This window comes from Lissotriton helveticus, chromosome 8 (genome assembly GCF_964261635.1).
Source record: "Lissotriton helveticus chromosome 8, aLisHel1.1, whole genome shotgun sequence".
In the NCBI taxonomy this organism is placed as follows: domain Eukaryota; kingdom Metazoa; phylum Chordata; class Amphibia; order Caudata; family Salamandridae; genus Lissotriton; species Lissotriton helveticus.
Genome location: NC_136069.1, coordinates 647217890 through 647289978, shown reverse-complemented (window position 1 = coordinate 647289978; position 72089 = coordinate 647217890).

Here is a 72089-nt window from a genome sequence, read left to right as displayed (position 1 = left end):
AAGTACGCTCCCCAGAACGCTTCCCGGTTCGCGAACCGGGCGCACTCCACGCAAAAAAACTAAAAAAACGGTATATATTTTTTTTGCCCTGCGAGACCCTTTCAAAGCCTCCACATCAAATCTAGGGGGTCAGGGACGATCTACTATGCCCCCTTATGGTCATTTGCCCCTTCGCTTTGGCCTCCTCTTGTCTCTCGATCCTACCGAGAGACAAGATGGCGGCCGCTACGGACTGTTTGGAATGTTTACAGACGCCGAAGAACCAATCAGCTTCGCAAACCTCCGTAACGCGAAAAGTACGCGAAGCGGAGCGCTGTTACAGATATATATCTTTTTTTGAACGTTAATTTCTCAAAATCCACTGGAGCACATATATTGAGACCTAGCAAAGGCACATCGGGCTACCAGTCCCTAATATTTTACCAAGTTTCGTGCAAATCCATTCAGCCGTTCGATTATTATTATTATTATTTTTTTTGCCCCGCGGGGCCCTTTTAAAACCTCCACATCAAACCTAGGGGGTCAGCGAGGATCTACTATGCCCCCTTATGGTCATTTGCCCCTTCGCTTTGGACTCCTCTTGTCTCTCGATCCTACCGAGAGACAAGATGGCGGCCGCTACGGACTGTTTGGAATGTTGACAGACGCCGGAGAACCAATCAGCTTCGCTTCACAAAGCTCCGTTGCGCGCAAAGTACGCGAACTGGAGCGCTGCCCGGTCCGCTGTTACAGATATATATCTTTTTTTAAACGTTAATTTCTCAAAATCCACTGTAGCACATATATTGAGACCTACAAAAGGCACATCGGGCTACCAGTCCCTACAATTTTGCCAAGTTTCGTGCAAATCCATTCAGCCGTTCGGGCTAAAAGTGAGGCCAACCGCCCTATGGAAAACTCAATGTTAAAAACACGTTTTGGGACCCCCCTTTTTTCTCGGCCCACCCTTGGCGAACCCCCCCAAATTTTCAAGGGCTGCTCAGAAACAAAATGTGCCATTTTCCTGAAAATTTCAGCCAATTCCGTCCTCAAACGCCAAAGTTATTAGACATAGAATTTTCAAAAATCCCATAGAGAAAAAATCCTAACTATATATACCTACTGGCGACCGCCAGTAGGTAATATATATATATATATATATATATATATATATATATATAATATAATATAAAAAGTTTGCGTTGGAGCCCACTGGAGGGTTTAAAATGTTAAAAGGCGAACTACCAGGACCAGCGTGCAAAGGTACTAATGTAAAGAAATAACGTATACAAGAAATGCACACTGGAGGCAAATTAAGGATCAATTAAATAGCACACAGGGTCTGGAGTTGCTGTAAAACTTTATTTGAACGCTCACATTGGCCCATGAAGAAGGAGAAAGGAATCTCCGAAACGCATCGGCCAAAGGACTTCCTTACGGGATGCGAAGCTGCCTGTCTCTTCTCAAATAAATGATGTTTTCTAAACCTACCTGAGAGTGCGGCTTCAAGTTTCTGGGCAAACCTTTGGAATATATATAATATCAGTGTGTATCGCTCAGGGAAGCTGTTGATAGGTTACCTCCTCCTTTGACTGGTCCAAAATTGACAAAAGAGATTCAGACTGAGAAGCTAATCTTTGCAAATAAACTTAGAGACCCCGGCTGACATCTAAAGAGTGAATTCTTTGGTCCTCATCCATAGAAGAGGCTTTATGTGACAAAGCTCCCAGTGTTCCTAACCTTCTTGCTATGGAAATGGGCATTAAAAAGAGGTTCCAAAGTCAGTAAATTAAGATGCACTTTCTTTAGATGCTGAAAAGGTGAGTCCGCTAATGCTCCCAGCACTAACTCCAAATCCCATGGTGGAAAATGCTTTGTAGTTGGAGGAACTGTATTAACTGACCCTTTGGAGAGATGAAGCACTAGTCCATTATTGTCTTGAAGGTTCCCCAAACAATTTCTAAATGCAGAGATTGCCGCTCATTGAAACTGTAAGGTCCCTTTCTTCAATACTATTGAAGCCCCAACTTTGAGAAACGGCAAAATGTTGCTTGGGTCTGCCAGTGTAGGATTCCTTGTGCTGCCCCACATGCTAAAGAATCTCCAATGCCTAGCATAGGATTTGAGGGTAGACCCCACACAAGAAGCCTGCAGTGTCACAGCCAAATCATCCATGTTAGAAATGGGATTTCTGCTTGGCTAGGGCTTGCGGCTACGCCAGGCAGAAACCATCACTCTAGTCAGGGCAAGGGAATTACAAACCGAAGATCACCCCCCTGGTAGCTTGGCACGAGCAGTCAGGCTTATCCCAGCGGCAATGTGTAAAGGGATTGCGCAACACACACACACAGCAGCAACACACTAGGCACACTACAAAAGAAACTCCACACAAGGTTATATCAAAAATAGCCTTTGTATTATCATAAACACATTAGAATCATAATCGCACAATATACACTGTGCCAACTGGCACTAGGCAATATTCACAGGGGATTATATATAGCACCAGGCCAATCGGGCCACAGTCAAAACCATCAGAATGCAGGAAGTAAATATAAAATACAACCAGTAACTACTGGCATAATAATGACCTCAGCATTATATCTAGCAAAATAAACACATTATGTCTGCATTACAGTAGGCATAACACATTATGCACAAACCTCAATGGCATAAACACATTACGCAGTAGGCATCATCCTAAAATATCATAGCATGACATTAGGCATCATAAGCAGAAACACATTATGCAATAAAACACAGTGCACCACAGTACACTGACCAGGTGCATACATCACCTTAGAAACTGACCCCAGGCCCACTGGCCTTTCACTGGGGCTCAAATGCCCTATCTCCAGAATGTCAGGGCTTCTAGTGGGGCCTTCCAAATGGCTCCCTGGCTACCTCGCCAGCAAAACCAAAGTGCACAAATGTGCTGGGGCGTGGGGTGCAACTCACCCCTTCTTCATCTAAAAAGAAATGGCCCCCTTGTGGCAGCTGCCTGCACCCTCGCAGGGCAGCTGGGGTCAGCACAAAGGACACAGACACCAATGTGCCGTGAGAGCCCCACTCTGGGACTCTGTAATTCATCTGGCCCCCCCAAAGGAAAAATGGCACTGGCACCACTGTGCCGCTTGGGAGCTCTCCTTTGGGACTCCTACAGTAACTTGCCCAACCGTTGCAGCTGTGTGCAACCTGCAGTGCAGCTGGGAAAAACAGAACAAGCACTGGCCAAAAGGGATCAGCAGGGGCACTCCATGTGCCCTGAGAGCCCCGTTCACTGGGCTCAGTCTGGAACATCAGTTTGGCACCAACTTGGTACCCAAAAAGAATTTTCCCTGGCACCATGGTGCGTCCCGGAGTGTTAACACTGCTCCGTTCAGCCCCCACTCAATGGGGAAGGTTTGGAGGTCCTGTCTCCTTTTCCGCTGAGGAAGCTTTGGCACTGGGAGCGCTCAAGGCTCCGGTCAGGCTTCTCTCCTCCGGGATCCTTCTGGAGGCTCCTTCTCCTCTCGGGGCTCTCTCTGGCACATGGGGGCCCTGCCTCCTTCCCCAGCATGCCCGGCGTCCTCTTTCCTGCCGGCTGGCCATGCCCCCAACCAGACACGGCCGCCTGGCTTTCGGGCCGCGGCAGTGATTTCTCCTCTCAGCAAAGTACGCTCCCAGTGCTGCCGGGCACGAACGCCCTCTTCTCCTCCTGGAATATGGATGTATCGCTCACAAGGCACTAAGCTTTAGAGCTCAAGGGGCACAGCTGGGAAGCAGGCAGAAATCAAATGTCCTGAGTCATGGGGACACCCCAGAAGGGCGCAGGCAAGCACGCAGGGACCCCAAGAGTCATCAGCAGGGTCCCACTGCGGTTCCTCCTGGCAGGGCATCCCCTCCAGTCCCAGTAAGCACAAGCACACCCTTTTCATGGGGTCACAGCGCTAATATTTACACTAACATTTTCTTTGTCTGCCCTGGCACAGGGCTTGGGAGAACCAGTCCTAAATTGTTCTGGGGAGTGTGGAGCACTTTATTTACAGGGCTCCTCTTCCCCTGTGTCAGGTGGGGGCTCGTCATTAGACACACCACAGGGGGCGGAGCCAGCATACACTAAGGCAGGCACAGACCTATTCAAGGTCAGGGGCCTACTCCTCCCACTACTCCAAATGCAGTACCCTATTCAGCCTAGCGCTGACTCACCCTGCCCCTCCTGGAGCCACACACACCTCACCAACCCCTGCCACTCCAAAGCCAGACATGTAATCCACATCAGGCAGGCAGACACATAGCACACAGAAATGCCAACTTCTAAAAGTGGCATTTCTAAAAGTTATAATGAATCTGCGCACACCATTGAGTAGCATTTATTATTACTATTCCAACCATACTAAAGTTGACCACGCTGCTCCTCTCATATCAGGAATTACCACTGAAACACTTATCATTGCATTCCTATGGGAGGGAAGCCTCACAGCAGTGAAAAAAACAAAATTACTATTTGTCACTACCAGGACATATCACACACTTAAGGTACATGTCCTACCTTTTACCTACAATGCACCCTGCCCATTGGGCAAGCTAGGGCCACCCTTAGGGGTGACTGACATGCAGTAAAAGGGGGTCACAGACATGGCACACCCTTTAGGTGCCACATCACAGCGGCAGTAGCACGGCACGCACAGGCCCTGCAATGGCAGAGGTGTGAGACAGGTTTGAAAGGCTACTTTAGTGGGTGGCACAATCAGTGCTGCAAGCCAACCAGTAGCATTTAATTTACCAGCCTTGGGTATATGAGATACCACTTTACAAGGGACTGACAGGAAAATTAAACATGCCAAACAAGTGTAGACCAATCTTACCATGTTTACCACAGAGAGCACATGCACTATACACTGGACAGCAGTGCTAAAGTGCCCAGAGTCCTAGAACCACCAACACCATGTCATAAAAAAAGCTAGGAGAAAGACAAAAAGTTTAGGGATGACCCTCCAAAAAGAGCCAAGTTCAACAATACATAAGACCCATTCTTCTGGAGCACCTGCTTTCAACCGCTAAGCTGCCAAATTTAGCTTTCCAAGGGAGACTTGGTTTAACACTGACAATAGGAGAGGGGTTGATTGGGATTCTCCACTCCGACACCACCAGACTCTTTAGCAGAGGAAACCAATAGGAATTGGGCCATGCCAGAGCCATCATCACCAACTGGGCTCTCTTCAATCTCCCCAGAATGGCATGTATCAGGTCGGTAATGTGTAGAGGAGACTAAGCCACCTGCATAAGAGCGCATCCACTGCCCATGCTTTTTTCTTTGCCCTCCTAAAACAAATTGCTAAACTTTTGCATTGTTCTCTGAAGCAAACCGATCCAGACATCCCCCATTTGTCCACCAGCTGGCTGAACATGGATGGGTGTTGAGAAATTGATAGAGGGAATCTCTTGACTCAAGGTATCTGCCTGAACATTGTTGGTACGCTGAGTGTGGATTGCTGACAGAACAGATACTTCAACCCATATGAACATTTTGGCCAGTATCCTGTCCTGTGCCAGTTACCTTAATACCCCTATGTGTTGATGAATGCTTTGGCTGAAACATTGTCTGTCTTGATCAGAACATAGTGATTCTGAATCAAGGAGTTGAAAGTCATTAATGATCATATTGCCTCTAGCTAGATGACCTTTGAATCTGAGACAGAGTCCACAAGCCTTTGACTTGTTGAGAACTTAACCATGCCCACCCTCCAACCTGACCGGCTTGCATCTGTGGTGAGATTATTATCGGTAGAAGAGGGGAAAGTGATATGCCCTTGTGAATCTCTTTGCTGATCAACCACAAAGCCAGCTCTGACCTAATCTCCTGTGTCCTTGAAATGCATCAGAGTCTAGAGATTCAGAGGAGAAATCCAGTGCTGCAAGATGAACCTCATAAGCTGATGCAAGTAAAACATTGCCCTAAACACGGAAACACTGGCACCCAATCTCCCTGCACTTATAAAGCCATTTTTGGTGCTTTGTATGAAGTACTGCTGAATGTGTGAAAGAATCTCTAGAATCCTTATTTCTGGATGTACAACCCATGTCCCAGACTGTTTGAAATCTTGCTCCTATAAACCAGATGTCTTGTGAAGGGAATAAGATTGACTTCACCCTATTCCCAAGAAAGTCATGTCCCTGCAAGGTTTAAATTATTTTTTCCATATAACCGGCCAGCAGATCAATTGTTGGTGCCTGCACAACCTAATCACCCAGTAAGGATGAATGAACACTCCTCTTGATGTAAAACTGCCACTATTGAAGTGAGCATTTTCGTGAATACCCATGGTGAGAATTGTAAGCAGGAGCAAGACCACTGACTCATTGTCAGTGACATTGCTCTCCCACCCTTGCAGCGCCACCATTAAGTGAGGCGTGCCCCTGTCCTCTCGAGTGTTGGTGATTGAGGCCCTCCTCCACACGCAGGTTTCCCTGCACGGCATCCCTGATTGTCCAGTGGACCTCTCTCTCCTTCTTCTTGCCCTGCGCTTTCACTCGTTTTCACTAGTTTTTCTATTTTTCACCTTTGTGCACTTTCTGCATCTCTGCTCTTTTGTACCTTATTTCTGCTTATTTTCCCCCTTTCTGCCTACAAATAAACACCAACAAAACAGAGGTGCTCATCATGGGCCCAAACCAGATGCCTGGAGCGACACCTGGTGGCCCCTGCCAACCCGCCAATCCCCATGGACCACTCAAGCAACCTGGGAATCATCCTGGACTCAGAGCTCAAAATGGACCACCAGATGAACTCTGTCTCATCTTTCTGATTCCACACCCTCCGCCTCCTTCGTAAGACCTTCAAATGGATCTCCCTTAAACAACAAAAGACCGTCACTTACACCCTGGTCACCAGCAGACTCGACTATGGCAACGCACTTTTCGCCGGAATAAAGAAAAACCTCACCTGCAAGCCACAGACCATCCAGAACGTCGCTGCAAGACTGGTCCTCAACCTGCCAAAACACTGCCACATCTCCCAGCACCTGCTCACACTCCACTGGCTCCCTGTCGAGGCAAGAATCACCTTCAAGATACTCACCCACGCACCCAAGGCCCTCCATGGCACCGGACCAGCATACCTGAACAGCCGACTCAAATTCCATGCACCCCAAAGGACCCTACAATCAGCCCAGCTCTCCTACGCTGTGGTCCCTCGCACCAGAAAGGCCAGATCGGGAGGCCGCTTCTTCCTCGCGGCCAAAGCATGGAATGCCCTTCCGCTCCACCGCAGACAGACAACATCGCTCCCCATCTTTGCAAGAAACCTTGAAACCTGCTTCTTCAACAGACCCCCTCCTTGATGGAAGGGAACCTGCACCCCCACTCCTAGTTCCTTGAGACCCTTATGGGTGAGTAGTCGCGCTTTAAAAAAACCCTGATTGATTGATTGAAGGCCAGAACCCTCAGTTGAAAGTGCTGATCTTCTACGAGAAGTCTGAGGAACCGCTTATGAGCGTCTGGTAGGAATGGTAGATACTCATCTTGCAGATCGATGGATGTTAGAAAATCCTCTAATTTGTTTAGTGGTTGTTGGTAGAAGACAAAGCTACCATATAGAATTGGTGGGGTAGGGGTACTACTAGATGTTATGGAAATGGTAGACCTTTTGCCCCTCCTGCAGAATTTTCTTGAATTGTTTAACGGCTTCCTTAGATTCATTTGTAAGATGCTTAAATGTTAATTCCATGTGAGTTTTGAAATCATTTCTACTTTGAGATAGTTAACTTTGTTAGTATATTTCCCATCTTATAATCATCCTATTTTTGTTATTCCATTGTAAATGTTTATGATTATTGTGTTTGTATGCAAAATTTGTGTTGGTCAGCCAAAAAATGCTAAATCAATCTGAAATCCTTCATAACTTTGGAGCATCAGCATCACTTTGCTTCAAGTATCTGCAATATATATGGAGAAAAGCAGTAGGGCTAAGAAAACAGCCTCATTGTTTGTCCATTCCCCAGTTGGAATTTTAGCTGTTATGTTCTTTCTGACAGCTTCGCCTGTACCCATGTTTCTGAATGCAGTTCACAATTAGGTGTCTAAAGTGATTGATCTATTCTTCATTTTTTTAACTCTTTTTTTTTAATTAGGTGTTAAGTTTATGTAAGCTGTTTGAAATAAACAAGAAAATGTTGCTGTGGGAGACCAATTGTGCACCACCTTGGTAAATATCCTAAGCATATAGTTACATCGGATATATCATTTGTGTACAGTGAAACTGTCAGAATAAAACCCCTAATCACCCTAGACCTTAAAGTGTTTCTCCGGGCAGCCACATGATTTAGATACAAATTGCTCTGCTGTAGCAGAAGCCCATCCAGTCTGTCCATTTGGATATTGGTGGTGCCTGTTCTGTCCTCCAGTACTGTGCTATGTTTCTTTTAGCAATTAGGAAGCCCATTGCCACCAGGTGTCTTGTGTGTTATAAACCTCCTCATTCATCTACTAGACCCTACAAGACAAGTTTTGGCTTGGGTATCATTATTCTGCCCACAGCCTGTTAGTGTTTTGTAAATGGTACACCAGTATTGTTGTATGACATGGCCCTCCCATATTGGAGTTGAAGAAGGTACCCTGGGTCAGTTTGAATCTCAAACACTGTGGGTCTAGACCCTTCTTCATTTGACATAGGTGCATAAGACTATAATATATCCTGTGTAGTTACTAGAGTTGGACTAGCTGCAGTTGCATTGAGACTGCCAATACCCTGCAGGCCTTTTTAGGCTCCACCCAGTACTCTTCTTCAAATGTACCTTTATCGCGGTCCCGCCATTTTTTCAGCTCCAACATGGTATCTAGTGTATATGGTTGAAATGCCTTTCTTTCCTATTGGGGACTCTGTAATGTAAACATTTAGGGGGGCTGTGCTGCAGAAGGACTTGTTAAGGAATGTTTGCAGTGCATGGCACAGTTGCAGAAAGCAGTAAAATTGCATCCTATGCATCATGTATGTGTATATGGTGTATTGAAATGTACACATGGAGCAGCCCTCCCAGACGTCATCCTAGTTTGGAGATGCCAATATTGTCCCAGGTGTGGAAGTCCTCCAGTTTGACTGTGTGGCCAAGCCAGTTCCTTGCCCAAAGTGTTTTTCGGCTGTTTGCACTCCATGTCATTTGATCCACCTTAGATCCTGATGCTTGCACAATAAAGATGTCCGAGTTGTGGGTGGGAGGGCTTTGTGGGTGTATGGGTCATAAGACAGATCATGAATACCATATTGTTCAAGAGCCCAATGCTCTACACCTATTGTGAGATATTTCAGATCCACAAAAAGCCAATCATTAATTAGCACTATCTGACTGATCCAGTAGTACAATGATATATCTGCTGCCTCAAGGCCCCCATCATTGGGTGCGAGTACACACTTGCGATAAGAGATGCATGACTTGCTCTTCATCCATAGGAGCTTCACTATTGCTGATTCTAAGGTGTGGAAGAAGGTAGGTGGTATATCGTAGGGGAAATTCAGCAAAGTGTGCAGCAGTCAATGAATGGATATTATCCTGAATCATGCCTCCTGCTTGCTTTATTTAGTTGGATACTCTTCCAAAGATCCATTTCTCTCTTTATCCAGGCGATCAGTATGTTTAGATCCCATTCCTGTTGCCTAGTAAGTGCTATGTGTATCTCTGGTTAGTATGTAATCTTGTGCATCTGTCAGAGGGATGTAAGTAGATTTAGTCTAGTTTTGTGTTAGGCCTGACGCCTCTGCATATATATATATATAGAACATAGATAACAATCGGGGTAGGGAGGTCTTTGGGTCACTAATGTAGACCAGAAGGTCTTTGGCAGAGATCAACACATTTCAGAGCCTCTGGACAAACAGAATCCACTGAGCTGCACATCATACCTCATCCATTCCGCCAGCAACTTGCTTATCAGGGCAAATAGAAGCGGGACAAGGGGCAGTCTTGCCTCATTCCCATTCAATAGCAATGACTGGAGAAACTTCCTCATTCACTTTGACCCTAGCCCACATATTGGTGTAGAGCACCGAGACGTATTTGTAGAAAAAGGGGGGCCAAAGTTCATGCATTCCAGCAGGCAGAACATGAACTGCTATTGAAACGATTCAAATACATTTTCGATGTATACAAACTAATTCCCTACCTTCAGTTGAATCTCTTGTTCTCCGTGACTTGTTCGGCAATAATTTGCACATCCTGTCTGAGCAGCCCCATCTCCTGGTCTAAAATCTGTGCCTACTTGTGGTTCTTATACAGATGGACTTGAGGATTTGGTCTGGGGTGACCTGTTGCTCTGGGGAGGGGTGGGGGGGGTTTCTCATCAGGCCTCCTCCTGACAGTTTTGGCATAGTTTATGATTTTGTTATGTAGTACAGGCACTATTTGTGTTTCCCCCATTGGACAAGAGGCTGGGGGGATTGAGAGGGGGCCCCAAGAATCAAGGGAGCATCCCAGGTCTTTCAAGTGTGTGCACTCTGGAAGTGTTCACTAGTACTGTGCATTGTGTTCATGTCACCAGCCCCGCTTTACTTGCTGCCCCTCCATATACAAAGCAGGGGAAAGATGCCTGAGCGGAAGCTTGCCTGCAGTCCACTCAATCTGCCTCTGGACTTGACTAGGACCTAGAAACCGCCACAGCCAGTGGGGACACCACTGGCCCCCCAGCCATGCAGAAATGGACAGACGCAATCTCAGGCTGGCACCACCTGAATGTGCCTCTCCAGCAACATCACAGGTCTACCACATAAGCTTCCTGATAGACTTGGCATCTTTTGGTATGTTTCCCCAGAGTTTTTGCTTTCTGATCTCCCGGTTTTGACTCTTTTTTTGCTGGTGTAATGATTCTGTGCACTTTCCTCACTGCTGATCAGTGGTAACGTGAACGTGCTTCTGTTGTAAAATGGTAATGGATTGGTATCTCCATGATTGGCTTATTTGATTTATGTGTCAGTCCCTAGTAAAGTGCACAGCGAGTGCCAGGGCCTATAAATCAAATGCTGTTGGTGGGCTGCAGCACTGGATTGTGCCACCCACGCAAACAGCCCATAAAGTGTAAATCTGGCCTGCCACTGCAAAGCCTGTGTGCAGCCTGGGGCTGCCATGTCGACTTGGCAAGTGCACACACTTGCCAGTCCCTAAACCTTTCCTATTCTACATGTGAGTCGCCCATAAGGTAGTCCTGAGGTACCCCATTGGCAGGGTGTGTTGTATGTGAAAGGTAGGACATGCCCTGTTGTGTGTGGCATGTCCTGATAGTAAATTACAGCCTACTTAGTTTTTCACTATTGCAAGGCTATCTGTTCCCCATAGGCCAGAGTGGGCAGTTTGTTTATATCATCCTATAATCCTAACTGACTCCGGGAACATGGTAGAAATTCAAGTTTAGTATGCCCGAACTCAGAATGATGAAATGCATCTTTTAGTGAAGTTGGTTTTAAAATTCTGTGTTTGAAAATACCACTTTTAGAAAGTAGGTATTTTCTTGCCTAACCATCCCGCCTGCCTCTGCGAAGTTGTGTATTGATTTGTGAGTGAGAGGGGCTGGGGGAAACTCCACGACACAAGGTGAGTCAGAACAGGGCTGAATAGACCTATCTGCACATAGATGGGTGGAGGAGTAGCACCTGGGTCTGAATAGGGCTGTGCCTGCCTCCCACAATGCTGGCTCCACCTCCTGTGGCGCTTCTGATGACCCTGGCCTACACTGTCAAAGGAAAAGCAAGAGTCTTATAAACAAAGTGCTCCAAGACTGACCAGAACTGGTTTAGACTAGGTATAAGACCCTCTGCCTTCAGAGGACAAATGATTTGCTGGTATAAAAATTGGGGCCGAGACCGCAAGACTTTAGAACTCTTTTTGGATTAAGAAGACTGCCAAGAAGAAGGGCTGGAATAAGCTGTGAGGAGGAACTACCACTTTGTTATGTGCTTTGCTGTGTTTGCCTGCAGTGGCGGCTTTTGTCTTGGGCAGTGAAAAGACTGGACTGAACTTTCTGCAATCTACTTTTGTGAGTTTCTCCAAGGGCTTGAGGTAGAGCTTGCCCCCTGTTCAAGAAGTCTCAGGAACAGCAAAGATTTCAAGCTTAATGCCGTCTACGACGTTGCTGCCGACTCTGTGCCCTGAAGGCACCACAGAGGGCACCGCCGCAATGCTGCACCGCGACCCTGGCCTCACAGTCAATGCCTTCTGATGCCGCCACCGAGCCGCTGCTCGCACCGCGACCTGTGGGCACCGCACTCCGCACCGCCTCGCTTCACGACATCGCCGTGGTATCCCCGACAACGCTGCTCCATGCCGGAATCAACGTTGCTGCTTGCACCTTGGTTCAAGGGCACAGCTCGTAAAATTACACGATGTACCGCCCTCATCCCCCACCGCAGCCTTGGCCTACTGACGCCGGTCCGTCAGCCGGCGACAGCGATTCAGCAACGACGCCTCCGCTGCTTCCACCACGACCACCTTCATCTCACACCGCGACCCTGGTCTCACCGACGACTCTGACACCGCCACCGAGCTGCTGCTCGCACCGTGACCTGAGGGCACCGCACACCGCACCACTGCACTTCGCACCGCAGCACCCGACGCCTGCCGATGCCAGCGCTCCTGACTTCACCAGAGAGGAGTTCGATCTGCAACATGTGTGACTTCGAGGGCCCCGACGACTCATGCACCAACCTCCAGGACCGACGCCTGCGGACGCCTTATTTTTGGAAGCTCAACGAGAGGTCATCGACGCCCTGCATTTCTGAAAGGTACTGTTTGCGGGTCTTCAAGACACTGTAGCTGGCCCGTGACGCCGCGGTCAGCCAGAACTGTTTGGATTTGTTTGGTCACAATGCCGTGATAGCCCGGACGGAGCTATTGACATCAAGGAACTGTGTTTTCACGGTATTTTGACAGCTGAAGATATTTAAGTACTTTATTGTGGATTTTTATCATTTTGGTCTTATTTAAAGTATATAAAAATATTGGATATTTTTCTAAACTGGTGTGGTGTCCTTTTGCAGTGCTTACACTGTATCACTGTTGGTTATGTGCAAATGCTTTACACACTGCATCTGAGATAATCCTGACTGCTCGTGCCAAGCTACCAAGGGGATGAGCAGGGGTTATTTTAGGAGTGTAACTCCCTTATCCTGACTAGGAAGAAGGGTCCCTACTTGAACAAAGGTGCAAGCCCTTGCCAACTAGAGCTACCCATTTCTAACACTTCCCCATCAGGAGCAAGCCCACAGCCGAGACAGCATGGCCTACTCCATGAGGCTGGACATGTCGCATAAGACCCTTGCAACCAAAGCTCTCTTGCCCACACCTAAGAAGGGCTGTCAATGCAGGATTCTGTGCTCCTCCCTGGCTGGGCCGCTGCATCTGGTGTCTGACCCAGTTCTCTGAAAATTCCAGAGTGGCAGGGAACCTCAAGGCAACAGGGGAGACCTTCTGTCCTGTTGCAGCTGGGTTGGCTGTGTGGACCAGGATTCATTCTGAATGGAGAAGCGAGCTTAGGAAGCAACCGCCATTGCTTGCAGCTAGCCACACCGCTGATCATTGTCATTTTTGCTGATCTATTATTGTTAACTCAATCTAATGCACTGGGAAAATCTATGAAACACATTGAATATATTTTCTATGGTTTTGTTCACGAGAATTGTTAGGGCTAGTATGTTATCTGTTGTGAATTAGAACATGCTAAAGTCAAATGAATAACATTTTTGGTTATTTAGGGTGGCCTAGTCTTCTAAATGTCCTCATAGAAGTAAGCTAATGGTGTTTCCTTCACATCTAGAAAGGTTATCAACCAGTGGTTACTAGGGTCATTCTTTGGTCCTCATGTGTATTGATTGAACTAGTAAACCTTTCCAAGAATGAGGGACTAGTATTAAATAGAAATGTCAGTATAACTCCGGCAATCAAGATCTAACATTATTCCATATGGACCAGGGGGATCTTTTCGTTCAGCTTTTTTTTTTGCTGCTATTTTTTTAGGCATTATACCAAGTCATTTGATGTGTTGCTAATCCCTAGATGCCTGTGTAATTTTTTTCTAGTTCTATTTTTCACAAAAATTTTCACTTGAATGTTAGACCTTGCTTTCGCACATTATAGACCAAGGTTTCCTGCTGTCCTTGTGGATAGTTGACAGCTGTAACTCATTCTAGACTTTATTCCCCTTTTTCAGATTTTCAGCATGATTCTCTTAACACATTTTAGTTTCATACTGTGTTTTTCTATATAAGGTGGAGGAAGATTCGACAGAGCCAGTTATAGTTCTCTATTTTTCCTGTATTTTATAATAATTTTCTTTTTTATATTGGTCTTTACTTGTTTTTTTGCACAGGGTGCTGAAGCCGAAAAATTTTCCTGGATCATATACCATTTGAAAAAAATGGTAACAGTATAATCAATAAAGTTATAGTAAGTTATAATCCACAATCAAGGTTAGTATAACCAGGTCACTTTTATTTATTTCAAAGAAACCTCACAAATTAGCAATTGGTATAAAGTTGTAAAATTAATCTAGGCATTGCAATAGGAATTTAATTGGTGAAAATATTAATTCATAAATATGTCATACTTGAGTTGGGATGAAAACCGATCCAACATCGCCTGAACAATCTATTCATGATTATGCCTTCTATAGATGCAATTTGGCTAAGGGAGCTATTTTGGCCATCTCACTCGACCTCCGTTTTAGTGAGGGTCATTTTTTTCTCTCCATTATATGAAAATGTTATTTTGAGATCAATAACACAATTACTTGCCATTGTGGAACCTTAGAAATTGGGTAATTTTACCATCAGGGGGCAAAAAAATAGGATCCACGCCTGTCTCTTCGTTGTTCTTAAAAATAAAAGTGCAACACTCTCATGTGATTAAACACTTACATAGGCTATAAGTACTACCTGCATCTTAATTTGTATCATCAATGTTTACGATTGTTGAGCAAGCTTGATTTATGTAATTTCGGTATACCAATAAGGAACCTCTAAACTGACCTGTATTATTTTAGAATGAGTCAATCTATAATTTTAAGTCATCGTGTTGTGGACTAAGAGCCCCCGGTGTATCTGGAGGAGCATGTACAAACAGATACAAGCATACCACGTTACTGTAAGCAGCATTACGCGACCAGCGCTTGCGTTTGGATACTTGGATAAACTCACAGCCAAGCCTCCTACCTAAAAGGTTTTGCCAAGTTTGGCACTACTTCATGAATACTACTGGATACTTTGGAAATATTCACAGAAACGTTTGCTATCTAAAAGGCTGTGCCAATCTAGGCACTATTTTATGAATACTACTGACCCGTGGAGACGTCTTTATATACTCACATTTGTTACCTCGTAGGAAGAGTCAGCGCATACTTCGTCCCCTTTGAGAGATACCGCTACATTTATACTTATATGAGAAGACCCCCTAGTTTTTATTGTACATTTGTATATTCGTATGTGTTAATGTCGGCCCTGAAGAAGGAGATTTAAATAACCTACATTCACCGAAACGTACGTAGGCCCTATACATCTGAGACCTACTCCTGGTTGAATAAATCAAGACTCAAAGTAATAATCCCATTTTTGGAACATCAATTTATCAAACTATTGATGTAATGAACTGCTAGTACATTTTGTATCTCAGGTGTATTGTCCTTTTGTCTGCTGTTTTAGCTTTTTTGCACAGTATGTGAGTGAGTGTGCATGAATTTATGGTGAGATAGTCAGGTATGAATGATGTTCTTAGTGATATAATCGCCCTGCTTTAGCACATTTGTTTTTTTTTTAGCTTTTTTCCATGTTTGAATTTTGGTACAATATTTATTGTTTAGTCATGTCTTGTATGTATTATTACAATGTATTTTATAAAATCCTATAAAAATGCCTTCTTTTGATAAAAAAATGTTTGTAATGAAAATAAACAATCAGAAAAAGAAAAATAAATACAATGAAAAATAACATGTCTGTTTGAAACTCTTTAATGTGTTGCATCCATTTAAAATTATAGATTGACTCATTCTAAAATAATACAGGTCAGTTTAGAGGTTCCTTATTGGTATGCTTTTTCCTTTGTTTCTCCTTCCTCTAGACCTATAATTAACTTTGGGAGTACCCTTTATTGTTCTTACTTATATAATTTAGGTGCCACGGCAAATTGTTTACAACTTTGAATTGAGCAATTCTGAGTCTAAACTCTCTAGTACCCACATTAAGAACTGCTTCCTGGTGTTGATTGCAGCAAATTGCTAAGTCAGTAGTCTGTTTTCTTAATTTTCCTTATATAGGCAACAGTCAATAAAATACAACACCAGCACTATTTGTTTTGTTAAAATTAATCGTATGAAAAGTCTGAAGCAACTTCACTAATGCAGTATTTCAAAGCTATTAATTTCTGCAGGCTGTTAACTGCTTATTAAAAATAATTATTGACCACCATAGGTCACATGTAGAGTGCATGTTCACCATAAGGTCTCTTTACACTGGTAGCAGAAGGAAGCATCAGTCACCAGTTTAGACATAGGATTGTCAGATCAACCAAGTTTTTAAGAGTCTCCTGAATTTTCAGTAGTTGGATACTGATCTAATATCCAAGCGGAGGGTGCCCAGGTAAGAGGAGCCAGTACTGAAAAACTGTCCCCTCCTAGCCTTTTGCTTCTTGGCATCGTAAGTAAATTGAGATGACACTATTTCAGATGGTGAATGGGTATGTGGAGCTGAGGTCTGGTTGATATAAAACCTGGACTTTTACCATGAAGAGCCTTAAAATCGGACAGGCCATTTTAAAGATGGTCCTCTGGGACACAAGGAGCCAGTGGAGATTTTACATCAGTGGCTCAGTGTAACAATGTTGTGGTTGGCAGAGTACAAGCAGGGCAGATCAATTGCAACCTGTGAATTAATCCAGTAGGGAGTGCCAAGTAGAGGCATTTGCATAGTCAATCTGCGATATAACCAGTGCGATGTTAATTGAATGACTGCTTTCTCTGTAAAATATCTGCAGATTTTCCTTATTCTTCGTAGTTGGAGATGGCAAGAAGATGACACTCCCCTAATCTGTTTTTTGAGAGAGAAATCTTCACCGATAAGAATCCCAAGGCTTTTCACAGCTCTCTTAGGGATAGGGAAAGATCCTAATCTAAAGGTCATAAGGAAGGGTTCCATTGGACCGAGTTATTTTTTGTTACCACCACTTCAGTTTTATCGTAGTTTAACTTTAACTGATGAAAATTCATCCAGTCCCGAATATAAAGCATGGTGTTTTGAAAGAGTACCTTAGACTCTATAGTTTTGACTGCAAAAATGAGCTGCATGTCATCAGCATAATGAAATATTTTCACATCTTGCTTCTAAAGAGAGTATTTTAAAGGATGGATGTAGAAGGTAAACAAGTGGGGTGACAAGGACCATCCTTGAGGTACACCAGAGTCCAAGCGGACCATGGCAGATCCTATTGGGGTAAGAGAGACGGGCTGAATCCGATCTTTGAGAAAGAAGGTCAACCACTTAAGTGTGGTACCACACACTACTGCATGACTGACATGGTCGATCATTAAAGTATGATCAACTGTGTCAAAAGCTGCTGGGAGGTCCAGCAGAACCACTGCCAGGCTGGACCGTAGACAAACGGTAACATTGCATAGCAGACTCCTTGGATAGCTAGTCAAAAGTATCGTAAACCTCCCCATTAAGGGCAAACATCAGTATTCAGATATGCAACTGCATTCCAATAAGTACTTTTAGACCAATTGCACTGCTAATAAACATGGAAAAATGCAACTTTTCTGTGCTAAAATATCGCAATTGTACCCTGAAGCATTACAAGTGACCTACTCCAAACTAAATTCTTGAATGTCTAGCAATAAGATAATGTTTATTGCTGTTAGATTTCAGTTTAAATTTAATTAGCCCAGTGCATAGTTTCCAACAGCACAGGTTTACTTTTTCTGGTCTTAAATTATTCCCAGTTCATATCTCTTGAACTGGCTAATCTTTGAGGCTGACTTCTAATTTAAAGACTGACATTGATTTAGGAAAGTTCTACAAGAGAATGAGACTCCCGGCCTCTCAGAATCCTTTAAAGTAAGGTTCCTATTGATTGGTACTATTGGAGGTTATCCATTTAGATTTCAAGGCAGAAGAAACATCGCTGTGTGCCTGGCCAATATAATTTCCAACCTGATTTGGATTTGTCCAGCTTGAACAAGTGAAATGCTGAACACTGTATAAGTTCAGAACAGTGTGACAGTTTCGCAAGTAAGGCAGCAAGACCATACAAATACAGAGCTTAACCGAAAGTGAAAACATTGTGGGTGTCAATGCCCCAGCAGGATATTGCCTGCAGTCCACTCATTCTGCCTCTCGACCTGGCCAAGAACCAGAAACTGTCATGGGTGCCAGAATGGTAGGAATGTGTTCAATTAAAAGTCTAACCCCCGCTCCCAGCTGTGATGGATCTTTGAAGTTGTTTTGGAGAAGATCAAGGGTTGTGCCGCATATAAATTATAATCACAATTTCTAATCTATTTTCAGTCAAAGAGATTTTGCTATGAGTTAACGGGTTTTATTTACCAAATCTTCTAGCAAATCATCTTTATTAGGTCACAAGTTCATTCATATTTATCTCAATTATCACAAATGAACAGAAATCAATGATCAATATTAGTCACTAAAATTATGATTAAATGCATTAGGCATGTCCCATAAAGAGACAAATACCTATTCTAAGAATCCGGGCAAAGGTGTCAGTCGGAACCCATAATGAGGTCTAGTTCGAGAGAGTGAGAGACAGCATAAAGCTTCAGTTTAACGTTGGCTCAATAGATCAAATATAATTCAAAGCAGAACTTCCAATAAAGAGAAATTCAAGAAACTCTAGTAGAGTCTCAAAACAGTGTGGAATAAGGATAAATGGAAAAATAGTAATAAGTGATAAATGGAAAAGTCTCCTGGAAAAAGTGTCTGTCTCTACTCTAGGAATACACATTATTATAGACTACACATTCTGAAGCTTTTGCAACATGTTGCACCTTCTTTCTCCAGTCAGTCAATCAGTTTTCACCACTCTCATAGGAACGTGATCCCTTCTCGTCTTCTCACAGGAATACAGTAGCCATAGACAAGAAATGTTGTTTGCAACTAAGTGTTATCAATTCTGAGTTTCAATAGAAATTATTCTCACATTCAGGTTTCCCACATGTAAACGACATTTCTAACCTTACACCATATCAAGGTTATTCATTTCTTTAACAATGGTCTATGTAGAAATTGAAACATCAATATAACGAAAAGCAAAACATTTAACACAGCAACCATTCATTCTGTTTAGAAATGCTGCATCTTCATATATGAGCTCTACATTACCCCATTAAAAGACTCATTTTTAATAATTTGTTAACAATGACCTTTGTGTTAGTAGAAACATTCTGTGGTAATATATTAAAACATTTATGCAACTAATATTTATTATGAAAAACGTTCATCAAAAGGTCAAGAAATAAACATTTTAAGCACATTTAGCAAATCTAGTCAGGTCAGCTTGTGGGGCAATGTTGCTTCAGCCAATTGAGGCCTAGTTTGAGTAAATGTGGTTGCCTACTACACTTCTATGCATTTAAGCACATTTCATTTTTCATTAAAACGTACATGTTAATTTTGCATATTACTATAAACTGTATAGTTTTCTCGATATTTTTAAAACACTGCCCTACGGCCAATTGGGCCGCCCCTCCCCCCACCCCCCAACCCGCCCCAGCCGTGAAGGGGTGAACCTACATTGCTTAGCTCAAAGTTCGGTGATGGGAGAAACTACATTGTTGTGAATACGTTTAGTATCGGGTCATAAATTAATTTGTTCAGTCCATCAGTCCATTTTAATAAGAATAGACTAATTCAGCTTAAGCTTCGCTTTCATCTATCTATGTTCCCAGGTCATTGTATTTTACAGACCGTTCAAAAACGAACTCCTCTATCTACTACTTTCCTATCATGCAAGTTTATGACCAAAATCCACCACTGCAACTTTTTTATCACCTATTTATTGAATATGTTGTAAATATGCAGCATTGATTATTTCCTGTAATTACAAAATCGTATGGTCCGCGATTAGCAGAATTTAAAAATGTGCTCTTAATTTTGAATTAAATAAGCCTGCATAACTTTATTGAAAGAGGTGGAAACACATCTGTTTTAAAGCTCTGTTGGCAAAAACCTTGTAAGATGCAAATTTTGCCCAAACATAATGTTTCTATATCAGTATTGCTCATACCTGTAATGTAGGGAATTCCCATTTTTGTAGTTTCAGTAAAAGTAAAACTTTGAAAATGTCCTCAAACACCATACATTTATTAATTTTACTTTTTCCTTGTCATGTATTATTTGTGAATGTGCCAGGATATTATCAATGGGATTGCCATTTAGTTCGAAGACAGTCTGATTAAAATGGGCTTTTACTGCTTGCTGGAAACTTCATTTTGGTTAAAAGAATGTTTGTACCATGTTTGTAGAGTCGAATAACTTAGTGTTGCAGCAAAATGTTCCCTGTCAAGAATGCTGAATTTAAGACTCCAAAAAATGTTGTAGAACAATAGAAACCAGGAAACTTCATACTTTCGGTCCTGTTTGAAAAGGTTTGTAGTTCACTGTGTTTGGCTGCATCATGTCCTGGAACCTCTTTAATAGGCTTACAATCTCAATTTGAATTGGAGGATGACCTTAAACCTGGGAGGATAGAATTTACCCGAGCTAGCCATATTATTGACATATGAGCTTAAAGTCATCTCAGGTATTTTAGAACAGAACTTCAATGAAAACAAGTGTATACTGTGGTCTTGTTGGTGGCTAGCTTTCTTTGAAGTCTTAATTATTTATTATTCATTATTTGTTCACTTCCCTGCATTATTCATGTAGCTTAAGAGTGAACAATAACATATTGTCTTAATTTTCTAAGCATTAATAAACAAACAGTAGTCAAGACTTGTGGAGCTGCTCGAGTAAGAATCTTGTTACTCTGTAAATGTTACTAAGGTCCTTCACAAAAGTGATGGACCCAATAAAATGTGTATGTCAATTTAATGTTTCAGATGACCATTATGTTAACCCTTTGTTCAAAAATAGGCCAAGAATATAAAACTGAGTGGGTTGGACTGAGAGCTGGCCCAGCATATCTCAGTTCTGAAATTGTCGGGACACATCATTGAGTGCACTTGTTGATTCCCCTGGACCCTATGTGAGATTGAAAATTATAACAGGACTGTGGGGGTAGGATCGTATAAGAATTGATCCAATTCACCTTTTTTCAAAATAGAAGAGGTGAGTTACAGATCGTGAGAATTCAGTGGGATTTTACATTGAAGACATGTCTTTATATAGACTCAGAAAAAATCAGTTGCTTATTTTTCAACAAATATGTGTTTTGGTTAGGCTTATGACACTAAATTGTGCCTACATATGCTGTGGAATGATTGTCCATTTTGTAAGAAAGATGATCTCAACCATCGTTAAACAGAAGGAAGCTTTTCTTCCAAACAGAAATAAAACTGAAAAGCACTCTAGTGTTAGTGAGGACCATATGCAAATGTTAACTATTAAATGTGCATCACTCTCCCATTGTAAAGTTTTTTTTGAAGAAACAAGAGTAATTTATCTTATAACTTTACCTGCCGAGTACTGCTGGCTACAAGTCCTTCCCCAAAAAGATTTTGCAGGTTACTGTGCATCATTAATGAAGGCATGTAGAAGAACATGGTGTGTCCTTAGCAAAATTTACATCGTTCTCCAAGCCACGTCTAGTTAGCGAAATTGACATTTCCTGTTGACAGTGTCCAGTATTAAAATTGGTTCAAATAGTTTTTTTTTCCAATACTTAGCTAATGTGGTATCTAAAAAATCCTACATGTAAATGAGCACTGACAATGTGGGCTTTACTTTCCTCCCTACAAATCTTCATATTAAAAATTATGAGTTGAAAAAGGCATTTTTAACAGTTTGAAGAGCAACTATTCTAAAAAAAAATTAGATAGGACATTATTTAGAATTTGCACCATATTGGTAGTTGAAATCATCCATATAGACATGATTTGGGAGATATTATTTGATAATGGCAATATAAGCGCTGAAACAATATCCATTAGGCCTCAGTTATGGTTAGTTCTTGAATATTTGCAATCTATAAATATTTGCAATCATCACCGTGATATCACTTAGGGGATGAGTGTTGGTGCTTTATAAATACGGTAAATAAATAAATAAAATGATCCATTTAAAAAGTCTGAGATGAGGTTCTGTCATAGTGCATATTGCATGTATTTCCTTTTTTTTGTTTAAGAATTTTTAATAAGTTTTCAAGAAAAAGAAACAAACAGCAAAAAAAAGGCGAAGGCATTCACAAATTATAGACCATATTACAAAATATAAATGCATCAGTAATATATAAATGCAATATGTGAAAATAAAAATAGAAAGAAAAGGAAGAAAAACATAAATAAAAAGGGGAAAAGAAAAGAGAGAAATAAGAAATAGATTTTTCAGAGAGTTAAAAGATAAAAGACAGAAAAAGAGAGTGAATGCATAGGTGCATGTGAAGAGAGATATGGTGTAAAAGGCAGTCAGAGGAGATCAAATGTAATTTGTTGAGAGAGAGTGAGAGAACAAACACTAGCAATTCTATGGTCATCACAAATAAAGGTCCAACAAGTCAATGAGGACATTTTGGAATTATCTTTCCAAGATGATAAAATAACTTTGAATGCTAAAGCAATAAAAAGGTCAAACAGCAAGGAGATAGAGGAGGAGGCATCAACATCGGGTGAGGAAGAGCCTAGACAAACATTTTGTAATGATAAAGTAAAATCACAGTAAAAAAATGTCATACAACTAGCCCAAATGGATTTCCAAAATACCAATACATTTGAACAATCATAAAGTTGATGGCACAAAGTGCCTGTAGCATTAGAACAAGACCAACATAATGGAGAAGAGGAAGGGGAAAACTTGGAAATACAAGCAGGTGTAATAACAACTCTATTGTAAATAAAATACAAAGATTGGGTTATATGAGTAGCGGCAGAAACTTTAAATAACTTAGACCATAATTTGTCCCAATCCGAAATAGAAAGAGAAATGGACAAATCTGTTTCCCATGCAATCTCGATGGGAGATTTAGGTCTTTCAGTAACGTGTAACAATAATAGCTTGTAAACAAGAGTGGCTTTAGATCTTTGTATCTGAAATAAACTATATAATGGAGTAGGTGGAGTGAGAGAGGGTGTATCATCAGGAAGGTCAAAAGAGGCAAGATGTGATTGCAAAGCATTTGAAATTACAGTATATTTATTAAAACAAGAACTAGGCAAGTAAAACCGCAATTGCAACTCAAGAAATGAAATAACAGAGTTTTGGTGAATTAATTGGTGCACAAAGATAATTCCCTTCTCCTTCCAGTATTTGTAATATATTTAAGAAATGTATTGTACCAAATGGTAGAGGATAGAAAACATTGAAATGTAGATAGACCAGTAATGAGAGTATTGCAAAATAAATTCCGGGAATATTTTAAAATAGGGTTATTAGATGTAAAAGTACAATTTGACATATACAAAACATTCTGAAAAGAGAAATCCTTTAGTAAGGAACGCTCAAAAACAATCCATCTAGGAATAGGAATATAAGCAAAATCATAGGCTAAAGCAAATGATTGTTTAATTAAGAAGGCCGAATGATAAGCTTTAAAATTAGGAAAACGCACGACACCTTCAGATTTGGAGCATGTACGTTTTGTAAGAGCAATAGGTGGGTGTTTCTTATTCCACAAAAATTGTGTACAAATAGAGTTGATTTGAGAATAATATGATATGGGAATACAACTAGGTAACATAGATAATGTATATAATACATGCGGAACAATCATCATTTTGATGGTGTCTAACCTACCCCACCAGGAGAGATTTAGGGGAGACCAAGCAAGGAGGAGTGATTGGATTTTAGTAATTAATACATGAAACGTATACTTAATTGAGTTAGACAAGGAAGCAGAGAAACAAATTCCAAGGTATTTGATTTTAGTGGGGGCACTAAGCAAAATTAGTATAAGAAAGTGGAGAAGAGGAGAAGTGTGGATCACTGTGGAGAAGTGTGGCTCACTGGTTAGAGCGGCAGACTCTGAAGCAGAGCTCAGGCCCGGGACCAGGGTTCAAGTCCCGACGCAGCAGGGTCTTGGGCTCAATGTCCGCGGACTCGATAATTTTCGCATCGGCGCCTACTCTAATCATGGGTCCCACGCTACAACTCTGGGCAATAGCTTGCTTAATCTCCACAACGGCCCCTACAACACTGGGAGGCCTGGCTTCACCTTGGGGGTGCCCAGGAGAGGCATCTCACAGGGAGAGCCAGGAAGGGTTCCACAGCGTTATACAGCGCCGGGACGCCCCGTTGGGGCAGCTGTGCGCTTTACAAAATACACTACATTTACATTTACATTTTACAGAAAACATATATTGGTAACACAATGAATTCAGAGGTAAAACTTCAGTGTTAGAGAGGTTTAACTTATATCCAGAATACTGGAATATAACCGAACCTCATCCATATATGGAGGCAAGGAAGTAAGATTATTAGACATATAAACTAATATAACATCAGCGAATGCCGATATTTTGGTTTCTAAAGAATTATATGAGATGCCAGAAATATAAGCATTAATACGAATGCGTTCAAGGAATGGCTCAAGACATAAAACAAATAACAGGGGAGAGGGGATCCTTGTTTGGTTTAGGAATGAGAATTATTAAAGCATCCATAAAAGAGCCAGAGGCTTTAGCACCATCAATAAAGGAGTTAAAAAGTTGTAGAAGTTTGGGGACAAAAATGGAGGCAAAAGTAGAATAAAATTCAACGGAAAGACCATCAGCTCCTGGTGCTTTTGATTTTTTCAGAGATTGAATGGCATTAATAATCTTCTGGGAAGTAACTTTACCCTCAATTGAGTGGAAATCATTAGGCAAAGAAGGGGGAGAAGGGAGGCCTTTGAAGAAAGTAACCAGATTTTGATTAGTGGGGTTTGTGTCATCAGTATAAAGTGATTAATAGTATTCATGAAAAACATCAGCAATATCATCATCTGATGTCACTAAGTTTTTAGTGGACTCATTTAAGATGGGTCCGATATTTTGACGCTCAGATTTAATTTTCAAATAATTGGCTAACATTTTACCTGCTTTATTCTGGCCTCCATGATACTTAGATTTAATTTTAAGAAGAATATTACATGGTTCGACTGTTGCACGTTTATTAGGTTCGGATTTGTCTTTAATCAGCTCATGAAGAGTTGAAGAGAATTTGGACGTAAAATAACTGTGCTCCAATAATTTAAGTTGTTGTAATTTAGGTGCATACTTTTTCCGATTAGATTTCTTTTTCCTTGAGACATATGAAATAGTGAAAGCACGAAAAGAAGCCTTAAACGCATCCCAATTATTGGGAAAGGAAGTGTCTAATGGGTCATTGAATGTGAAAAATTAATTAATTAAAATAGTGGCTTCTTTAATGAAAATAGTATCAGATAATAAAAAGTTATTACGTTTCCAGCGGCTGAATTCTGGGGAGTTAATGGATAGGTCTAGAACAGAGTGGACTGGTGCATGGTCGGAAATGAAAATAGACCCAATTTCCGAAGATTGAATGGATGGAAGTAGGGATTTACTAACCAAAATATAATCAATCCTGGAACGAGTTTGATGAACATTGGAAAAAAAAGTACAATCAAGAGAATTAGGGTTACAAGTTTTCCAGAGATCATATAATGAGCAAGAGACAATGGCTGACTGGAATGCTTTGTGGGATTTATCAGGATTTAATGTACATTTAGATTATCTGTCAGAAAAGGGGTCAATCCATTGGTTAAAGTCACCGGCAATAATAGTGTTAGGGCAATCAATGGAAGTGAGTAAAATTTTAATGTCATTCCAGAATTTAGGGTCTGATGTTACTGGGCCATATATATTCAGCAAAACCAGAGTTTTGTTTTGTATAACAACCTTGGCCATTACCCAACGTCCATCATCATCATTTTGTGTAGATACAATTTGTACAGATAACGACTTATGAAATATTATAGCAGCAGCTCCTTTTTTGCTAGAAGAGGGTGAGTAAACAACTTGGCCCTCCCATTGTCTTTTTAGTTTGAGCAATTCCGCTTCAGTACGATGTGTCTCTTGAAGAAAAGATACCTGAGAATTAAGTTTAGATAACTGAGAGATTACCTTTTGTCTCTTGACTGGATATCCAAGGCCACGAACCTTCCACGTTACAAACGTCCACATGATGGAGTGATTGAAGGGTAATAAATTAAAAGTTGATACACATCAGGGATACATCTAAAAAGGAAATGACACCACATATGAAATGCATAAAGGAAATATGTTACATATAAACAAACACTACTAATGAGCACATGCAACATATTTAACATCATCAAGAAAAAGAGATAGATGAGAAGAGACAAGAAAAAAGAGAAGATAGATCAAGGAACAAAGTCCGGATCTATGAGAAAGTGACAAAGACAGATGCATGGGGCGTAACTGCGCAAACAAGAAATGAAGCGACAGGGAGAAAGATAAAAATCATAGAGTAACAAACAGCCATAATGAGCAAGATATACCATCAAAGCAACAAGAATGCTAAGGATTATAGGAAGAACCAGCGGCAGAACTTGCAGAAATGCTCTGGAGGAATTACCTCAACTTAATGGGATCATCGAACGAATGTGTGGAGCCATCATGAGTAATTTTACATAAGCAAGGATGAAGGATACCATATCGAATGTTCAATTGTCTCATTTGAGGACGTAGAGCCAAGAATTATTTTCTTCTAGTGTTAGTAGCTTTCGATAAGTTTTGAGATATGAAGATGTTGTGACCAGACCATTTGAGGTGACGTTTTGTTTTGGCTGCTGAGAGGACTCGCATTAAGTCAGTAAATTTCAAAAATAACATAATGATTCCTCTATGTTTGAAGGCATGAAGTTGAACTCGGCCAAGTCTATGGGCATGCTGAATATTTAATGAAGGCTCTGGTGGAAGGTCTACAATTTCTGGTAAAGATTTTTTGAGGAAAAGAAGCATATCTGGACCTTCAAGATTTTATGGCAGGCCATAAAGAAGTAGATTATTGCGTCTATTACGATTTTCTAGGTCCTCTGTGTGAAGTTTTAGACAGTGAATTTCCTGCTCCAAAACTGGAATTTTAGTAGAGACGTCATGTAGATCATTGATGCGTTGTTCCATGTCTAACACTTTAGCATCCATACTAATCCACCTATCCTCTATTTGTTGAAGCTTCTAGTTAGTTGTGGACATAAAAGACTTAAGGCCTCTCATCCAAAATGATATCAAGTACAGGATTCTGAGAGGATAAAATGGGTGAAGGAGGATCATTTTTGTCTCTCTTAAGTTTGGTACCAGAAGATGATGCTCTTACAGAGATTGGAGCTTCATTCGCCATTTTGAAACAATGAGGTGAACGAGAAGTAATTTTTAATGATCATTTCAATCTGCCCATATGCCTAGACACATCAATAAAGAATGAGGGTCCAGAGAATACTAGGCCAAAAAAAGGACATCACCCTCCATCAGCATTGTAGTATTTGCTATCCGGTGATACAGGAAAGATGTTGTGGAAAATATTAAAACAAAAGCCAGGTTGCAGGAGGCTAGGAGGAGTTACCAACATGCAGAGAAAAAATATTAAACTGGTCTGGCCTATGAAATGCAGCAATATTCGAAGCAATTTCTACTCATTTAGTTGGCTAAAGATGAGAGAAAAACAAAAGGAGGCGAGCATGTACAGAATAAAAGAGCTTGAGGGGAGATAAGCTGGCAGCAGGGGCTCACCATGTAAGCTTATGACGATAATATTACATGGTAGTGCCAGGCGGCAGAGTTCCTGTTAGAGTAAAGCAGAAGGCATTTTTATAAAAAAGGAATAAGAAAAAAGCACCAAAAAAAAAACGTTGCCGAGCGTTAATATATTAAAATGCCAGTTTACCTGGAGCTGCGTGAGCCGGGTGGTCAACACAAAATAGCGGCCGCCGCTCACATCGCTGAAGAGAAAAGTACCACTGCTGCCACAAGCTCGCTGATGGCTTTAGGGGGGTCAGAACAGTTGTAATCACTGCTCCGACCTTTTAGCCACAGGAATCCATCGTCGTGGCTGCTGCCGAGATGAAAATACGGGCTGAAATTTCCGTTGAAGCTCCGCGGTCGCACAGAGCTCACAGAAGAGCCGTCATCTTCAAGCAGCGCAAGACCACGCCTCCTCTTAAATGTATTTCCGTAAAGACTTTTAATTGGTTAATGGGCATTTGATGTTTCCATAGTGTAAATAGAAGAGAATTGCAATAAAGCAACCTTTTTGTGTCTGCATGCTATTCTTCTTAAAACATTAACCATTTGTTTAGTAATGTTTATAAAGCAAAGGTTTCCACCACAGACAAAAATAACACAACAGACACATATTGTCGGCATTTTATATCTAATATATTTTAAATGGAGTAGTGTGGAACAATTTTACTTTCTCAATATAAACTATTGAAATCCACATTTTTGTAAAAGTGCCATCCCTATGCCCCACTTAATTAATGATAATGTGTATCATCTGCAACTTGATGTCCAGAGAGACCTGCAGCTCTGATTTACAATAGAACTGTGTTTGGTTGTTGAAGGAGTGAGTAGCTACTAACTAAAGATTCAGTGTTCTGAGTCATTAGAGTTCTTATACATGCAAAATGCATTTCCTAAATGATTTTCAACTAAATTGACTTTAACAGCACCTTCATCCTGAAAAGGCTGGTAATATTTTTGACTGAAGGTTGATTGCAAGCATGAAATTTGAACAGTAAAATGTACATCATTGTCAGCATTAGCGGTGTAGTATTGTGACTGCGAAATTTTGGAAGTTGAATTGGTAAATGTTTCTTTTTTAAATTACTTGATTAGTGTATTTAACGAAATGTCAACATTGTATTTATTTTTATTAAATTAAGTGATATAGGAAGTTTAGTCTGTCTGTTCATAACAAAAGCTTAGTCGGGTGGTGTGCTTCGACTGACGAGGAGGGCACAAAAAAATAGGAAGGAGTCGGGGCTGATGGTGGGGGGTTTTTCTTTGCAGTATAATAGCCTGAGTGGGACAATATGTTTGAGACATATGAGATTACTATTTTAGCACACTCTCCCATGGCTGTTCAACATTCCCCTACTTACCAATTCAAAGTGAACCTGCCGCCATTGGCTAAGCCATTGTAATTATCTTGAAGAATGTGCTGCTGCTTGAGACTAATCAAATAGATTTTTAAGAACAAATCTATGATTTGGGTAGGTCAAAGAACAAGCCTCACTAGTCATCTTTTTAATGACCTTAATATGGTTCATAGGGTAAGCTGGTGTGAGCTGGAGTCCAATTACTGATTGAGGAGACTGTGTTGTAATGAATTATTAATCCCCAAACTTAGGGATGCATGTTTTTTATTGTTTGAGAGGTGCATGGCCGAAAATTAAAGCTATATCTTTGTTTTTATTTTCTTATACACTCTGATGTAAGAGCCTCCAATACCAAGCATATGCTTGATGATCAGAGAAAGAAGCACTATGATTATCTATACAAAGTTCGTACTATGAATCAATTTGCTACTCTGAGGGACTTGAATGGAAATGACAGAGTTATGGATCAACAAATTGATGTTGGTTTTATATTTGCGTTTCCTAAGGATGAAGAAACAAGAAGGTTTGTAGCCCCAACTGAGGCATATTAAGCCCTATAAGACAACAGAAGGTTATTTGCCAGACCACTGATACTTGTGGTCCAAGTAATCTGAATCAGTCAGTTCCTATCACCCCTGAATTAATTTCTATTCATTTATGTAAGATGAGTTTCTTATTTAAGAATGTATCTGGCACTGAAACAAGATTCAGTATTATGACTTGCCCTTTTTTGTTTAACAGTTTGTGATTTTGTGCCTTCAGGATACACAGACAATTGATTGTTATCATATTAATAGCTTTACTAAATTTCACACTCCGACAATACCCCGGTATGTAGAGCAAAGGGCTTTATTATCTATGTTTCTACCATGATTTCAGGAAACATTTTGATTGTATATAAAACAACTGGATTCACCCTACCAGATTATTGGTTTTAAAATCTCTACAAGTATGCATTGATATATTTTTAACAATTATCATAATATTTTTACTTTGGAGAAAGTAGCGGTGTTTGATGGTATTGAGAAAGAATTGGAAACAGCTTGTTCTGCGAAAGGCAGGGATAACTTGGTGATTTGCGATAGCGGGGAGTTTCAATATCCTCCTTTGTCAGATATGTGGACCACATTGATCAGTATATATATCACTTTGGTGATGATATGTATGAGGAGAAATTAAATAATTTACTTTAAAATCTTGATTTGGCTTTCGCTAACGAGGTCTCTAACCCACAAGCCCCTTTTGAGCATACTTTTATGAGCAGAGAATGCAGATAGATTATCGGTTATTCTACTAGTACATTTAGGCTTTCAAGCACAAATTTTAGGACACATTCAACCAGCCTTAGCAACGGTAACGCTCACAGTGTTGATATACCTGCACAGAAAACGAGTTAAAGTCCAGTGGTGAGGTATGCATTAATGAGATTGAAGTGGCTACTTTAAATGATTTGAGCGTTAAATTGAGCAGTGTTATCCTTAAGGAGTTTCTTTTAAACCTCATGTAGGAAATAGTGAATACCTGTCTGATGACACTGTTGAGGACGTGGATATCAAACACGCATTGCCAGTCATGTCAAGTCTAGCCTGACTAGTATTTCACAGCAAACCTCCAGAAATCATAAAGGTTGGTTTGATTGCAAGTGCACTATAGCTATATAATTACTGAAGGTGGCATTAAATAAATCACCTACTGTAAGCAATAAAGTGGCAGAATGTAGGAGGTGTGTAAGATTGCACTGGCGAGCTGAAAGCAGGAAATCAAATCAGAGGCATGGGCAGCATTGATCAGTGCTTGCAGGTCTAAGGGTAGTTATGCTTTTTGGCAAATTGTTAATAACCCCGATTTTAAAGGCCCTTGCACTCCATCAATTGAATTTGAAGACTGGGTGACACTTTTCTAATATCTAATATCTATTCACAGGGCACCACAGCTGATCATGATTGGAATTAGAACTACGAAGAGGCCAATGAATTTGGTATGGAAAAATCTTCCTTCATATTCTTATTTGAGGAAAGTCCTTAATGCTATTAATGAGTCTCATAGTGGGAAAGCCCCAGGCGGGGGCTTGTTGACTTTTTCAAAACCAATTTGCAGTTGTTCTGACTATTATTGACTAATGTTCTGAAAGTGGTCTGCAGAATTGGACCTTTTGAAACTTGGTCCACCTCCTTGATTGTCATAATTTTAAAATATGGAGACAGAGGAGATTTAACTTGATACCTACAATCTCCCTGCTGGATTTACTTTTGAAGGTGCCTGGGAGAAAAATGCTCTGAAGATTGGAAACAGAAAAATACAGTTATGGCAATGGTTTAGTATGGTTTTAGAAAAGGGGTGGGAGCTGTTGTCTCTTAACCTAAATATACTTATTGGTAAGTGCAAGGTAGCGAGGAGAGGTTTGGTTTATTTGTCATTTATGACCTCTTAATTGCTTTTGTGTAAATCATGACAATTATGGACCTTGATAATTAAGATGGCAATCGATTTTGCTTTAGTGAATTTTATTAGGGACATTCATTTGAATGGTAAGACCAGAATCAGGTTTGGAATTAATGGAGAATGTACCAAGAAATTTGATATTAGACAGGGTACAGCTGGGTTGTGTTTTGGCTTCATTTTTATTTTCTCTTTATTTTAACAACATCGGTGAGTTTAAAGAAGAGATAGGTCACACTGTTTCTTTGGTTAAAGTCTATGTTAAGACGTCGTTTCTGATAGGAGAAGGGGAATCCCAATTCAGTACATCAGCATATGTAGCCCAGGCAGAGAGACAAAAAGGAAAATTGCAGTTTTGCATAAATATCGATGCAGAGGTCCTACACTCCAATCCAAAATATACTGAATTCGGTTTTTAATGATAAAACCACAGATTTTCACAAAATAAAATAACACTTCCATGAAATATCCATAAAAAGTCATGACAGTTAAATTCATATACGGAAGAAGAACAAGCTCTGATCAATAAACGTACATTCAAACCAGCATACCCACCCATATGTTTAGGGATTGTAATACAAATTTGGAGACACCAAAACAGACTTAGTGGGACTGGTCTACACTACTTTCAAAATACATTTCTGCAATACTGGCTTTATAATTTGCACTCGTGGAATGTCATAATATTTACAGAACAGAGTAATGTGCATTGTTCTGAAACACCATCACAAGGGCAATCGACCACTTTATCTGACCAATCATTTAGATAAAAGAGATAAAACAGTAAAAATATTACATCTAAAACTCGTTAGCACACATCTATGCTGGGGGTTATGCACCTGCTGATGTGTTCGTGCAACAAGCACAACATAGGACCCACTAGCAAGTAACAAGAGAAGGGAATTTAAAGGTCTGTAAAGCATGTCCAATGTGTTCAATGTGCCCATATTCTTGACCCACTATTAATGTATCTTCACACTCCTCAGCTTAAGGAGTTTTTTCCCTTCTATGATTCACCCTTCAGTATGCTCGCATTCATATCTGACTTTTTAATTTCATTCCTTTTTCGTTTATTTTGACTTGTGTGTATGTTTATAATTAATTTTGTGTCATTGTGTACACTAAGGCCACTTAATGTAAGAAAATTCCAGCATCTCCTCTATTATGAACTATTGGTAATCCCTCAGGCCTTAGTGTAAAAAGAAACCTAAAGTATTAGTCTCCAAATATGCCCTGAAGATGCGCCAATATTGTCCCCTCTTTACTTCCGTATACTCTATATTCCCTCAAGTTCCAAAATACTGTTTCATAGATCATTCTTCAGAGGTACCCTAGACATTCTCCCAGTATAATTCTACCCGAATAAAATCTCTATTCTTTGCTTATAATTGTCAGCATCACGTAGTTCCCTTAATAAGCACACATCTTCTTTAACTAGTCCTTCCTCATGTGCTCTGTTATCCTCCTCCTTTTAAAAGAATGCATCAGCGTTATCCATTGCATACCACTACCTCGGCCTATGCTCAGTTGTGAGGACCTCTAGTTTCTATTTACTGACATGGACCTAAAAATGTGGTCATTTACCGTGGTGAATTGTAATCACCTCGGTTCAGTCACTCTAGAAGTATCGCTAGGCCAGTTTTACCAGAGGAAGGCAATACCACCACTTTGTTCAAAGATTCAAAATAGAACGCAGATGGGCTATTTAAGTGTTATTTTCCGTTTGTCTGCATTGCATACCATTGGAAAATGGGTACAAATATTTGACAATAGTTTGTATGATATAGGGAGGCACAGATAATTTCTTGAACAGCAAGTTATGAATATTGGATATTAAGGTTGAGGCAAGAAGTCAGAATAAAGAATTCAAAGCTTTGAAGTAAACAAAAACAATATAAGAATGTAAAGATGTGAAGTAAACAAAAACAATGCGAGAGTGTGTGGTGTGTATTATAGGAACATTGGAATACTGGGCACAATAACTAAGACGGTCATTTTGTATCGCAGATGGTGTTCCAACAGTCTGCAAGGTCACCAGAGGTCAGGGCTTTTGATTCATAGTGAAAGACCATCCACAGTTTGATGAGATCCATTCTATCTGGAGGGGAATCTTAATTCTTTCTGTGCATCCATCTTTGAGCCAGTTAAACAGAAGCCGATAAGTTTGCCGACTGGGCACCATATTGGTTTTGGCCTAAATTAGCAAACGTTTATGGTTTTGGAAACAAATCCCTAATGTGGGAGGTTGGGGGGGGGTGTTTTTGGAAAACAAAAGCGAAATGACCCTAACATTTTTTGGAGCTTTACCTCTGTGTGCGGGTGTCATTTATGTTGTTTCATGTTTGGGATTGTCAAGAAAAACCTTAGGGTCCCATACAGGAAAAATGTGCATCAGAAGAGCAGCCTGTGTTGCGCGACCATTAGGGAAATATTTTCAATGGTGGAGCTGTGTAAATGAGGTGGGTGAATCATGACTGTGGATTTTACGATTAAAAGAAGGGAATCCCTCTCTGCCAAACATTAAACAAGGCCTCAACTATATCATCTAAATGTGTGAGCAGTTAATGAGATACCAATGAGACGCATAATAATAATATTTGTATGTAGCGCTTCATACAACACTTCTACCATTTCCAGCTCATTAACGCCTTAACCGCGGTAAGATTTACCGCGGTGCGCTGAAGATTTAGAAAACCTGCGGTTCATGACGAGCTCAGCTCGTCATGAGTGTACGAGAGGTGTACCTCATGACGAGCTGAGCTCGTCATGAGCGTCGAAGGGGTTAAGAGGTGATAATTACCCAATTTACTTACTCCAGAGGAAAGAAGACCAAGGGCATAGTTAAGAAAGTATCACACAGCAGTGCAAGTCAACTTGCTGTGCTGCACTGTGTGATAGGGAAAGAGACAGTAATGCACCATATTTAACATAATATGGCACATTCCTGTCCTTTCCCTACGCTGGTGCACAATGTACTACCTAGCGCCAATTCAGGCACCCTTGCATCATGTTGCGAGGGTGCCTGCATTGCAAGCAGGACTGTTTTTGTGCAGGAAGGGTTACCTTCCTGCACAAAACAATCATCTGAGGCATTTTCCTCTTTCGATGTGTGCTGCATAATTCATCATACATAGAAAGAGGAAGTAATGGGGAGAAATATATATATATTTCTCCTTGTTACGCCTCATCTGGGGGGGCATAGCATTTAGATGCATTTCCAGGCCTATCAGTAATGGTAAATCTGGGAATGCGCCAAAATCCATAGGTGGATGTGTGGGAGAACCTACCATCCACCCTTGGAATTACTCCCTGGGGCAGAGTAATGCAATGCAGCAATTTGCACGACATTGCTGTACTCTTTATTTATCAAGCCACTCAAGGTGGCCTTGTGTGTCTTGATAAATCTTACTTGAGTTGCATCGCTATTGCCCCACACTGCGTGGGGCAAGGGCGAGGCAAATCTTTAATAAGTATTCTTTCAAGTGAGCAATCTCAGGATATAAGTTTAGGTTCAACCAATTGCAACATGTTTCAAGGTTGAGCATTAAACCCTTTGAGTCATCTACGCAGACAATGGCTCTGTTAGCATAGCCCACTGTCTTATATTAGTACTGCTTTGTAGCATTGTCAGCTACAAATGGATCAACACATGATTTCACGTTTTTATATAACGTGTGCATTCATAGCATAATACTCTAATATTGCTCTTCATGCACTGACATACCCAATAGGACTGGAGTTAACATGATAATCAGTTGAAAGATATTTGCCTCTTTAGTGAGTAAAACACATTTTCATTAGTTAAGGTGTCTACAGGAAGACGCTGTTGAGTTGCAGCACAAGGGTGCAATTCCACAGGCTGGCACTTTATGATTCGGAAGCATAAAGGTGGCATTGCAAAAGCCCCTTAGAAGATGTCCCAGTTGAGTCAGCAGCACATACTGTTGGCTCTCCCTAGATGTCCCTAATATTTTTTTCCCACGTCATTTTAGCAGCATTTAAAAGAAAAACAGAATATGTTTTATTACTTAATACTTCATGTATAGTTTATGAAAATCTTTAAACACAGATACATTTGTTTGTATGCAACTTAGCATAGGTACCAGTTCAACACTTCTGTAGTGGAGGCCATGCAGTCAAGACTATGACAAACATTTGCATACCCATAATCCTTTGCCCAATAAGTGTATACTCAGAATTACTTCCACAAGCTGAAACTCTTATTTTTCATGTTTACATTAAAAGTGCCTTCCTTAAAATTATTAAGTATTAACCAAAGGCATTTAGAAGTATGTTTGTGGAAAAGCATGATGAACACAGACTACTCTGAAACCTAAGGAATCTTAATTTTCGTTGTTAGTAATTGCATGTAAAGGGAAAATGCTTTTGTTTCAGTAGGCTAGTTTTGAAAAGAGAAGTATGGTAGTGAGCAGCTTCAACATAAAAAATAAGCAAGATTTAGGTCCAATAGCCACTTGTCAGCTGGGTACTTCCAGGAACAGTCCATTTGAAGCCTGATGTCTCCTTGTAACTACACAGGAGGTCAGCCAACTGAGCCTTGTAGTCCACTTAATTGTCCTTGGTACAAGAGGGGGCAGGTATTTCAGTACACCTGTAAAGTTACAGACAGAAATCCCACTCCTCTTCTGATCATTCACAGGTCTAGAAAGTGTTCGGAAGAGATCCTGAAGATGCACATGTATGCCTGGCACTAGCTAGTGGGTGGGGGTGACTCCAGGCTCCTCTCTGTTCAATTGGGGAGATGTTCCCAGGTGTAACCTGTGATAAGTTTGGGTTGTTGGGTGAGTGGGATGTTAACCCTGCTCAAGCAACATCCACAATTCCTGTCAGAGTGAATCACAAAAGTTACTACATTAACTTGTGCTTAACCTTATGATAGCTTGGCACAGAAGCAGTCAGTGGTAACCTAGAGGCAATATGTAAAGTATTTATTCAGCACACATAGAGTAATAATGTGAAAGCACAACACAAGAAAAATGTCACACCAATTTAGAAACAAGGAATACATTTTAGCTAATTATTTGACACAAAAATGACAAAATCCAGTCAGTGGAACAAGTGTTTTGAGATTTTAAAGTATAAAGTAAAAACTGGCACATAAATTATCAAAGCACTAACTCCTGTTAAGACTGTGTCAGTGTTGAAAAATATAACGGCCCGTGATAGAGCGTGGGTCAGATATAAAAATTGTATTGGTCCCGGTCGGTGCTCACTTTTGGATTTAGAAGTTATTTAGACAAAAAGTTGCTTGAGAAGGTAAAGTTAAATGGGGCAAGGCTGCAGTTGGTGTCCGAGGAGGAGAAATCATAGTTGGGGAGCCCATGGATGAAGTTGTAGTGAAGATTTCTTTGTTTGGACTTAGTCTATTTTTTCAATGTCAAAAATCTCCAGCAGGACGAGGCTGTAGCTGGTGAGAGTTTCACGAGGCCTCAAACCCCTTTGGTGAAGGACCGCTGAACAGGATTTCCTGCTGTGGAGAAGAATGTAGCAAGAACTGCCGCAAAACCTGGACGACTGGCGATGCACCTTGGGCGGATAGACAAGCAGGTTAGTCCTGGTCTCCTCTCGGTTTAAGAGCAGATTCTAGCCAACATTTTTTAACTCCTACGTTTTGGATTTTAGATATCTTGGCTCCTTTCACACCTAAACGAAGTGTCCAGGGCTGGAGCAGCATCACTAGAAGGGGGATGGTTATGAGTCACTGAAGCTGGGTCCAGCACGGTTTCAAGATGTTTGGAGCCTTTTCTGTCTCTGAGGCTCTGATCAAGAAGCCAGCGAACTAGTGCTTGGAGACACTATGGTAGGCTTCGATTCAAGAGAAAACAACGACTTAGTGTGAACTCCTGTGCTTCCAAATCACACTGTCCTGTACAGGTGGATTAATTTACTTTATTTTACAATCCTGGACCTTTCCTAGCATTTATGGTTTCCTTAATGCAGCATTTAGCAAATTTGGAAGAAACAGTCAAAAAATTGTTTGTCTACTTTGGCCCCTTCATGGAAAGTTTCATCCAATCGGTCTATAGCAGGTAAAGAAGAACAAGCATTGGCATAGCCAATAGGTCTCGCTTTTGGGACCTTATAAGTATTTAGTTATGCAGCACCATATCTTTGGTGCAACAATACCAACCGTTGCATGGCTAAACACTTATAAGGTCCCAAACGCGAGACCTATTGGCTATGCCATGTAACCCATCAAAAAGAAACATAATTTGCCATCGTCAACGTTAGACTGTTTTGTCAATGCTCAAACCGACATTAAAATCAGAAGTTACCTGATGAATGTAAATATTAAATGAGGATGGTAAGTAGGAATTCCTTAGGAAAATCTATAAATATTCATGATGGAAGGAAAGAAAAAGGTGTTGAGAGAGATGGTTGAAGTGTGCAACTAGAGGGAGGAAACAATTCTGGTTAAGAGGATAGCTGTTATTGGGAAGTCCAACTTTGTTACTCGGTATTGGTTTGTGTCTCTGTTTTGACAGCACAGTTGTGCAATGACCGATTGCTAGCAATATAAATAGTGGGCTTTTGGCTGCCCCCTTTCAGCCACTGGATTTCTTCAACCAGCCTCATTAAATTATTAGTCTGAGTTTTGCAATCGCATCGTGCAACTGCCCAGTGAAGCACCCATCTCACTTATTGCTATTTGGTGATTGGATGTCTCCTTTAGCCTACAGCAGAGTGTTTTCATTGAAGTACATGAGAAATACTTTAATCTAAAGTCCTCTCGGTCAGTTCTCTTCCATGTCTTTCACTCTGAAATGCTAATGGTTCATGCATTAGCATTTCAAATCCAGTTTTATTGGTTTTGCCATTGTTTGTGTCTCAGATTGCTGCATTCGCATGCGTGTGTTAGGAGATGTAGACTCATGGCCTAATGCACACATTGGAGCCATAGAGCCAATGCTATATGCAGGTCCTGACCACTTGAGCATACTTTTATTTGTATATATCCTAAAAATATCCACCTGCGAATTACCTGATGAATATGGGAGCTCGTAGTCGCATTGCACTCTATAGTGATACTAATGACCTCGGTGACGTTTGTCATGCTCCTGTCTGACTGAAATGTTAAAACGAGGAGTGGCAGTTAAGTGTTGTAGGCTCCGGTTGTCCCTTTCCAAGCCCAGCCCCGCTCTGCCACGGCTGTTCAAGGTCCACAGCGCTGGGAGCTGCAGCGGTGCATGGCCTGACTACAGGATGGGAGGGACCTTGACTTGTCAGCCTGAATCAGCTTTCCACTTTGCCTAGCAATTACTCCGAGAACCTTTCCAAGATCTTATTGCCAGAAAGAATAAAGAATATAAAAAATAATTTAAAAAAAACCAAACCTCACCAGAGGGGTAGGTGTATGTCATGGCTAATCAGAACTCGATCAGATTCACGTGTGCCGCTAACTCAATTTCCGAGGCCCATCATGCATCACGGAAAACTACACACACAAGGAGCAGTCAACGTATCTCACAGGTATGAGGTGGTAAGTCGGTGCCAGCGTTTTAGTCCCTTAACTTTGTTTCCTGGCACTGGACATGCTGCTCCCGTCCCCCATTGTCAGCAGACAGCAAGTGATGCACAATATAAAAGACCGGAATGGCTGCACACATCACCCCTGATGGGACAGCAAAGCAGTGTAATACCCGTGCCCTACCCAAGCTTCTAAGCCACTTGGGCCGAGGCGAGGTTTCGAAGCTAGTGAAAAAATGCATTAGTGAATACTCAGAACCAAAGGCATTAAAGATACATTCGAAAGCCTTCCTCCTGATTCATTAATAACTTTGGGATCATCATCCGTAAACAATGAAGGACATTTAAAACCGCAGGCAGTGCCAGACATGAGGCTGATATGGGCCTGCGGAGGATAAACCCCTGTGTGCCAGCCCCCAGCAGCTCCCTCTCACAGAGGACAGTACGCACCTACCAGAGCCAGAAATGTCCAAGTAACGTTTGGCAGGCTGAGGAGGGCTCTAATTTAAGGAATTGATTTCAGGGACATGTTTATACGCTCGCCACAAAGACATGCATTTGTTGGTTGAAGGGAGGTGGCTAAACAAATAGTACATTTTAAATAGTTATCCGAGAGTTTATCGTGAACTTTGATATTTTTTCGTGAACACAGAAAAGCGTAGTGATTGACGACTAAGGAATCAAACTGCAAAAGAATCTGACAGCCTTCATTCTACCCGAAAAAGCAGCACAAGAATTGACCGCGTGGCCGCGTGCAGCTGTGAAACTGATTAAGATTGCATGCTGTTGCCGTCTGTTCTATCGCATGAAAGTGAAAGAGGCTGCAACATCCCGTCTGGCGTGTTGAGTGCGATGTGCGCGCACCATGATGAGAGAGGAAAGCCAGATGGCGCCTCTGCTCGTAATTGTGTGCGTAACCGCACGCTCTATGCCAGCAAAAGCGTGTGATCGGACTTTTAAAAGTCCACTTACTAAATGTCTTGCCAGTGCTGCGCATGCACTGGCTCAGGCGAGACCTAAAAAGGGGGTGGAGGGTCCTAAAAGTGCAATTTTCTATTTTAAATTCCATTGTAGTAATACATTTGTGACATGCAACTTAATTTTTTGCAATTGCTCAATGTAAGAAGTGCATTGTTTATTCTTATTGCCATGGTGCATACAGTGCTTCCCTCCAGTAGTTATTAGTATTTGATCCAAAGTCCCGTCTGCCTATCTTAGTGGATTGGCCTATGCATGAAAACCCATGGGTGTTTGTGCTGATCTGCCCCAGTAAGGCCCTTTAATGCAAAAACAACAAAAAGTGATTGCAAGGCAATATTTTCACTGAGAAGAGGGCAGCTTTCCTAGACAAAATAACTACATAGTAAATTGTATGCATAATTTGCACTACTTTGCATCACTTTGCATTGCTTTGCCCAGTGCAATAGTCTTAGCAAACCAGGGCATGCATGCGTAATAGAAAGCTTGCTTTACCTCTCATACATTGAGTACATTGTCTTTTGCTGTTACTCTCCGGGACTAGATCAATGTAAAAATGTACAGATGCTGATGTCTCGAAAAATATAGTCTTCCAGAGTGCTTCACTCCCATTTAAAGGGGCCTCAAGGCCTCTGAATGTGCCTTCCACTTAACAATGAGCTCCGCAATATTCAATGAGCGCAATCTTTGTCACTGCTGTTCAGGGACGGTTCTAGGATTTTGGGGGGTCCTGGACAAACAGGAATGTGCGAGGCCCAGCTAATTTACATAGAAGGTGACACATTCAGGGCTGTTAGTATGCCAATACGACCCTGCTCCTGAAGCTGCTTTATTCACAATCATCTTGAGCTGCATCCCCTACCTCTTAGCCACGTACAAGCACCTCTTAACAGCATATAAAAGTCATATATGTGAGAGTTGCTAGTAGACTGAGAGGGTTAACACTGCGGGACAATACGTTTCCCGTGGTGCCTCGTTATAGGCAGCAGGACAGAAGGCCTAATTGTAGGAAAAACTTGCAGAATGTGCCTCCTTGAAACTGGGCCTATAGGAGGGGCCCATAGGAGGTGGCCCCCTTATCTTGTTCTCGATGTGTTACACTATAACTGCAAGGCCCAGACACACAACGCCCACTGGGCTAAAAGGGCTTTAGCTCTCCCCTCCACTCCGTCGTGCTCTGTAACTTGAGCAGCTACAGCCTCAGGACAGGATTCTTTCAGCAGAAGTGTACACTGGGCTATTGTACTTCGCAGGCAGTCCAAACCCCTTTTTGAAAAGTGGAGGAGGGTTTGTTTTTTAAAACAAAAATCTTTTTGTGCTTCTTGCGGCCGACCTCTCTTCAGCCCATTTGCAAGGTGTCGAATTCTTTGTGGGGACAGTTGTAAAAACTCATTAGTATATCTCTCCACTCTACCCATTGACAAAGACACTGCAGCATTTACTTCTCACAGCTTAACACGTGAAAAGGGGAAAGAACATGCACACCTATGTTCTATAATGAAATTGAGTAAGACAGTTATATTGTCTTATATTGTCATGTTTATAGCGCTTTCTCTGTGCTTGGGAGGCCCAAGACGCTATTACATTAGAAAGAAAAAAATTAAGAGGTCACAATGAGAAAAAAGACAGCCTTAACATACGGAAAGGCAAATAGATATCGATTCCCTGGCTGATTTCATCTGTTAAATTGTGTTATCTTAGACAAATAATATATTTCACAAAAACTATTTTTTCCTCATATCTTTTAATAAGTACTTCTCAGTGCAATGCTATAATGTGATATATTAATGTCAAAGCTTCACGTGTTAAAGAAATACACTTTTTTGAATTTTGAACAACTTTATCAAATTTTACATGATATGTATTGTGTGATGAACATAGCAGACATTTTCAGACCTCGGATAGTGCACAAGCTCTAAGATCCGAGCAAGGCCATTTGCTCAGCTCTGCTCTTACTGTAAGTTTATTGGCTTATCCACCTCTAGCGACAACACATGGCAAGATCACTCTCTGAACATCATGCACAACATATATACAATCTTTATAGGTAGCATGACACGCACACTCCTTCCATAGCATTCTCAAAGAGCAGTGAGATTGAGTGTCTCATAAGGAGTATTAAGTCTCATAAAAATACAAATAAAGTGCATTACAGTATACTTGCATCCTACAGCACTACTGGGCCATAATAATAGCAACACCGACATGAACAATTTTCTGTTAACAAAGTATACCTCTAGCTTCTACAACTTTACAGACTTTACTAGAGCCCTGATTCCAAGTTGTGTTTTTAATTTCCATCTGAGGGCAAATAGAGGTTTAGGTACCGATTGGATTCTGAATTGTATATCTATATCTATAGTGCACAATTTTCCCACGAAAAACCCGGTGAAATGTATCTGGAGAAAGTGCTCATAAATAAGTGCTAAGATTTCAGTACTTGGTGCAGTAAATGTGGATTCCACATGTTCGTCCTCATTTTGAAGTGGAGAACTAATTTTCATAGGAAACTTTAGCCAAGGCTACAGCCCGAACTGCTGAACGGAATTACACCAAATTTGGCAAAAAGGGCTTGATCCAAAAAGCAACCTTTTGTAAAATGGTGCAAATCCCTTCAGTAGTTGCTGAGAAAATCAGAAAATAAAAATATCGATATCTAGGAGCGCGGTGGGTTCATGAACACTCCCGACCACGCGCTTCATTCTAATTGGCTGCCAACACTCCAAACCAGGAAGGGTTGGCAGCGATCTTGTGACTCGGTAAGGCCGAGTCCCAAGTAAACAGTAGATAAAAGATTAAAAAAGAAGAAAAGGGGGCAGGGTGGAAACACCCTGACCCTAGGCCTGCTCGGGGGTCCCACAAGGACCCCGACAAAGACAAAAAAAGATGTAACTTTTTTTTTGGTGAAATTCGCACTGGGGCCGTGAATCCCGCTGACATTTTTTTTTAAAATGTAGCGCGGGCTCTCGCGCTTCTTTTAATTTAGGCCCTCGGGTGGGCCGGGTCCAGGGGGCATTGCCAAAAAAGATTAGCGGGGGCCCGACCTCACCGGGGCTTATTACAATGTATGCAGGGAGTAGTACGGCCACCGCAGTCCCGGGGACTGTCACCTCTCCTTAGCTGTAAACAAAAAAATCATGGGGGGGTCCCTCATCCCCCCATGCTGCCCCGGAGACCACCACCTTCCCAGGGCTTTGATACTGAACCGCGGGGGGCACGCGGCCTCCCCTCAGCCCCGGGGACCTCCATCTCCCCGTGCTTTTTTCTTTAATTTTATAAGGTGTGGGGGGGGCCTCTTGCCACCACCTCCCCACGGCACTCTATGTTTAAATTTAAAATTTGGGGGTCTGTTACGGACCCCAGGGCCCACCAACTTTGAAATGTTGGGAGGGGGTTGCGCAGCCCCCCTCCTGGAGCCCTTGATGGCCCTGGGAACTGCCACTCCCAGGGCGGGCTTTCAGTTTCCCAGGAAGCCGACCCCCAGAACACAGTTGTTTGCTATGGCAGGGCTAGAGCCGTGTAGCTCCCACCCTCCCATAGCAAACTTTGGATTTTGGAAGCAAGAACAGGTTTCCTGCTCTACGTTCCAAAATCCAAAGCAGATTGCTTTTCCACATGGGGAGCTGCATGTTAGCAGCTTCCCATGTGGAAAGGCAATGCTGGCTCCTGCAGGAGGCAGGCAGCCGGCGGGACCGTAGGGGCATTGGGGCTCCCCCCACACTCCCCAACGGAGTGGCCAGGCCCCAGGGGATGGGATCCCTGGGGCCAGAAGTGACCCGGGGTGGAGCACGTGGTCCCCTCCCCCCCAAAAAAATATATTTATTAAATAAAAGGCAGGCCAGCCAGGGGGATGGGGTCCCTGGGTCCTTACTTGGCCCTAGGAGGGGGACCATGCTGCCCCCTCACACAAATCAAAATAAAATGGATGGCCAGGACCGAGGGGAACGCGTGGACTTTGGAGGGGGGCCACGCGTTCCCCCTCTGCACTCTTAAAAAAAAACAAGGCTGCCAGGCCCCCGGAAGATGAGGTCCTGGGGCCAAAAGTGACCTAGGGAAGGGGGGCCACGCAGTCCCCTCCCCAAAAATTGAAGAAAAAAAGAACCGGCAAATCGCTGAGGCCCCGCCCCCTCCCTTCATCAATGTGCAAACGCGCCCTGTGGCGCATTTTAAGGAGGGAAATTAGTTCCCCTTGAATCCTGAGAGTCCCTGAGAGCTATCTAGCCCACCAGGTACCTCCAATAAGTGCCTTAGGGCTGCGATGCACAGAGGTGGTCCGAGGCCACGCCCCTCCCTAGCCAACTAGCCCACCAGGTACCTTCAGTAAGCGCCACAGAGTTACGTTGCAGAAAGGTGTAAAAAGGGGCATCGACTCGGACCACCTCTCTTCAACGCAGCCCTGTGGCACTCACTGGTGGTTCCTGGTGGGCTAGTTGGCCCTCAGGGACCCTCAGGATTCAAGGGGACTTAATCCCCCAACTTAAAAAGCGCCACAGGAGCGTTTGTACAGTGGTGAACGTAGGGGCCTGATGTGACAAGTGTGCAAAGGTGTCCTGTGGTGCGTTTTAAGTTGGGGGATTGAGTCCCTTTGAATCCTGAGGATCCCTGTGGGGCAACTAGCCCACCAGGTACCTCCAGTAAGCGCCACAGAGTTGCATTGCAGAGAGGTGTAAAAAGGGGCGTAGCCTTGGACCACCTCTCTGCAACACAGCCCGGTGGTGCTTACTGGAGGTTCCTGGTGGGCCAGGTGGCCCCCAGGGACCATCAGGATTCAAGGGAACTTAATACCCAACTTAAAACATGCCACAGGATGCGTTTGCACACTTGTCACATCAGGCCCCGCACCCTCCCTGCACCACTGTGCATACGCGCCCCGTGGCGCATTTTAAGGTGGGGAATTAATTCCCCTTCAATCCTGAGTGTCCCTGGGGGCCAACTAGCCCACCAGGTACCTCCAGTAAGCGCCACAGAGCTGTGTAGCGGAGAGGTGGTCCAAGGCCACGCCGCTTTTTACACCTCTCTGCAACGCAGCTCTGTGGCACATACTGGAGATACCTGGTGGGCTAGTTGGACCCCAGCAACCCTCAGGATTCAAGGGGACTTAATCCACCAACTGAAAACCAATCACGTGGCGCGTTTGCACAGTGGTGAAGGCAGGGGGCAGGACCTGATATAAGAAGTTAGCAATACTGCTTTGTGGAACTTACTGGTGGTAATAAAAGGGATAGTTGGCCCCCAAGGTTGATGTTGGGGGCTCACTACTCCTCCTGTTACCTCCAGTACCTCCCACACAGTAGGATTGCTGAGAGTTGTTTCTGAGGCCACGATCACCTTTCTCCACCACTCTGAATACGCGACTGGTATGTTATAGTTAGAAATTAGCATTTAAAAAACCTTTGAAATTCACTGAAAAAAACATAGGTTTAAGGGAAGTTATAGTTAGACTAAGCATTCAAAAAACCTTATGAAATTCACTGAAAAAAACATAGGTTTCAGGGAAGTTATAGTTAGAAATTAGAATTAAAAAAAAACCTTTGAAATTCACAGACAAAAAACATAGGTTTCAGGCTCGTTAGTTAGAAATTAGCATTTGAAAAATCTTAGAAATTCACTGAAAAAAGCACAGGTTTCCTTGACGTTATAGTTAGTTGGACATTTCACTCCTACAAAACAAGAAAAAATCTGCCGTTATAGTTAGTTCAGCTAACTATAACTCGCGGCCCCGCAATGCATTGCTGATGACGTCACATATTACATAATTCATGACATGGTCAGTGACATCACTGCAAGTATGAACAGAGGTTTCCGGAGGGTTTGTGGGAGGAGAGTCATCTGTTTAGGTAAGTAGGGCTCATGTATGGTGGCCTGAAAGAGTGAGTAATGAAAGAGTGAGTAAGGACTTTGGGTATTGGGAGCCAGTGTTGCTGCATGGGAGGTTTGGGGTGAGTCTAGCTGCTAAGTTCTGGATATTTTAAAGTCTTCCAGCGAGTTGCTTGCAGATTTCTGCACATAGGGTGTTCTTCTTGTCCAGTTTGATAGTGACTATGGCATGTGTGTGAATATTTTAGTTGTAGCTTGGGAGCCATTTGAAGATTTCCTAAGTATGTTGAGGGCAAAGAAGTAGAATGCACTGATGGCTTGACTTGTGTAGTCATGTCCAGTTTGATGCCAATGATGATCCTGAGGTCCCTGGTGTGTGCTTTAATAGTATTTTGTCGCTCTTATCTTTTCTGAAATCAGCATTATCTCATGAGGGATTGCTCAGGTGTTCGGAGCAGAACCTCTGGGTATACGGAGAGACAGCTTGGCTATGTGAATGCTGTATATAAAATGTATGTGTAACCTGAAGAACACCTCTGCTGCCTAAACCAATAACCACTAAGATACGTTTCTCATAGTGCCAACAGATGTAGAAATTGCTGGAAGGGTGTCTGGAGAGGCAGCACGGTGCAAGAACTTCACTTCCCTTGTACTGGTATTGCATCAATGTGTTGTGCTTTTCTAACCAGTGTAGTTTGGCAGCACACTTGTGAACCCTAACTCTGTTGTCAAACTAAACCAGGGCCTGTCAATTGTAGCATAATTCTGAGCACAAAGGCGTTCCAATACAAAAGCATTACACAAGGAAAACACACTTCTTTGTGTGCAACATGTTCCAATGTTTCAATGTGTAAATCCTACTTTTTCCTGTAAATACTTAAAGACTTTTAAAAACCACCTTTATAGAGACTGTAGTCATTCTCCCAGAAGGCGTTCTGAAGAAATTAGTAAAGCACCACGACTACTGTACTGTACTGTATATATCTATATAATCCTCAATAAAACTTTTGAAATCTACAAATTACGCATTTTATCAAGCACATTGCCCATTGAAGATTTAAAACTGATATATTTGAGTGGTTTTGATACTGTATGTGCTGTGGGTTTTAGGAGAGAACTGAAAGCTGGTTGTTATAATATATGTTAATATAAGGCACTATTTTTGTTTGTTCCTGAGTGACGTAGATAGAGGACAAAGCACCAGCTTGGTGGCTTACTGCTTGGATGAAGCTCAATCGTGCATTACATATGATAACGGCTCAACATGGGGTACTAACAACAATTATGTTATGCTTAAAATAGTGCAGATTCACAGCAGGGCAAATACCATGTTTAATATTGCCAACTGAGTGGTATTCAGTCTATTTCAGGAGGAATGAACGATGAGTCAGGAATCAAACCTGTCACTTGGTAGTCATACACCCCAACCAGGTGTGTTAACCCACTACACTCAGTTTTATGAGACCTGTTCATGTGTGCAGCATCTAATAAGCATGTGTTGCAACATCCTGATGAGCACACTGTAAACATACCTTTGGTCAACAGTCGCGCAAGAGCACATTTCTATACATGTATTAATAAATACATAATTAGCACGTTATCCTTCAAGAAGGAATTGTTCGAGAATTGTAAAAAGGGTCAACATTTTGAAATAACTTTACAAAAACGTGTTTAATGTGCTTTGTACTGAAATCTGTCCAAACTGATTGTTACTTCAGTTCTTTGAACCCCTCCTTTAAAGTTCTGTGTAAGTAGTTTATAAATGTAAATTCCACACAATCATGTTTGTTCTACTGGTATTCAGTATGTTCAATATGTTTAAAATTCACAGTTTGTCTCTGTTTTGCTGTATTGCCTCTGAGGATAAGTCTGCTCCCATGTGTTTTAAGTATTAGCTTCACCTCCATTTCTTGGTGTGTTAGCCAATGCTCTCCCAATGTATGGTCTGGTTATGCCCTGGTTAGGCCCATGGGAGTTCTACCACATGGGCACAATTACAATGAGACACCTATCTGTAAATTGGATGGCCGTGGGTCGGGAGAGGACTGGGGTGCAGTGTCCTGGGTTTGGTACACTGGTGTGCCCACACTGCCCATGCCTAGCGCCTGCCCTGCTGTTTTTATTCCCACATAGGTTAATAGAATTATCCCATTTAATGTCCATTCATTTGTTCCTTCCCCTTCCTGGCTCTTCAGAGGAAGCTGCTATTAGCAAGCATCCAGTCTACTGAATTAGTACCTACCAGTGCCTAATTGGCAAAATAATAAGTGCTGGACCCCATAGTTTTGGTCAGACGTCTGTACCGGGCGGTATTGAACATTGGCATGCTGAATACTATGGCTAATTAGTCTTGATTCCCCTCGTGCCTCTTTAATCCATCACCAGGCACTCCCTGCTCATTTGTCTCACTCTTGCTGGTTCATCTTTTCTGTCTCTGTCGCACTTTTTCCGTCTTTCTTCCCTACTTTCTCCCTTGCGTGTTTTTCTCTCTCTCTCTTGTTCCGAGTCAAAATCTAATGAGGAAAAATAAGTGGCTTTTCCCGAAAGTGACTCCTGGTGCGGTAATCCGGAAGCCCTGGCTCAAATTTAGCCCTAGTAACAACAGATGCTGTGCCTCCTTCCGCGACTGTTTATTTCAACCTTTGAGTTATGCATCCTTCTGTGATTGCCTCCGTTAACCTTTGCGTTGGGAAGCAATTTGATCCCCTTTGTACTGTAAGTAGTAAAAACACACAACTGAACCGCCCTCTATTTGAGGCACACTGGGCACTCTCCTATTGCTTGCATTATATTATATAATTTATACTTTTCCTATGCGTATTAACATGTGATTCATGTTAGTTTCATTCTTATTTTAATCTTTAAAGCAGTGCAATTGTTTTCAACCGCACATGAATCAAACAGTTGTTTGATTTTCGTCCGTTGTGCGCGTGCCTCCATTTTGTGCTTTGTTTTTTCTGCTACAGGTTTCCTCGACTTTTACTTTAGTTTCCAAGGCTGTCAACTTCCAGCGCTTCTTGAGAAACCAAGGGGCTCGGGTCCAGCTTTTAAACTATTTGCATTTCAGCATCAATTATCCCATGCCAAGCAGCCTGAACTTACCCGCATTTCTTCAACAACCGAGAAGATGGAATTCTGCAGGGAGATTGTTCATGCTATTTTGGTTGTTGAATATTGGCAGAAAGAGGAATTAGAATTGTCAGCACAGATACAATATGAGGCAATAGATGCATTAAACATGGTGGTAATGCATAAAAAGTGTCAGGAAATGTAATTCCACAAATGAGGGAGTTCAGTTAGTGAAGCTTGATCATTCGACGTTTCTTAATGCCCTCTCTTCTGCCATGAATGACTGAATCTTTCTGGCAGCCCAGAAAATGTTGCCAAGTTGTGAATATTAGTTCTGACATTACTATCAAGTACAAAAGTTTCTGAACCCATTAAAAGAAACAGAAGACAGTCTTCGGTAATTTGTTTGGTTAATGGATTCATACCATTCAAATATATTAACAGGCATAAGGAATTCATTGATGTGTTTGCACTCTGACTCGTTTTAATTAAACCACAGCTGATGAACTCAAATTCTGTTAACTCTAGCTTATCAACAATCTGGACCGACGCGTCCTCATTATCGACAAGCGTCTTCCTGCCTATAAAATATGGTAGCTACTTTCTAATAGAAGAAGCTAAACTTTGTAGTCACTTAAAGGCGCAGCACGCTGTGCAGAACCTGTTTAACAATTGTGAATAACAAACCTATTTCCAAAATGTGTTTGCACGGTTTTATTTCTTCCAAAACACGTATGAAAATCGGTCAGTAATACACATCACAGGACTTTTGCCGTAAACAAACGTAAGCACCAACGCCAATGATAGCCAATAGAATCCAGAGCACCAGTCGACGTGTAATTCAGAATGCGTATTTGTATTGCGCCAATCTATCTATGTTGCAATGGAGCGGTGTACAATTAAAAGACCCAATCATCATGCAGTATTCCTCAAAGTATCATCTTTGAATCAGGTGCTTGGATCATTCCACCTCTAAGGTAGGGAGCCAGGAAGCCATAACACGAAACAAGTATCCAACCAGTCCGAACCAACAGCTAGATTCATGAAGCCAAATTGCGATCGCAATAGCTGCGAATTAGCAATTGCGATCGCAATTTCAAAGAAAGGGATTCATGATATTGAAAAATCCAAAATAGCGAATTCGCAACATACATTTTACGAGTCCGCAAATAAATTTGCAGAATCTTGGAACAAGCCCATTAGTGAATCTGAAAATAGCGAGAAACCATGGATTCTGTGAATTCATTTGCGAACTCGCAAAATAATCGCAATCGCCATTCAAGAAAATGTGCATTTTGCGAAAAACCCGAAAATCGCTATTTGCGACGCGCAATTTAAGGAGAACCCAAACCAGGTGGTAACTAGTAAGGAGAAAAAAAAAATTCAAAAAAACGTTAGCAAACTACAAACAGGTGCAGGCCTGACCAAACACACTTAAGGACATGCAGCTGGAGCCTGAGGACTCTCACAATGCCAGGACTCTACATGGTGGTCAGGCGGCGAAGGCTACAGCGAGCAGCACGGAACAGACGTAGGATCCAGGAGCGGATATTCCGTGTGCGGGTCACCCTTCTGGGCCAAACCAGGGAGCAAATTTACGCGAAGTACCGCCTAAATGGGGCAATGATCATCAAGCTGATCCGGGACCTAGACCCCTGATGCAGCACCCAACAAGGAGGACCAATGCCGTTCCCACCCATGTGCAGGTATTGTGCAGCATGCACCTACTGGCCTCCGGAAGCTTTCAGGGGATAGTCGCTGTCGCAGGGGGGATATCCCAGCCCACCATGTCCCGCTGCCTAAGGAGTTTCCTGAAGGCCATGCTGACCCGGCTACACCACTACATCTCATTCCCCACCAGCCAACAGGACTTGAATGACACCAAGCTGCAATTTTACAATGTAGCACAATTTCCACATATAATAGGATGCATTGACTGTACCCACAACCACATCTGCCCACCAGCAAAACGGAATACATGTATCGCAACCGCAAGTCCTACCACTCTCTCAATATCCAGATGGTGTGCAATGCAAAGACAATCATCACGGACATAGTGGCACAGTACCCGGGGAGCACACATGACTCCTTCATATTCCGACACAGTGGCATTCACACACGACTGGCCGGGGGACACCTTTCTGGGTAAGTACACATGCCCCACAATATTACACTGTGATAATGTAGCTGCGCCGCACAGGCACTCAGCCTCTGCTCCCATCATTCAGGTGACAGCGGCTACGCTCTCCGTGAGTACCTCCTCACACAATACCTCAACCCTGCAACACCACAGCAACGGCGTTACAATGCAGCACACATACACACAAGAAATTGCATTGAGAGGACATTTGGCCTTTTGAAGAGCAGATACCGCATACTGCAAAAGACTGGTGGGGCCATCAAATACGAGCCAGAGGTCTGCTGCCGCATCGTGGCCGTGTGTGCAATCCTCCACAACATTGCTACCAAGCGCAGGATACCTGTAGACATCTCTGGCAGTGAGCCAGAAGGGGACAACCGACCACCTGCACATGTGCGTCACACGCGCGGCGAGAATCCTGCAGAAGGACACATGCGCCGCAACCAAATCTGCATGAACTATTTCTAGTGCATCCACTCCCCACACCCATTACTTAACTCATGCATGACAACATTTATAATGACATGAGTCAGATTAAGTTAGTCCGAATATTTGTAATTGTTACAGCACAATAAATGGTCATTCTGCAAACTGGTACATGAATGACATATTGCGTCATATGTCTGTTCTTCAGTAGGGCATGCTTGTAGCAGCAGCATGGCCACTCATGTTAATGTTATATTGTTCAATGCCGCCCCCGGGCAGATGCTCCCAGCCTCCTTTCACCATCCTCCTCCTGATTAGGCCGTGAGGCAGCAGAGGGCCTGCTGCTGCGGCGGGGTGCTACTACCGGTGGAATGGACTGGCTGCTATGGCTGGATGTAGCCTCACTTGTGTCGTCAGCCCCCCCCTGGCCATGGCCGGCAGCTTGCATGCCCTGCACTGCTGTTGACACATGCTCCAGAGCTCTCGCGACGTCCTGGCAGCACTGGACCATTTGGACCTGCATGGCCAAGGAGTGTCGTGAGAGTTGGGAGGTCGCGTTCCCAATTATGTAGTTCGACCGCGTGTATGCTGACAGGCGGGTCAGCAGTTGGCGGTGTCTGCGGCAGTTGAGATCCCGCTGCCTGTTCATGGCCTGTGTGTTGGCCTCCATAGCAGCTGTCATCCTCTCCATGCGGTCTGACATTAGTGCTACATTTCGGGCGGTATTGTCCATTTGGAGGTGGATAGCCCCGAGATGACGGGCCTGGGTCTGATGCAGACGGCGCTCAATGGAGAGCACACCTGGTCGCACGTTTTGTTCCCTGCCATCACGGGAATTGTTAGTGCGCTGATCCCTCACCAGTCCGCTGGACTGGCTCCTCACAGCCGCAGGGCGGCGGGTTGGTTGGCGAACTGCTGCTGGTGTTGCAAGCGCCACTGGTGGGTGTGTGATGGGCAATGCTACTGCAGTGCGTGGTGGCACAGGGGTGGCACTGGCCACAGGGGCAGGTGGTGTGATGACCGCAGGTGCGGCAGCTTGCCCTGATGGTCCGGGCTGTGGGGATAGATTTGTGTCTCCCTCTGTGTCCTCCGTGATGTCCTCAATTACCAGGCTATCGCTGTCTGTGCTGGGGACTTCTACGCCACCTGTGATGTAAAGTGGTCGTTGATTAGTGACATGTTTCTTACACATTTAGGCTTCCTACATGCATGCAGACTACCATTCCCTGACTCGCTGCAGGATTGACTCTCACTAAACATGTCTGGCTTATTGGGGCAAGATGGTAATTGTGGTCAGACTACATGTCCCACAATGCAATAGCGCTTTAGTGGTGTGCTTTGGCTACATTACTGGGGTTTGATATGGGATGGTCTGGAGTCATGGACATTGTTAGGGGACAGGGGGTCGCAGTCGCATGGCACTTACCTGGTGTGTCTTGGGTGGGTCGGGAGAAGTCCAGCTGTGTCACACCCACATATGCCTGCAGATTTATGGTGTCCTCCACTCGGTCCTCCAGTGGTGTATTCGGTGGGACAGTGGGCTCCTCTCCACCTGTCGCCACACGCTCCCCCAGCCTCTCCGCAATCTTCTCCTTTGACCGCCCTCTGAGGTCATACCAGCGTTTTTTTAGCTCGTCCACGGAGCGCTGGGTCACCCCCACAGAGTTTACTTTAGCGCAGATGCGCAACCATAGCCGCCTTTTATCGGCCTCGGGCACCCTTCTGGAGTCTTTTAAGAACAGCCGATTGTAGTCCTTGCAGACTCCTTCAATTAAAAATTCAAGCTCTTGCTCTGAAAATTTTATTTTTCTCTTTCTCCCACTGGAAGATCCAGCTGCAGCTTCCTCAGACATGCTTGCCACTGGGGTGTCTAGTTTACTCCTGTAGGCACACTGGAGGGGACCTCTGATGATGCTGCTTCCAGTTCAGGCTCTCACTGCTGAATGAGGGTGGAACCTGCCTACTTCCTGGTTGTGATGTCATCACTGTGCTCAGGATGCGACTTCCCGTTTTTGCGATCTCGCAGTTAGCGAGATCGCAATTTGCGATATCGGTAATCGCAATTTCCACACGGGTATCGGCCGATTATGCGAATATTTACCGATTTTCGGCGACTCGCAATCGGCGATTGCGGCCGATTGCGATTCGCTTTTTTTTCTCGCAAATATTCATGAATGCCATACTGCGATTTCTTAATTGCGATTCGCTTTTTCTCGCAATTTAGAAATCGCAGATTTGGACATTGATGAATCTGGCTGATAGCTTATAGGGTCAGCTTTTACATGCTGTGATTCACGTGTTTCACACTGTAACATGTTTTGCGGACCAAGGAGAAGCACATGAACTACACAAAATGCCTCAAAATCACCTGTTTATATTGTTCGTCTGAGGATTGGCGTAACGTGTGTTTTATACACAAATATGTGAGCACATTTAATAAAAGGGCATGTTGTGCCCGTTTTATGATTTGTAAAATGTCTACCCACACCTCTACCATCAATCCATTTACAATCCTTTCAGATCAATTGCACGAGCTATTGGCCAACAGGCCAAATACCTATATAGAATAATGATGGTGATTATCATTAAAAATCCTGAAAAGCCTGTGCTTGAGATTTTTCTAAGCCTCACTTCTAGACTTGCTATCAGTAAGAAAATGAGTTTTCTGCATGGTCACCCTGGCACTTTGTGCTGATTCTATTGTTGGTGTTTGGAGTCTGAACACAGGATATTTTAATCCTGTTGGCCACTTCTGATGTCATTTGAGATGTCAACACTTCATTGTATTTAGCATACAGAAAGCATGTGACATGTTCTTCGGGATCTAACAAAAAGTATTGTTGTCCCACATCATCAGAAAGAAGGGACAAGTGTTGTTTCATCTGAGACAATGTGGAATGTCTATGCCAATCAAAGACTTTATTCGGTTATATAACATTGATAACCATAAAAGTACATACAAACACATGTTTATACACAATTTACATACTGTAGCACAGTTGAAATATATATAAATTGTTAAAAAACCATAAATTATTAAAAACCATAGACTCAATACAGTAATATTTAAAACATTATCGATTTTCTTGAGTAAAAAACATTTCTGAGAAATATAGAGACAGATGCTACCGTGAATATATCTTCTAATTTCCTGATAGCCAGAAAGGCTGGGCGGCATTGTCTGAGGTTCATATATTTTAAAATTGGCTTAATCCACCTTGCCCTCGGTACTGAGTAAAATTTACAAAAAAATAAAATATGAATATCCGATTGGGTAGATATTTCATGTCAGGGGCATTTGCTTATATTGTGTGACCAATCATTATTATCAGGGAAGCTCAATGTTCTAAAAAGAATCCCAAGTCTAAAACGTACCAACAAAAACTTTTCATGTTCCCTCAACCGCAAGGTTAGGTATGGTTGAATAGACTGCAAGATTAAAATCGATTAATGAGACAACACTGTTTTTTTAGTCAACTCAGTTTGATCTCTTAGATTCATAAGATACATAATACAAAGCCTTTTCAATTCCTTTCTCGGGGTATTAACCATTGACTCAGGGTCATCATAAAATTCGGGATGATTAATATTACCACAAAAGCTTTTAATGTGTCTCAGCCATTTCATTCGAGGATCACCCTCTAGTTTTAGGGCGTCCCCTAGTATAAGACGGTTCAAGTGACATTCATTAGTAGTCCAAGCCCTGTGCCATAAGAGAACCGGCTGGATTCTAATGGTGTCCTCAATATATAGCATACCAAGTTCCGCGTGACAGTTATATGTAGATGTACTCTCGGACGTGGTTAAGAGGTATCTCAAAAAGCTGTTCTCTGTCAGCTGCAAACTACTGACATTAGAGATGCCCCAAATTCCCGCACTGTAAGTTGCCACTGCTACACAGCTAGTTTTATAAATGCGTAAGAGCTCATTAACTGGTTTCTTTCCCATCTTTTTGGAAAAAAGTTTAAGGGCCATTATTGATTTAGTAAATAACATATTTCTCCCCTTGACTGCGATGTTCCAGTTTCCTGTGAAGGCAAACACAATTCCTAAATAAGGAAAGGTAGAGACATAATCTAGTGGCTTAGAATCATTGCACATAGTTATTTTCCGCTGCTTAGTTTTAGCGTCGCAGTTCATAGTGAAGGTTTTGGTGCAGTTCACCTTCAGATCCAAACCGGTCATGAAGGTGGAAAAAGAAGTGATCATAGATTGCATTGTAACGGGGGTCCGTGCCATCAGAACGGCATAATCGGCATAAATTAGTGCCGGTATATGTCGTTGTGATGCCGTAGGCGTATCTATACAGTCTCTCAGCAAGATGTCCTCTAACTCATTAATATAAATTAGAAATAAAAACGGAGCAAGGACACATCTTTGGCTCACACCCCTCACAATATTAAACATTCTAGTGCACTCTCCATTTAATCCATATCTAATTGTTGCCCTAGCCCCATTATACAACTCCCTTAAAAAGGAATTAATATTATCCTCTACTCCCAATCTTATTAAAATTGACCATAATTTGCTGTGATTAACACAGTCAAAGGCAGAGGTCAAGTCTACAAAAGTTAAAAATAACCTCACACGCGTTGCCTTAGTATACTTTTCCAATAATATAAATAAGTTAAGTCCTTGGTCTACTGTCCCTACCCCTTCTTTTAAACCATATTGCAGGTCACTAATGATCTTACGCTCCTCTGCCCATGACTTCAACCTGTCCAAGATAACCCTCCCAACGATTTTGACAGTAGACTCGAGCAGGGATATAGGGCGATAACACTTACAGTTTGCCCTAACGCCCTTCTTGAAAATCGGTACTATAATCGATTCGTACCAAGTGTGTGGTAGACCGACTGTGCAAGCTGCATTAAGAAATTTTGTTGAAAGTGGTGCCCATAGGGATATGTTATTTTTAAAGACATCTACCGGTACCCTGTCCGGGCTCGGTGCCTTTCCCCCCTGGCTCGAACCAATGGCTTTTATGACCTCGTCCAATTTAAAAGAAAGGTTCAGGCCTCCTATACTTATTGGTGCTTTGGGTATATCCTGCTCAGTCAATTCCCTCAAGGGGTCAGCAGGGTTATAAAGGGACTCAAAGTGACTCACCCAGTCATCCTCGGCGATAGCAATCTCAACTCGCGCATTAGTATCATCCTTAAAAAAGGGCGCATTGACTGCCCGCCTAATGCTATCATGTCCCTCCGTTCGGAGGCTCCTAGTAGTTCCTCCCAAGCTTCCTTCTTTATTTTAGCCCTTCTGCTCCTAATTGCCAATTTATAAGATTTTCGAAGCTTCCTGATCTGTTTTTGATCCTTAGGGTCCCCGTTCAGTGCCTGTTTAAGTTTGAAATGTGCCTTAGTGCACTCTTGATCAAACCATCCCTTCTTTTTATTATTGTTGTGTTTTTTTAGGCTGATCCACAGACTTTCCTTTATACATGTTACAATAGTTGTGAAATTGTTAAGTACCTCAATGTCATTGGACATCATGTCCAGGCTAGTATTGAAGCATGTGTTACAGGCCTTCATTAAATTACAAAGAAACTCTTCAGGAACAATTTTTGACCATTTTACAGCATAACCATTCTGTCTCGAGATAGTGATGTCCCTTGACTGCAGCCTAGGGATGCTATCCGCGATGACACAAGGGTCTACAATTTCCACCCTAATGGGGAAGTGATCACTTAATGAGATCTCAAGTATACTGTAATTTCTAACACAACCCCTATAACATGAGAAAATTATAACATAGTCAATTACAGACGAAAACCCTCTACCACAAAAAGTTGCGGAGAACGGTACCTCCGCTTGGCATAAATTATTAGCAAAGCCTAAATCATTCATAAAGAGGATCTCATTCAGAGCGTCACCCTTTCCATTGTGTTCAAAGTGAATCAAAGTGGACTCCCTGTCCATAGTTATTCCACAATTCCCTTTTCCAGCTCTATGGCAGAGGGCACAATTAAAATCGCCCCCCCATATAGCAACAAACTCCTTTCGTTCATTGCAGATTATGGAATTTATTTCGGCACGTAACTTTTTGAATACTGGGGCTATATCAGCCAGAGGGATATTATTGTATAAGTTTATAACCAGGATACAGAGAGTATTATTCATATGTAGGCCCACAATATGGTAGTAACAGTTATTAACAAAAACCTCAACCCTTTTACATTTAAAACAATTAGAAACATATGTGCAGAGCCCACCCTTGGCTCTGCCATATGATGAGCCTATGGCCGGAGTAAAAACGTTTTAAAACCATTCAAATGGTACGCATCTTTAGCCCACGTTTCTTGCAAACATATAACATTATGACCTTCAATTAATTTGAGCCAAAGTGGGTTATCCAGCTTGGCATTGAGTCCAGCAATGTTCCAGAAAGTGATAGTCCATTTATCCTTTATCCTATCATAGGTGGCATGTATTGAAGTAGTGGTCTTAACTATATTATTATCTGTTCTTCCCTCGTTCACATTTTGACCCCCGGTTTGTATAGCTTCCAACCTTTCTATGTATGTGTTTTCTGTAATTTCTATGCTGGCCAAGGTCTGTTCTTCTCAATCTTGTGATTCCACATTTACTTGTTGAACCTTTTCTAGAGGGGAATCGATATTTTCTGCACAGGTGACGATTGCCTTGTACCGTGCTGGTCAATCCACTCCCTCCAGACCCGACAGGGACTCGAATCTGTTATATGTTGGAACATTAAATAGGTTCCCTGTCGGTCTGTCATCGTGGAAGTTGTACTGCGTGAGACTTTTATGCATCATGTGTTCCCATGGGGAATTAAATCGACTTCCAATATGTGGATGCCTTATTTTGTATCGTGGATTGTATGGTCTCCGGCTCCCAGCAGCAGCAAAAGGGACCGTGGATAGAAGTAACTTAAATCCAAGGAGAAAATTCCACCAGGGTTGTCATAATTTGGGAAACCGCTAATAAAGTGCACTACTCTTGGATCTTTAAAATTTACGATAATGCAGTCGCCTCTAATATCTTTTTCTTTAGGGCCCAACCAATTCACTCTGCGGACATTAATAATCTCCCCACGCAGGTCAGGCCTAAGGGGTCTATTTTTCCCTAGCCAATACATGACTTTGTTCTTCAATTCGTGAGGATTTTCCTCCCTATTATTGTTCCACTCCGGTACCCCAGCAAGCACAATTATATAGGGATAGGAGTCTGGGGGGAGATCAACTCTCCTCCTATGTCCTTTGCTGCTCGGTGCCGCTATTTTATCTGGTACCACATTATCTGAGATCTTGGTTGCACTTATATTAAGACCATCTAATTTAGTTTGTTTGCCAACCTTTCCATCCTGTTGAGAATCGTTAGCTTGTGTCATTCCGCCTTCTGGATTTAAAAGGTTTTTACTGCCTTGGCCCAGTTTTACACTAGCTAAAGGCTTTTGGCTTTTTTTCGGTGATGCTAATTAATTCTTTGCTGGTTTTATGTCCCCTAGTTTTTTCAACAGGGCTGAGTTATCCCGTGTGATTTTCTCCAAAGTGTCTAGCTGTATGCCTATCCTTCTAGTACGTTCCACCAATGGGAGTATTAGGGACTTAACTTAGTGTTCAATGTTATCCAATGAACATACAATATTTCTATCGTGTATAGGCGGACTATCTGTTATTTCAACAGTGAGACTTGTATGTTTGGGGCCACAAATTTCTTCCTGTATTGGCGATTTATTCCTATACGTAACCCCCTTATCTTGTCTAATGGGAGAAGCAGTTTTACTCTTTTTGGTACGAGAGCCTTTAGGCTCCCTTCCACCGCGCTTACGTTTTAGAGTAAGGGCTTTACCCTCTGCTAGTTCACCTAATGGTGGCTCGCTACTAGTTGGCAAAAGGCTTTGGCGCTTCCTCGGTTCTGCTAAAGGATAGGCCATATAGGAATCTAGGCTTGCGTCAATACCACATATGTCGAGTGTGGTTGACAAATCATGTTGTTGGGAAGATATTTGGATATTCTGGGTCAATATTTGTTAAGGGGAGGGTACTGTAGCAATTCTCCCTAATGATGATTTCCTCATGAACACTGGGTCGGAAGATATACGCCGTTCAGTTAAGGCTATCTCCTTCTCCAAAGCGGAGACCGCCTTAATAAAGAAAGCGTCTATAGTACCAATTAGTCCACCTCCAACACCCGTCATAGAAGTTTTGATACCATTGCCTTTTTTCGATGCCATACTTATAATGCCTGTTTGTTTACCACACTTCCTAAGACTAGGTAAAAATAATCATGTGCACAATTAAAAAGAACTGAGTAATATATATAAAATAGTATCTTACTAATTGACAAAACATCAAGGGAGTGGCCCAGTCCAGTCTCAGTCAGTCTCTGACGGGCTCAGACGGGCCCGCCGTTGTCCCGGGCTACTCCCGGCACACACCCGCGCACGTCCCGCGGGGCGGGGGAAGTTCCGCGATGTTATAGCTCCAGCAGGCGCAGCAGGAGCGTCACGGGAACGCCGGGGGTCCGAGGCTGCTGGGGGATGTAGTCCCTGGCCCAGGAATGCCTTGGTGTGCTGGCCGTTTCCCTCACGGCAGGAGCATCTCTGTGTGCTGGCCGTTTCCCTCACGGCAGGATATCACGGTGAGCAAAACAAGTTTAGGCGTCCCCCCGTCCCGCTCGAAGCTCCACGATGTTATAGCACCAGCAGGCGCAGCAGAAGCGTCACAGGAGCGCCGGGGGTTTGGGGCTGCTGGGGGATGTAGTCCCTGGCCCAGGAATGCCTTGGTGTGCTGGCCGTTTCCCTCACGGCAGGAGCGTCTCTGTGTGCTGGCCGTTTCCCTCACGGCAGGATGGTCTCTGGGTGCTGGTCGTTTCCCTCACGGCAGGATATCACGGTGAGCAAAACAAGTTTCGGCGTCCCCCCCGTCCCGTTCGAAGCTTCGCGATGTTATAGCGCCAGCATGTGCAGCAGGAGCGTCACGAGAGCGCCGGGTGTCCGGGGCTGCTGGGGGATGTAGTCCCTGGCCCAGGAATGCCTTGGTGTGCTGGCCGTTTCCCTCACGGCAGGAGCGTCTCTGTGTGCTGGCCGTTTCCCTCACGGCAGGAGTGTCTCTGGGTGCTGGCCGTTTCTCTCACGGCAGGATATCACGGTGAGCAAAACAAGTTTAGGTGTCCCCCCGTCCCGCTCGAAGCTCCGCGATGTTATAGCACCAGCAGGCGCAGCAGAAGCGTCACAGGAGCGCCGGGGGTTCGGGGCTGCTGGGGGATGTAGTCCCTGGCCCAGGAATGCCTTGGTGTGCTGGCCGTTTCCCTCACGGCAGGAGCGTCTTTGTGTGCTGGCCGTTTCCCTCACGGCAGGATGGTCTCTGGGTGCTGGTCGTTTCCCTCACGGCAGGATATCACGGTGAGCAAAACAAGTTTCGGTGTCCCCCCATCCCGTTCGAAGCTTTGCGATGTTATAGCGCCAGCAGGCGCAGCAGGAGCGTCACGAGAGCGCCGGGGGTCCGGGGCTGCTGGGGGATGTAGTCCCTGGCCCAGGAATGCCTTGGTGTGCTGGCCGTTTCCCTCACGGCAGGAGCATCTCTGTGTGCTGGCCGTTTCCCTCACGGCAGGAGTGTCTCTGGGTGCTGGCCGTTTCTCTCACGGCAGGATATCATGGTGAGCAAAACAAGTTTAGGCGTCCCCCCCGTCCCGCTCAAAACTCCCTGATGTTATAGCACCAGCAGGCCCAGCAGGAGCGTCACAGGAGCGCCGGGAGTCCGGGGCTGCGGGGGATGTAGTCCCTGACCCAGGAATGCCTTGGTGTGCTGGTCGTTTCCCTCACGGCAGGAGCGTCTCTGTGTGCTGGCCGTTTCCCTCACGGCAGGAGTGTCTCTGGGTGCTGGCCGTTTCCCTCACGGCAGGATATCACGGTGAGCAAAACAAGTTTAGGCGTCCCCCCCGTCCCGCTCGAAGCTCCGCGATGTTATAGCGCCAGCAGGCGCAGCAGGAGCGTCATGGGAGTGCCGGGGGTCCGGGGCTGCTGGGGGATGTAGTCCCTGGCCCAGGAATGCCTTGGTGTGCTGGCCGTTTCCCTCACGACAGGAGCGTCTCTGTGTGCTGGCCGTTTCCCTCACGGCAGGATGGTCTCTGGGTGCTGGTCGTTTCCCTCACGGCAGGATATCACGGTGAGCAAAACAAGTTTAGGCGTCCCCCCCGTCCCGCTCGAAGCTCCGCGATGTTATAGCGCCAGCAGGCGCAGCAGGAGCGTCATGGGAGCGCCGGGGGTCCGGGGCTGCTGGGGGATGTAGTCCCTGGCCCAGGAATGCCTTGGTGTGCTGGCCGTTTCCCTCATGGCAGGAGCGTCTCTGTGTGCTGGCCGTTTCCCTCACGGCAGGAGTGTCTCTGGGTGCTGGCCGTTTCCCTCACGGCAGGATATCACGGTGAGCAAAACAAGTTTAGGCGTCCCCTCGTCCCGCTCGAAGCTCCGTGATGTTATAGCGCCAGCAGGTGCAGCAGGAGCGTCACGGGAGCACCGGGGGTCCGGGGCTGCTGGGGAATGTAGTCCCTAGCCCTGGAATGCCTTGGTGTGCTGGCCGTTTCCCTCACGGCAGGAGCGTCTCTGTGTACTGGCCGTTTCCCTCACGGCAGGAGTGTCTCTGGGTGCTGGCCGTTTCCCTCACGGCAGGATATCACGGTGAGCAAAACAAGTTTAGGCGTCCCCCCGTCCCGCTCGAAGCTCCGCGATGTTATAGCGCCAGCAGGCGCAGCAGGAGCGTCATGGGAGCGCCGGGGTCCGGGGCTGCTGGGGGATGTAGTCCCTGGCCCAGGAATGCCTTGGTGTGCTGGCTGTTTCCCTCACGGCAGGAGCGTCTCTGTGTGCTGGCCGTTTCCCTCACGGCAGGAGTGTCTCTGGGTGCTGGCCGTTTCCCTCAGGGCAGGATATCACGGTGAGCAAAACAAGTTTAGGCGTCCCCCCGTCCCGCTCGAAGCTCCGCGATGTTATAGCGCCAGCAGGCGCAGCAGGAGCGTCACGGGAGCGCCGGGGGTTCGGGGCTGCTGGGGGATGTAGTCCCTGGCCCAGGAATGCCTTGGCGTGCTGGCCGTTTCCCTCAAGGCAGGAGCGTCTCTGTGTGCTGGCCGTTTCCCTCACGGCAGGAGTGTCTCTGGGTGCTGGCCGTTTCCCTCACGGCAGGATATCACGGTGAGCAAAACAACTTTCCAACACCTTAAGTTTTTACTATTGGGGAAAAACTTTTCCAAACTTCTCATAGTGACACAAAGAAAACACAGGCACCAGGCTGGGCTCCGGAACAGATGAAATGCATCTTATGATATCAAGGTCTTTTGGCCCACCAAGGCAGAAAGCAAATGCACATCCCAGTGTTACGTCTTAGAACAGGTTTCTTCTGCCTTGAGTCCTTCTTGTGTACCATTAAATATGTTAGAGAGTGCTATCACCATCAAAGCCCCACAGCCCAAACATGAGGAGCCTGGTACTCTCCTGCCAGAAATCTAAGGCTGGCGCAGAACAAACTCCTACAAACCCCCGGATTCAACGAAGCACGTTGGGGTGGAAGAAGCTTTGTTCTGGGGACAGTGAAATCATGGAACTCACTCTTAATCGATATAAAAAACAGCCAAACTTTGCTTTCCTTCATAAAGGCACTAAACACTTGGCTCTTCACTAACTAAGTTTTTTCCACTCTCACTCTTTTCCGGCACCTCACCGCGCAGCGCCTAGATGCCCTTGGGCAATCATGCGCTTTACAAATTTCCAAATCAAATCTAACCATATAGCAAATAGAATTGCCTCGTGAGCACAAAACACAGTGCCAAATATACATATTGCATTATAAGCAAATAAGGGAAAAGAGCATAGGTCAAGCTAAACGTAACGCAAGAGACAGGGGGCCTCCGAGTGTGGTTTGTGTTGACAGCTGTTGGAGGTGGCAGAAAGGGCAGTGGAGGGTCTTGGGTCAGTTTTGGACTAGCTTTGTATAGATGGGGGGGCACTGAGCAGTAGTTCAGAACAATTGATTCAGGGATAGAGATATATAGCTCATTAGTTTTGGGATAGTACTGGAAAGATTTTCAATTGATTCCCATATCTACATACACATGGATTCATGTTTTTTCTCCCATAATATCTTCCCTTTAGGATATTTATATCATATACCATTGTAAAAATATATATTTGACATGAAACATTGTAGTAACAATAAAACACGGTACATATCTCTAGATGGTGTTAGATAGTGCTTAAATAACATGCATATATTGGCACATTGACACACCTAAGAGGTATTCAGTATTCAAACATAGACACAATGATATGCCAGTATTCAGTGTATTCCTATGCTATAGGTCAATAGCTAATAATTCAAATGTTTGCTTGTGTGCTTCCTCTACGTCTTGTTGTATTCTGTGTGCTAGCTCCTGCTCTGTAGGAGTTAGAACTTTAACTGCCGAAATTGAAAGGTTATTCTTACTACACAGTTGCTGTCCCATGGAGCAACAACACTGAAGACAGCACAAAAGTACCAATATTGCTATAAAGATACCAAGTAGTGCTAGAAGTCCAGTTGGTAGTGACGACAATAGCCTGGATGAATCACCTGAATCTGCAATTGTTTCTGTTCCACAAAATATTTGAATGCATGCTTAATTTGTGCCACATCCCTTGCTACGTTTCCATTTCTATTTAAACACGCATTTTCAGTGCAATCAGTCTCGTCTTTGAGTCCTTTTATGTATTTAGCTATACAGCACATTAGCCTGGGTGCTGAAGCATCTACCGTTCTTTAACATGGAGGGAAAGTAAGCACCAAACTTAGTGACAAGGGAACACATGGAGAGACATATTGCCTTTCTGCTTAAAATGGTATAGTCCAAAGCTCTGTTTTTAATATAATATCAGGACCTTCGGTGGTCTCACCCACTGTAATATTTTAGGCAGGTATTGTATGATCCGAATTCTTTGGTCCAAAATCCCTGATTGTGCAACCCTGGTCCTGATGTCTTCATTCCGTTCACATCTGCTCATTTTCCCTCTAAGGGAAGCCTGTATGTGTCCACTAAGAGGTGAGCCATTTATTTTCAGTTATTGCTCCGTAGCAGAGTAATCAGTACTTCATTTGTAACAGAATATAAATTGGTCAGAAACCTGTAGCCAGTGCTTTCGATTGTCTGGGTGCCAAATACCAAGGCTGCATAGTATGCATTCCCCCTCATGCTTCTATAATCCACCAACAGACACTCCCTCCCTCTTTGTATCACTCCTGTAGGTTCTTTTAATATCTCTGGTGGTTCCCTTTGTGGATGCGTTCTTGTCTGCCTTCCTCCCCTTTTGTGTTTTTTTTCTTACTCCTGCGCTGGATCGACATCTGTTCTGGAATAATAAGTGGTGGTGGGCCCCATATGCAACCGCCGATTCATGTTAAGCGCTGAGTATGATAGACAAACTAGACGGGACGATGCATGCAAAAGTATTTTTCCCCAACTTAGGCTGGGGATGTACAACTGTATCCCCATCCCAAGTTTTGGAAAATACTCTCTGACTAACCGCATTATTGAAGGAAGACCGTTTGGTAGCAGTTCAACTAGTTACAAGACACAGGCTGTTAAGGAAACTACTAACTATTGAAATTATGTAGGGACCTAACTAGCACGAAAGACTGGAACCGGTGCAGCACTTCAGTCCATACTTGCGCTCATAATTGTCACCTCTCACTCCCATCCACTCTGACTGCAGTATGCATGTGCTTGTGTTAAGTTGAGCAGATGGGGTACCTTATGTGAGGTCTCAGGACAATTTCCCTGAGTGGGTGAGCTGGAAACACAGACAAATTCTGAAGCATCTTAGTTATTCTTTCTCTTACCTTTTCTGCAGCACTGTACATGCTGCCTATGCTCCCCACCCCTCCTCCCTTCACTGCAGAAAACATGTTACCTAGCTGTTGTGGTGGTTAGGTTAGAGCCACAAACGTACAAAGGGGTACTAATTTAAGCCTCTGCATGTTACCATTCCAGTCTGAGTGAGTTCTAGAAAATGTATCTGTGGCCTACAAGGTGACACCTGGAATTGACAAATGTTAGATTCCACATCATACGTAGTGAACAAGGGATCACTGCTGAAGTTGTTAATGCCTGGGCAAAGGATATGGTCTGCTCCTATCCCCCATACCCATTGTTCAGCTCCGATATAAGAGCTGCAGCCTGACCACTGGTCTTTGATTGGCTTGGGTCTATCATAAGAGAATCAGTCACCTAGAGCGACGATTACAGGATGCTTGACCTTCACATAGGTTTTGAGACTCCAATAATGACTAATATCATGGGATACCTCATTATTATAAACAACAAGCATAGGAATAATCACTTTAATTTGGTGGTGTTTATGCAAATATTGAAGTATAGTTTAGCTCATCGGTTTGTGATTAATCAACATCTCTTAATTATAAGCTGGTGTCTGAAACCACCAGCTTAGTTCACCTACGGCTCTTACAAAGACATGTGCATCAGCACACAAAGACTGAACTAGGACCAGAACCCTGTCTTTTGTATCTCTGAAGAGCCAGAGATAGGTTCTACAATAATGGAGAAGCCCATGGTTGCTGTGCTTAGAAGAAGTCAAGACCATAGCCTTGAGGCACAGCTGTTGTTACTTATTGTGAGGACCTGCTGCTCTCTTGTGCAAAATGTCCATACCAAGACTGGAGTGCTGCTGCAACTGCCCAAACGTGACAAAATTCAAAGCTGTGGAAGCAGACTTTTTCACCTCTCTCAAAGTCTCTGAGATACCTTTCTAGGGTCCAAGAAAATAAATAGAAGAGCTTAAAAGGACTTTAGCAGCTAGAGCTTTCTTAAGCTCTTCTATTTATTTTTTTATTATAGATTGCCTAATGTGCTCATACTAGCCTGTTCCCACAGCACAGAGTCGAATGGCTGCATCAACCGCAAACCAGCCTTATCGTCAGAGGACACCCCAGATATCAGTGATGCAACCACAACTGGTCGCATCACTGATGTCCACCTCAGGAGCTTCAACTCTACTTCCAGCCTTCCCAAACCACTAAACCCCCTAATTCTGATTGCCACTGAAAGCAACAGTAGCATGGGATGCACTGTTGTATGGATGGATGTTTCAACACCCATACCTGCAAAGGGAGCCGCTGACATGTGGACTTCATCCAGGGAAAAACTGAAACAAAAAAGAGACAGCCACTACTGACACAGCAGCTGTGGTCTAGTGCCCTAGGACCGCAAACATCCAACAGATCTGAGAAACAAGTAAGACACTAACTGTGCTGAAATCAAGGGGTCCAATTTTGCTACTTGTTGACAACTGAGCTATCTGTGCTCGAAGCCTCTGACTGGAATACTGATCACTAACCTGTTTGGTTTACATGCTGGCAAACAGTCAACTATTTAGAAAACCCCACCTCAGGCAGGTTTAATATCACGTGTAGATAGTTACAATCAGGGGGAGTGAATCGGTTGGATGACAATCTACCCGCGTTCCACATACAAACAGAGAGATATATTAACAAACATGCCAAATTGGAATGCTGCACCTTCGGGATAGTATAAAAAGAGTCCACACTGAGTGCCAAGAAAATTTGATTTACTAACAGGAAGAGTGCAGTCTAAAAGTTGTGTGTTTTATACGCCCTAAACACTTCAACTGATGACCACATTACTGACAATCACTCCCTCGAGGTGACCTGTCGAACACCTTCTACTAAGCAGTCAGCACGAAGACTGACAGCAAAGAAATACATATTTTAAGAAAGTGACCATGTCTTTGCCACTGACTTGCACCAAAATGTCTGTAAACATATATTGGGAAGGGGATTATTCCAAAATAAACACTGCCAACATAAACACCCCGGAGCACGCTTACAACACAGAATTGAACAAGATGACTCAATGACACCAAGAAAGCAAAGCCCATTAGTGCCAAATTCAGAAACCATTAACACGAGTTGTTTAATAGAATTTACTTAATTTCATGAAAATCGGAACTGCAACTAACAATCAATTTAATATTTAAAATACATTTCATGATGACCTGTGTTAAGTGTTAACAACCCTACAGTGCAGGTACTGCAAAACTACAAAAACCATCTCATAAGAAACAAAAAAAATATGAACAACTCAGAAAGTGACATGAGTCACATTGACATATCCCTATCATGGACATTACAAAAGTAGACTACCACGTCTTTGACAAATGTTCTGCAATGCAAGGGCAGGAAATAGATCGGGCCTCACCCTCCGCACATTTCCTGCATCCCAAACACAACATGCTGGTAGGGCTAACAAGGCGAGGCAGTTAGTTGCCCTTCTCACCTTAAAGTCGTTACCGCTACTATCAATGCCTCTGATGAAGGAGAGCACCCCGATGGAAGCCATCTCTGCGTACCGACACCCAGGGCTGACCACCGCTGCTCCCACCAGGGTATTTTTGTGGACGACACAGACCTAAAGATAGCTGGGCTGCGGCCGGTGTTCTGCAACTGTGGGCAGGGAGGGACAGACTTGTACCCCGGCTGTAGTTTGTGCTACTTCATCATCAGCGCATGCGTCGAAGAAATAACTATATTTGGCTTGTGTATTCTGGATCTTCCTAGGACTTTTACCAGAGTCATCCAGCAGCTGTGGCAACATTGAAGAAATCGATTTGCAATGCACTAGGACTCGCATTTACGCGAGACCTATTGCATTGCAAATGGGAGTGCAGGCAGGGGGCGAGAAGGCATGAACAACGGGAGTGAGGGTGGGGGGATGAGAAAGCACGGACTGCAGAAGAGGGGGAGAAGGCATGGAAGAAAATAGTGCTCACAATCTAAATAACACATACTGTGCAACACTCGAAGCAAAGGGGCCAGTAGCTTTGGAAGGATACGAATGACGACATGGCTGTCATAACCAGGGACGAACAAGCCTATAAACCAATCAGTAGGCAGCATTTAGGCACGAAAAATACACAAGCCAATGAAAAAGAAGGCCGGGGAGTGGGCGTGGCTTCTCCCTGTACTCTACTACCAAAGATCAACCCCAGAGCAGCGCTTGCGTGCTGGCTCAGGGCTCAACCCAAAAATAACAACAAGAGGAATTCAGTAAAACATACAGTCCTCCTTGTTGTACTGTCAGGAGGTCAAGTGCAATTCTATATTGAGTAGTCGTGGCATAAACTTGAACAAGTAAAGGTATGCAGTTCCTGGGATCGAAGATATCAAGTCAGACATATAGGAATCAAAAGTGGGGTATGGTTCCTGTTGGAACTAAGGCCCTCACACAACCATATGTCTGCCATGCTTCATCACTGGGCTTGCTCCTCATCAGACCCAGCGGGCACCCTCAAGGGGGCTCTTTATCGGAGATCTTTTGTCCCAACACCGTCTGTGAAGTGCAATTGTAAGGCCCTGGGTGCAGATTAGTGAAGGTTGGTGTGAGTGTATAGGGAAAAGTGACTTAAAAGAGACTGAGCAAATCTCTGTAAAAAAATGTATTCAGCAAATTTGCTTGCCGGTGCTTATCCGTTACAGGTACCTCTGTCACAGTCATTGCTGGTGCAGCTCTTCATCTTGCTTCATGAAGCCACTCATGATAGCCCTGTACTTTCACCACCGTCCATGTCACCAGGAGCATGATGTGGGATCCTATAATTAAACCAAATAGAAATTATATAAGTTTATAAAAAATATATTTTTTAAATGAATAAAAAAATGAACCCAACAATTGTAAGCACAACAAACTTTAAACATTTAAAAATTTCAGATTATCCCCTCGCCGTGTTCCCCTATAATCCCAACATCTGGCCTCTAAAATTATAGTATCAAAAAATACAAAATGTAAATAGTTTTAAAAAATTCATCACTTTAAACCAAAAATAGATACCAAAATACATAGAAGAAACTGATATAAATTATAAAGTACAACACACAACTATATTTCTTTCAATATCAAAAGTATTTAACAAAAACTAACTTTAACCTGTGATATTGTGAGGTAGAATATTTTGACATCACAATATTGTGTCACCAGATGCTTTTCAAAATAAATTTTTTGAAACACCTGACATTTCTAACAATCTGCCACTCACAAAGAAATATGTTCTCTTAATATCATTTCTGTGTCCATCCTTAAGCCTCCTGTACTCAATCTATCACAGTAACCGTTGGGGGGGCAGTGTGGTTTACAAGCCCAATCAGTCAATCAATCATGCTAAGTGGAAATGCACTGTTGTATGGATGGACGCTTCAACACCCCTACCTGCAAAGGGAGTTGCTGACATGTGGACTTCATCCAGGGAAAAACTAAAACAAAAAAGAGACCGCCACTACTGACACAGCAGCTGTTGTCTAGTGCCCTAGGACCGCAAACATCCAACAGATCTGAGAAACAAGTAAGACACTAACTGTGCTGAAATCCAGGGGTCCAATTTTGCTACTTGTTGACAACTAAGCTATCTTTGCTTGAAGCCTCTGACTGGAATACTGATCATTGATCACTGAAACAAAAAAAATATGAACAACTCAGAAAATGACACGAGTCACATTGACATATCCCTATCATGGACATTACAAAAGTAGACTACCACGTCTTTGACAAATGTTCTGCAATGCAAGGACAGGAAATAGATCGGGCCTCACCCTCCGCACATTTCCTGCATCCCAAACACAACATGCTGGTAGGGCTAACAAGGCGAGGCAGTTAGTTGCCCTTTTCACCTTAAAGTCGTTACCGCTACTATCAAAGCCTCTGATGAAGGAGAGAACCCCTGTGGAAGCCATCTCTGCGTACCGACACCCAGGGCTGACCACCGCTACTCCAACCAGGGTATTTTTGTGGACGACACAGACCTAAAGATAGCTGGGCTGCGGCCGGTGTTCTGCAACTATGGGCAGGGAGGGACAGACTTCTACCCCGGCTGTAGTTTGTGCTACTTCATCATCAGCGCATGCGTCGAAGAAATAACTATATTTGGCTTGTGTATTCTGGATCTTCCTAGGACTTTTACCAGAGTCATCTAGCAGCTGTGGCAACATTGAAGAAATCGATTTGCAATGCACTAGGACTCGCATTTACGCGAGACCTATTGCATTGCAAACGGGAGTGCAGGCAGGGGCCGAGAAGGCATGAACAACGGGAGTGAGGGTGGGGGGATGAGAAAGCACGGACTGCAGAAGAGGGGGAGAAGGCATGGAAGAAAATAGTGCTCACAATCTAAATAACACATACTGTGCAACACTCGAAGTAAAGGGGCCAGTAGCTTTGGAAGGATACGAATGACGACATGGCTGTCATAACCAGGGACGAACAAGCCTATAAACCAATCAGAAGGCAGCATTTAGGCACGAAAAATACACAAGCCAATGAAAAAGATGGCCGGGGAGTGGGCGTGGCTTCTCCCTGTACTCTACTACCAAAGATCAACCCCAGAGCAGCGCTTGCGTGCTGGCTCAGGGCTCAACCTAAAAATAACAACAAGAGGAATTCAGTAAAACATACAGTCCTCCTTGTTGTACTGTCAGGAGGTCAAGTGCAATTCTATAATGAGTAGTCGTGGCATAAACTTGAACAAGTAAAGGTATGCAGTTCCTGGGATCGAAGATATCAAGCCAGACATATAGGAATCAAAAGTGGGGGATGGTTCCTGTTGGAACTAAGGCCCTCACACAACCATATGTCTGCCATGCTTCATCACTGGGCTTGCTCCTCATTAGACCCAGCGGGCACCCTCAAGGGGGCTCTTTATCGGAGATCTTTTGTCCCAACACCGTCTGTGAAGTGCAATTGTAGGCCCTGGGTGCAGATTAGTGAAGGTTGGTGTGAGTGTATAGGGAAAAGTGACTTAAAAGAGACTGAGCAAATCTCTGTAAAAAAATGTATTCAGCAAATTTGCTTGCCGGTGCTTATCCGTTACAGGTACCTCTGTCACAGTCATTGCTGGTGCAGCTCTTCATCTTGCTTCATGAAGCCACTCACGATATCCCTGTACTTTCACCACCGTCCATGTCACCAGGAGCATGATGTGGGATCCTATAATTAAACCAAATAGAAATTATATAAGTTTATAAAAAATATATTTTTTAAATGAATAAAAAAATGAACCCAACAATTGTAAGCACAACAAACTTTAAACATTTTAAAATTTCAGATTATCCCCTCGCCGTGTTCCCCTATAATCCCAACATCTGGCCTCTAAAATTATAGTATCAAAAAATACAAAATGTAAATAGTTTGAAAAAATTCATCACTGTAAACCAAAAATAGATACCAAAATACATAGAAGAAACTGATATAAATTATAAAGTACAACACACAACTATATTTCTTTCAATATCAAAAGTATTTAACAAAAACTAACTTTAACCTGTGATATTGTGAGGCAGAATATTTTGACATCACAATATTGTGTCACCAGATGCTTTTCAAAATAAATTTTTGGAAATACCTGACATTTCTAACAATCTGCCACTCACAAAGAAATATGATCTCTTAATATCATTTCTGTGTCCATCCTTAAGCATCCTGTACTCAATCTATCACAGTAAACCGTTGGGGGGCAGT